This window comes from Saccopteryx leptura, chromosome 3, assembly GCF_036850995.1.
Source record: "Saccopteryx leptura isolate mSacLep1 chromosome 3, mSacLep1_pri_phased_curated, whole genome shotgun sequence".
Classification (NCBI taxonomy): domain Eukaryota; kingdom Metazoa; phylum Chordata; class Mammalia; order Chiroptera; family Emballonuridae; genus Saccopteryx; species Saccopteryx leptura.
In genome coordinates, this window is record NC_089505.1 from 206,375,869 (window position 1) to 206,447,957 (window position 72,089).

The window sequence follows — 72,089 nt, forward strand, 5'->3', positions numbered from 1 at the left end:
TTGTTGAAGAAACTTAAGTTATTTCCTCTGTAAGAATTTCCCTCATTCTGAATTGATCTGATTGCATCCTCTTAGTGTCATTTAATATGTTTCTTTAACTCCTGTATTTCCTGTAAATCAGAGACTTATAGATTCATTACCTTTGTGTGTGTACACCAATACTCCATAAACAGTGATGTGTGCTTTCTACTATATCACATTGGAAGGCCATAATGACTGGCTGTTTCACTTTTAGAGATGTTAAGGTTGGTCCTTGCGTTCAGATATTAACTTGAGCATCTATTATGAAGTCCTCTATGAACCTTTTGTTTCCAGGTTTAGCCATCGTTGACAACACTATAGCATCTGAACTTCCCTATCGTGTCACTTCATTTGCCAACTTTCTCTGCTTGGTGGTGAATTCCCTTGAGGCAGGAGCATCTCTCTCTCTCTCTCTCTCTCTCTCTCTCTCTCTCTCTCTCTTTCTCTCTCTCCTTCTCTGTCTTTAGCACCTAACCCAGTAGCTGGTATATAGTTGATACCCAATAATAGGTATTGCATGAGTGAATTCTGCCCCTAACCTCCTTAGATCAGTGGACACCTGCCAGAGATTGGATTTTAGGTTATATCTTCCCTAGAGGCGTTCAGGACTTTCAAAAGCTTGGTAACATTGAAGGTATTCCTTTCAGTAAATTCTGTCAATATTGGGCTTGGGGTCACCTCAGTGACAAGATGATTAAGCCACGACTGGCATTCTCAGGCCCCATTCCCTATTTCAGGGTTAAGGTAGGACCCCCCAAAGTCCAATCAACCTGGGTACTTTGGGGGCCACTTGTATTCAAGATTGATACTTGAGAGAAGAGGCTAAAAGTGTTTAAACTTTGCTGAATTTCCAAATGGAAAGCTATAATATCTCTGTCATTACTGAGTTTCTTCAAATATCTTTTTTTCTTTTTTAAATTTTTATTTATTTATTTATTTATTCATTCATTCATTCATTTTAGAGAAGAGAGACAGGGGAGAGATAGAGAGAAGATAGAGAGAGAGAGAGAGAGAGAAAGAGGAAGGAGCAGGAAGCATCAACTCCCATATGTGCCTTGATCGGGCAAGCCCAAGGTTTTGAACCAGAAACCTTAGCATTTCAAGTCGATGCTTGATCCACTGTGCCACCACAGGTCAGGCCTCTTCAAATATCTTGACACAAAGAAAAACCCAAGTGACAGAGTTAAAGAGTCACTGAAACTCTCAGGTCTTAGCTGTTCTTTAATTTTTTAATATTTATTTATTAAGTTAGAGAGAGAAAAAGAGAGACAAAAACATCAATTTGTTCCTGTATGTGCCCTAACTGGAGATTGAACCCTCAATCTCTGCACTTCGGGACGATGCTCTAACCAACTGAGCTATCCAGCCAGGGCTCAAGTCTTAGCTCTTGCACAATAAAATAAAAGGTTGTCTCCAGGATCCCTTCCAGTGTCAGACTCAGGTCAGAGCCCTCTCTTAGGGGTGAGGCTCAAAGTCTTTTTGGAACTACTCAGAAAAGCTACAAAGTAGGCAGGGCAAGTTGGGTTGCAAATAGAAAAATGTTTCAGTGGAGTTGTCTCATCTACCCATACCTTTTCCTGTGGTCTTCTTAAGTCATCATCATCATCATCATCGTCATCATCATCATCGCCATCGTCATCATCATCATCATGGGCCAAGTGCTAATGCTTTAATCACCAGTCTTCAAAATAACTTTTGAAAAGCCATAGAATGTAAGTAATGTCCTCAAGATTAGGCAGAATGCACATGCATTTGCATCTGTTTTTGTGTTTGAGGAAGGGAGTCGAGGACGGGAGTGAAATGGAGAGAGAGCATCTGAAATGGGACAAACCAGCCCCCACTAATAAGGCCCACAGTGTAGCCTCATGCCTGATGAGATCCATGAGAGTAAGTAGCATGTGGTGAGTTCCCTCCTTTTATGTGTCTTCCCTGCTATCCTTTAGATTCACAGGGGTAGTCAACCTTTTTATACCTATCGCCCACTTTTGTATCTCTGTTAGCAGTAAAATTTTCTAACCTCCCACCAGTTCCACAGTAATGGTGATTTATAAAGTAGGGAAGTAACTTTACTTTATAAAATTTATAAAGCAGAGTTACAGCAAGCTAAAGCATATAATGATATTGTAATTACTTACCAAGTACTTTATATTGGATTTTTGCTAAGTTTGGCAGAATAAATCTTTACAAAACAACTTACTATAGTTAAATCTGTCTTTTTATTTATACTTTGGTTGCTCCGTGACTGCTCACCATGAAAGCTGGAATGCCCACTAGTGGACAGTAGGGACCAGGTTGACTACCACTGCTTTAGAACTATGCACAGCCTAAATTGCCAATTTCCTCAATCTGTGGATATAAATAATATCATATTATTATAATGAGTTGAAGTTTCTATTTTTGCTCCACTTGCATCTCTCTTCTATACCTCTTCAAGTCCCTCTCTTCCTCACGCCCACATTTTGGAGACTCCCTAAAGAGGTGTCCTATGTGACCTCACAAACCATCACATGGCATCTGTCATCTTTTCCTCTTGTACTCCCCTTCTAATTGATGTGCGCTGATCATAAAGTCTCAAGAAGAAGTAGTAATATTAATACTCTAGATAGTGTCCTTCTTCCCCTGGGAAGACCAGATCAATTCCAGGATGCTCCCAGTCGCCACCAATCCTTAAAGCGCCAGATATGTGCTGAACTTTATGGAAAAGTTGAGGAAATAACTTTTCCTCATCTTTGTATGGATCTATGCAGCTATCCCTCAAAGCTGTGCCCAGAGTTGAACAAAGACCTTCAGGGAAAGAGCCTTTGCTTCTGTTGCAACTAATTGACCAAGAAAACACACACAGAGACAGGCTCAAATAAAGCAGAAACAGCAGAGTTGAAATCTCTTTTAAAGATACGGTGGGGTTTTATTTCCAAAATGATCAATATCTAAAGAGATGCTACTCTACATAAAACCTAGCCAACTTTTGTCCATTCATTTTCATTTCCCTCCTTTTAGTTACCATGTCTTTAGCATCTTCCTTCCTGACTATGGGCTTGCTTCCCATTTGCACAGCTACTTGTCTATTCCAAGAGCTTCCCTAGATGATTAGAACAGTGGATGGATATGGATATGCTCCCTCTACCTTTCACAAGCCATAAATCTCCTTGCAACTCTTTCAATCATAGTTTTAAAAGTTACACAGCCATCCCATTGAAGGCCTTTAAACTATTAAGACAAAACTACAGTCAGAACTCAAGTTCAAATTTCTTTGGGCTTCTCACTCAAGCACATGACCTGGGAATTGCTTTTTCCTAAGGAGATGACAGCAGAGGCAGAGATGGCAGCAGAAGGCACACTTCCCTGCTTGTAGCCTTCTCTAGAGCTCATTGCCTCTTCCCGTGAAGATAAGGAAGCTCTTGTCTTGCCTGCCACTGGTCTGGGTGCAGCACTGAGGGTCCTAACATAACAGAAAGCAGAGGATGATAAAGGGGACACTAAGCCAGGATGTGACAAGGCGAGGGGACACCTGAGAGCAAATTTACAAATACATAGCAGACATGTTCTTAAAAGTCATTAGTTTAACTGAAAAAGTCCTAGTGCCTTGGGGTTGAGAATGAAGATGAGCTTTGGCTGCAAGTTGAGCAGAAAGACCTGTTAATCCAAGTCCTTTTCTCAATAAATATGCAGAGGAGGTGGGTGTCACTCATTAATTATAGTTCATGTTATGCAAACAAACCAATGAAGTTGTAAAAAGCACAGAGTAATATTGCACACAAGAAGCTTCTGTTTACATTCAATCGAACCTCAGGTTTCCTGACCACAGATCATACCCATTGCTGAGAAGTTTGATCTCTCTGTTGTATCACAGCATGTTCTTTGAATAACTTATAAATTTACAGCACAACAATGTACTGTGTTTCTGGGGCATACTGTAGATTACTACAGCTATTGTTCAAGGTAAAGGTCTGTTTTGCAGAATCTGGAAAATTGCCTGCAGTTAGTGGTCCAATTCTGACGCAACTATTTGGCAAGAGAAACAGCTACAAGAGGGGAGGGAGGGCATTGGACTCTTTGAAAAAGCTGAAAATGAAAAAGAAAAGTGTTCCAAAGGATCGTAAATATCAGCATCAAAGCAAGATCTCAGAAGCCACTGGGAGCACAAGAGACTGACCTTAAATTCTAGATAAGCCGGAAAATACCCTCCCAGTGTCTGGGCAGGCCCCCCATTCTCTGCAGTACACAGTGTTCTTCTCAAGGTGTTTAAGTATGACCTGACTCAGGTCACCAACTCTGGGGTAAAATACCAGTTTGGCTTTTTGTTCTTTTTCAGCTGTTTCTTCTGCTGTAACCCCAAGGTGGAGTGTGTCATAGGTCCCCAAGACCACCCTCAAATTCAATGACTCATTAGAGGAACTCATATGACCCAGGAAAGCTGTTATACTCATGGTAAGAGTTTATTAAAATGAAAGGATACAGATTAAAGTCAGCAAAGGAAAAAGACACATGGGACAAAGTCTAGGAGAAACCAGATACAAGCATCCAGATGTCCCATCCCAGCAGAGCTGACGGGGATGTTCTTAATTCTCCCCATAGCAGTGTATGAGGACAGATGCAAAATGCTGCCAACCAAGGGAAGCTCACTCGAGCCTTGGCATCCAGGGCTTTTACTGGGGGTCTGCCATGTAGGAATGCAGGGCCCTGTGACTGACCTCAGCTACTCAGACTCTAGCCCCAGAGCAAAACAGGTATTCACCACAAATCACATTGTTATCATGAACTATCTGATCAGACTGGTAACATGTGGCCCAAGGCATCAGGCGCACAAAAGCACCCTGATCAAGCAGAATATTCCAGGGCCCAGAGCTCATCTCCCAGGAGCTGGCCAAGAACCATGTCTGAAGTCAGGCCTTTCCTTGGAACATGCAGGGTTTGAGAAACCCAGACCTCCTGCATGGGGAGAGGACACACTTCCTGGTCAGAAGCCCCTGGACTGAATTGTCTCTCCATAGAGACTCAACACCCCAGGATATTAGTGACTTGGTAACCACAGGCATCCAATCAGGCTTCTGTACTAAGCATAAGGATTGATCAGTGTCCAAAGTCCCTGTGGAAATCTTTGAGAGTAGAAAGCCTATTGGAGGATGCCGGTGAGGACATGAGACATCATCCAGGGTCACTCTCCAGATGCCACCCATCATACTTCAAACATTTCTCAGATCTTCCCTCTCTGCATCTCTACCATCCTCACATGAACCATGGTGGCCGCCTCCTCCACCTTTTTGTCTCCTTGCAGCCTGACTGAGCTTTACCGGATGTCAGTCAGACCTTCAGTGGCTCCCATGGCCTGCAGGATGAAACCCAAGCTCCATGAATCAACTGCTGTGGCTCTCAGTTCAGAGCTTGTATCTCAGTCTGGCCTGCACGTTTGCACAGGCCCACCTGTCCAGAGCATTGCTGTCCTCTCACTCCTTCACCTTAGCCTAGTCTCCAGATGGAGCCCAGGTATCAGCCCTGAGAGCCTCTGACACCGCCTTCAGCCCCACCAGCCTGCTCGGCTGCCCTCTGTGCATTATAACACCCGTGCACTTGTCTGCCTCTATTCTAGACTGTTCTCATTAAGTGCAGAGATGGTGTCTTATTAATTTATTATCCTAAAAACCCAGAACAGTACCTGCCACATAATAAGTGCTAAGTAATCACATATAGTTGTGAATAAATTAATAAATGCATGAATAGACGTGAGAACAAACCCCACTCGAGCCATTCTTGCCTCCTTTGTGAGAAGTCTGTCTTTCCCTAGGCAGTTTTATACCACTGTCAGAAACACAGACTCATGGTGTGTGTATCAATTCTGCTCCTTAGCAGTGATGTGAACTAGGATCTGTTACCTAATCTTTCTGAATCTCAGTTTCCTTATAGTAAAGCACAGACCAACATAGGGTCATTGTTAATATTAAATGACACGAGGTCTATAGTTTCTAGTATAGTTCCTACCACATAGTTTGTGCTTCATATTAGAAGTGCTTTTATTACTCTTATTAATTTGCCTCTGCATCTTATCTGGGGCCCTACCTGGACCAATGGGAAAAACCATCTTGCTAGAACTCTCCTGAGTTCCCAAGTCTCATTGACAGCTGACAGCAAAAGGCCCCATTTTCCTGAGATAGGGATTTTGGTGTGAGGCTGGGGAGCTATGTCCCAAGACTGGGGTTTGCTGACATGTTCAGTTGGAGCGTTTCCTTCTAGATCACTTAGTCACTTGCCCCCTTGACTCCAGGAGCTAATTAGCCATCAGGTCCTCTGATTCTACCTCCTCATAATTCTAACTCCACTTTTCATTGCCGCTGTCAGCAGACTCTACAGTTCATGACTTTATCCTTGAACCCTAAACCACTGGTTGAAATTATGTCTTCTCCTACTGTCTCACCCCTAACCATTCTGCCTCCAATCCATTCTCAAACTGCTGTCCAAGTTCACCATCCTCAGGGAGTCATTATAAAGACTGAGTCAATGAATATTTAGCATGATGCCTGGATCATAGTGATTACTCTATAAATGGTCACTATTGTCAGATTGGATGATATCATTCCCCAACTTAGAAGGTTTTGCTGGTCCCCCACTGTTGATAGAATGAAGTTCAAATTCTTGAGCACAGCATTCAAGGCCCTGGATGTTCAGAATTCTACCTGCCTTAAACTTTTCCAGCGTTGTTCCTGTCTTACTCTATTCCTCCCAACTGGAATGCATTTTCCCATTTTGCCTGTGAAACCTGCCTACAGAGGCCCAGTGTAAACACAATTTCCATGAAGCATTTGCTGATTCACTTAGGTGTATGGTATTGAAAGTGGGAAATACACATGAAACAAAATGGGCGATGGGATGAATCACTGTTGAGGCCAGGAGATGATAGGGGTTCATTGACTATATGATATTTTTGCATGTGTTCTGAATTTTTCGTAATAAAAGATGAAAGACAGCCTGACTGATGGTAGTGCAGTGGATAGAGCATTGACCTAGGATGCTGAGGTCCCAGGCTCGAAACCCCAAGGTCTCCAACTTGAGCACGGAGCACGGGGTTACTGGTTTGAGCCCAAAGGCCACTGGCTTAAAGCCTAAGGTCAGTGGCTTGAACACAAAGTTGCTGGCTTGAGCAAGGAGTCACTGGCTCAGCTGGAGCCCCCTGGTCAAAGCACATATGAAAAGCAATCAATGAACAACTAAACTGCTGCAACTATGAACTGATGCTTCGCATCTCTTTCCCTTACCCCTTTTCTCTCTCTTGCATGCATGCAGTTAAAAAAAAATGAAAGACAAACTACAAACAACAACAACATTTACATTTTAGGACCACCCAAATATTATCCCAGCAAAGCTGAGTAGTGTCATATACTTTCAAAGTCCCAGGCTTTGTATCTTTCAAACGTTTCTAGTATAAAACAAATGAAATAGAAACATAAACAAAAGAAATATATATAGCCTGACCAGGTGGTGGCGCAGTGAATAGAGTGTCGGACTGGGATGCGGAGGACTCAGGTTTGAGACCCCAAGGTCGCCAGCTTAAGCGTGGGCTCATCTGGTTTGAGCAAAAATGCTCACCAGCTTGGACCCAAGGTCGCTCACGCGACCAAGGGGTCACTCAGTCTGCTGATGGCCTGCGGTCAAGGCACATATGAGAAAGAAATCAATGAACAACTAAGGTGTCCCAACGAAAAACTGATGATTAATGCTTCTCATCTCTCTCCATTCCTGTCTGTCCCTATCTATCCCTCTCTCTGACTCTCTCTGTCTCTGAAAGGGGAAAAAAGAAAAATAGAACTTTCCGGTAGACCATATATATGGTCTACCGGAAAGTTCTGTCCGTTTTTGGAATAAAACAAAATACAAATTTTTCTTACCATCGATAAACAATTAAATAATATAATTGCCATTATTACTAATGATTTCTTGCCAGTGTGAGGGCAATTTGTATATTCCATTTTTGAAAAATGTTTTATCTTTTGATGCGAAAAATTGAACCAGTGCTTGTTTGATATCTTCTTCATTTTTGAATTTTTTGCCTTTCAAAAAATTTTGTAAGGACAAAAACAAGTGATAGTCAAAGGGTGCTAAGTCCGGGGAATATAGTAGATGCAACAGACATGCTTCTGTAGCATTTCTTCCTTGTTGAAGTTCGTATACAATACAGTGGCGTAAATGAACTTTATCAGTAGCCATGGGTACACTATGGCTTCACACATAAGACTAACGTGAATCAACTTTGTTTTAGTTAATTTGCTATGTCAGAATGTATACATTAAGTGATAAAAATAGAGAGGCACACATATGCCAAATAAACATGTGCTTACGTGTTGGAACTTGTTGTGATAGAAATGGACAGAACTTTCCGATAGACCGGAAAGAACATATAATATGTACTCCTTGCTTACAGTATATAAATGATTAAATGTCCTTTTACATTTAGAGTTTCAGAGCTGGGTCATTGTCGGGAGCCGATCAACAACTGCTGGCTGACAAGGTCACAGCAGGAGAAGACCCACAACTGCTGGCTGACAAGGTCACAGCAGAAGAAGACCAAAAACTGCTGATTGACAAAGTCACAGCAGAGAAGACCAATGGCTGCGGAGTGACAAAGTCACTGCAGTGAAGACCAATGGCTGCGGGGTGACAAAGTCACCACAAAGGATAGGCACAACGATACTTCCCCCTTTGACTTTTTGAATTAATCTGGCCTTATATCCCCCCTTTTCTGGGTGTGTGCTATTATTTGTGGCACAGGGATAATAGTACCGTGCTTTCCCTGTAGATTCGTAGTAATTTCTTTGGAAATGAGACAGAGGGTGTGAGTTCCACAGAAAAGCCTGTAAGCCCCTTGAACTGGGCTCATAGACATAAGAGGCTGGCTATGATATCCCTCATAAAGGGTTAAGTTTGTAGGAGAATTCCTTCTTAATCATGTTAAAAAGAAGAGATTGTGACTTGTGAATGGTTAGGAGGCAGTGGCTGTGCACAGAGCACCCTTAGGCCTTCACTTAACATTTTTCTTCCCTAGCCTTTTCATGTGATAAATAGAGAAACATTCCTTTCTTCCTGCTTATTTGATCTGCAAATAGTGGTATATTCTAAGAAGAATAGAGTCAAAACTTAACTAGTGTTTAAATATAATAAATAAGTAATATTTGATTAGACAATAGTATCTTAGGTAAGGTATAGTAGGATGGCCCACTGTGTGGCCTAGAATGAGAGCGTAGTCAGCAAGAAAAGAATGTTTTACTAAGAGAATTGTCTTTTGACTAAAGGCAATTGCTAGGCTTTCTCAATGAGATGTTCTCATGAGATTTAAAAATGTAGGGAAATCCATGAAATGTCTTGTGTTGCTGCTGGGCTATCTTGCAAGTGCACTCTGCATATCTTTGGGTGAAAGCTATTCTTGATGTTATGTTAATTTCTTTAGAGGCAAGCCTTTTAGAACTAATACTCTAAAAGCTTTTACTGATGTTGTTATCGCTATTCAAGTTATTTTGTATTTTGAATGATTTGCTACCTGATTTGTGACTCATAGATGTAAATTAACTGTTATCCGGAAACATGAAAACATAGTGAAACAAAAGTAATAATTAACACCATGTGATTGTAACTCGGTGTGCGTGTATAAAAAGGGAGCTATACTAGCATTTGGGAGAGATGTCTGGCAGTAAATGCTAACTGGAGAATAAAAAGAAAGAAAAGAATTCGGCTCTCTCACTCCATTTTCGCCGAGCTGTCTCCTCCTGTGGGACCACTGAATTCCCCCCGGGGCTGGACCTTGGCAGGTCATGCCTTTCTTACACATTTGACCTTTCAGAATCGAGTTCAATTTTCTTCTTGAAGTCCACTGACTTCTTTTTTTTTTTTTTTTTTTTTTTTTACAGAGAGAGTCAGAGAGAGGGATAGATAGGGACAGACAGACAGGAACGGAGAGAGATGAGAAGCATCAATCATCAGTTTTTCGTTGTGACACCTTAGTTGTTCATTGATTGTTTTTTCAAACGTGCCTTGACCGCGGGCCTTCAGCAGACCGAGTAACCCCTTGCTCAAGCCAGCGACCTTGGGTCCAAGCTGGTGAGCTTTTTTCTCAAACCAGATGAGCCCGTGCTCAAGCTGGTGACCTCGGGGTCTCAAACCTGGGTCCTCCGCATCCCAGTCCGACACTTTATCCACTGTGCCACCACCTGGTCAGGCAAAGTCCACTGACTTCTTGCTTCTATTTGGACTGGGTGCTTCATATTTGAACTTTGACATGTTTATGAAGCTTTGTATTTATTCTGATGTTTCTAATGACCTAATTGCTTTAGCCTTAAGTTTATTTTCCCCCAGATATCAAGTATATAGAGTCCATTTTATCACTGGAGTCCTCCAACTAGATGGTTTCCATTTTCCTCCTTCAGACTAGACTTCTTTTTGCTTTCTAGGTTAGCTGTGCCATTGTGCCATTGATCTGGGCTTGGCTTCTTTGCTCTCCTAAGCAGGACCTACTCTTTATTTTGTATTATCTTGTTTTTTAGGCTAAACCCTCTTTTTCCTGGTGTATGTATTTAAATAATTTACTAAGAAAGAATATGTGGAAGGCAAACTTTCAGGTCTTGCATGTTTAAAAAGGTTCCATTCTGTCTTTACACCTGATTGATAACTTGGCTGGGTATAAAGTTCCAATTTCAAAATAATTTTTCCTCAAGTCTTGGAAGGTATTGCTTTATTTTATTTATTTATTTATTTATTTATTGACACAATATATTGCTGGTGCTAATACAAATCATGTTCTTTTATATGCTCTTTCTTCGCCCTGAAAACTTTTAGAATTTTTCCCTGTATCTTTGAATTCCTAATGTTTCCCAATGATGAGCTTCCATGTAGGGCCTGAGATCGCCCCTTCACTACATGGTAGAAAGGAAAGAGGAAAAAGGGAAGGGGAGGGAGAGAAACAAGAAGGAAGGAGTGTTGGCTTAATTAATACCTCTTTCTCCCAGGAGTAAAAAGGAGACAATATTTGTCTCCTCTGTCTACCTGAAGGTCACTCAAGTGTCCTGAGTCAGTCACACTTAGACATTTTTGTCAATTTGAACATCCATTTAACTCAGCCTAGAGTCCTCTTGTTTGAAGGTAATAATATAAGAAAGAAGCTGATTTTATTTTTCTGGTATGACTCTGTTAAGGAAGTGGACAAAGCAATGACCCAGTCTAGAAGATGCATTTTGGTATTGTCAGCCATAACCTTGGGAGGGCAGGGATAAGGGGGATCTTTGAGACCATTTTTGCAGTTACCTATTCACATTCCAAATCGTCCTCTTTACCCACTTAATGACCTGCGAGTGTAAGAAGCTAAAACATCTCCTGTGCCCCTGATCCCTTTCATTTTATGCAGAAACTTCTCATGTATTGGTTTCTTCTGGCTGCATCATTCTCTCTCATGTGGGTCAGAGAGATGAGCAGCAGGTTTGGAACCCAGGTGAATTCTCACTTGAATCTCACTACCTGCTCAGGGGAGAGATCAGACCTCTGGGCAGTACTGTATGCTCTCCAGTGTGGATTGGTAGATTCTGCCTCCAGATCTTCTGGAAAACCATTCTTCTCTGACCTGCGATTGCCTGTGACTCTTTCCCAATGTGAATGGATCCCAGGGTATGGTTGCCTCCCTTTTATTTAGTTTTTATTGTTGTTGTTGACACTGTGGTCTTGGCCAGGCTGCATTTCACCCAATGGCTGAGAATAGGGTTCCCTGTGGTTATTCAGTTGATACCTGTATTAGTAGCCAAGGTGTCTGTATCAGTGTTTGTATGCAGAAGGGGGCAGGGGAGGGGCGAGGGGGTGACTGCCATGAAAAGCAAGCAACAAGTTGCTGGGCGCTGCCATTTTTGAGTAATAAAGGCAGAACAAGGTGGGGTGACTGTGAGGAAGGAAGAATTTCCAAACAACAGCATCTTGAGATTATTTCCTGTTTTAATAGTCATCGTTATTATGCGAGTGTTTTGCATATTGACTGTGTTGGCAGTGTGGAGCTGGAGACTGTGGCTTCTCTACAAACACCTCTGTGCTTTAACTCACAGAGGCCATCTTCTAGTGTCACCATCTCTTTGAGGGGCCAGCTTCCAAGAGACACAGACTGTCCAACAGAAGAGAAAACCTGATATAAAAATTCCCTTGTTATTTGTACTAGAAAATAATTTTAGCATCACACTCTATCTGGACATCATTAATATTGTCAACCACTCCCTTCAGTAGCCTTTAATGTCTAAATAATTACTCCCTGTGGCCATAATCCGACATGATGTCACTCCCTTCCTGATTTGCATTTCATAGATAACAGACAGCTTGGGAATTGCAGGAGGCTTTGTAGGCTGTTCTGAAAGCCTAACACTTATACCCACCATCACCTCAATCACATCATGTCCCCTCCTCTAAATCTGTCACCAAACTGCCCAACCTTCCCCCACTCAGTTACCCCTTTCCTTCTGTTTCACCATCACTGATTCTGTCTATACCAAGCTCATCGTCCTGATTGATAACTAGGAACAAAGTTGACTAACCGGCACATTTCAATGCTTTGCGTAGCATGGACTTCCTTGACTGGAATGTCTCCTTTTCATTCCTGTGTGTGATAACCACATCCCCTGATGTATTAATCACTTTTTCACATTGTAGTCTCGCTTTTCTGCAGACACAAGACACCACCCTGGGTAAGCACAATGTCTGGGACCACAGTGCTTCTCTGGGTCTCCTCATGGATGCCTTCAGGTCACTACTCTGTCCCCTTTTTCCTATTGCTCAGACACAGACAAGCAGAAATACTTCTCATAGAACCAGGGTGAAAGTGAGGCCAAGAACAGAAAGTTGTTCTCTTCTGGAACGTTTACTTGCTTTTATTTTTCTGCCTCTTTTCACATGTGCCTTTTTCTTTAATTCCTCTTTTTCTTCTCTCCTCACCACTCAATCTTCCTTAAACTCTTGGCTCCTCACTTCTAAGTATCTTTTCTTCTCTGTGTTTAGGTTTGGCCTTTGTCTACACAATATGGAGCATCTGGATATCTGATAAAAAACATGTCATCAAATACCCAGATGTTTGAAAACATCTGGGCCTCTTGGCACCCAGTATCCACAACAGCTGGATAATGGAATTAATCTTTCACTTCTCAGTCATCACCTGACATCAAATGGACAGTGCCTTACTAGCACAATTGACACACAGCCCATTATCTGCTTGCAATTTTTTTCCCTCTCACATGGGGAATTATCTCTGTCAATCATTTTATTGTTGGAGAAAAGGGAAGAAATTTGTTTGTTTCTTCTGGCTCCACCGCACATCATTGCTCTATGCCTCGGTCCTTTTCTTATTGAAAGAGCTAGTGGGAACTGACAATTTGTTTAACCTTTCCCGCCCCAGAGGCAGGAGAAAAAGTGAAACACTGTTTTCTCCACACTAGTCTCAAGAATTCGACAAGGACTTGTTTCTTATTAGAACTGCTCTGTCTGGTTAGAGGTCTCTCCTCCATTCTTTGCACCATTCTATTTACAAGAAAAAGCACAGTAATGACAATTTATGATTCCTGTCCACGGTGTTCCACAAAGGGCCGGTTATCTGTGTATTTTTCTCAGGTAGCTTAGAATAACACTGCAGGGCCCCACTGGGGTGCTGGGCAGAAGGGCCATCTCTGTGGGCTGCCCCACTAGAAGGTGCTCATCCTTATCTCGGATTTATCTCGGCAGCCTCAGGAACTTCCAAACGCTAATGAAGCTGCAGGACATCACCAGGTGGCACCAGCCTTAACTGTCTCTCCCTGAAGGACAAATCCAGGCAGAGGTGTGATGGCTTACAATGGGGGGGGGGGGGGGGGGGGGGATCTGTGTCTACACGTGCAAATTGGTGTGGCTTAATTAAAGTGTGTGTGTGTGTGTGTGTGTGTGTGTGTGTGTGTACGCGTGCGCGCGCGCGGGGGAGGGGGGCAGCTGTTAAGGATGAAGGGAATGGGTGTGTTGGATGTTTCTGCTTTCAGTAGACTTCACGAAAGAGAGACAGCCCCCAAGTCAGCACAGTCAGAAAATATATCCATCAATTTAGTGAAAACCAATTCCAGCGTGAGTGTTCGCTGGCGCCGCGTAGATGCGGCCTAAGTGGCCGTGGGTTGCGGCGGCTCAGTGAAGAGACCGGGTTCGGATCACGCGGTATTCTCACCCCACCCCCGGAGCTGTGTCACCGGGCTCCATGTGCGCTGAGGTGGCTGGCCGCAGGCGGTGTCTGGCGCTGGTAGTCCCCTTTAGGATGCTGGCTTTCCATTCCTCAGGCAAAGTGGCCTCCCCCCTCCCTCCTGTTCCCCACCCCCCTCCACAGGCTCCCAGAGGAGGTGACAGACGGGCCTGTAATTTGGTTCCATTCGCTCGAGTGAAGCAACACCTGCCTCCCTCCCCTGGGACACCAGAGTCTCATCCCAAACCATACAAGGAGCCAAAGACAAATCCGGGCCCACATGCAAATAGAATGGCAACAGAGAGAGGTACAGGGGCCTGCAAGAACACATGCATGCCTGCCACTCTCTTGAATTCTGACCACAAAACAGGATAATGAAATATTACTTGAAGTTTGAACTACTAAAAACACTTTAGGTTTTCAGAGTTTAAAAAAAAAAATTGCTATTGTACTAATCTCCTCCTACTCACACCACGGGACAATAGAAAAAAGTGTCTGGCATTAGCATTGATAAGAAAGTTCAAAAAAAATAAAAAGAAATAAAAAGAAAAAAAAGAAAGTTCAGAAATAGAGCTAGGTGCAAAGAACTGAGTGGCATGTGACATGCAGGTGTATGTGTGACAGCTGTAGGCCCGTGGCATCTGTTACACGGACGACACAGTGAACATGGGGGACCTGGATGGGCTCATTTTCTCTGTGTAAGGTGTTCGTGCTCACACAGCTTCTCTGGTAAGCAGACATTTATTCTTACATTTATGTAGAATTGTATAAAAGCACTAACCACTAAGCTTTCAAAACATAACCTACAGTCTGAGCATCCTCAAGGTCATCCTTCAAAGAGTGACTCATTCTGGAGCAGTAAATCATGCCATTGTCAGCACAGAACCTTCTAACCCAGGCGCAGACCACGCCCCACAGCTATGCCTTCTTCAAGGTGCCACTCACTTGCTATGTTTCCATCTCAGCATGAGGGGACAAATCTAGTGGGCTGAGCTAATGTCTAGTCCAGGCCCCAAGCAGCTTAAAAGAGGAAATTTATTCTTTCAATTCCTGTCATTTGTTTTTCACAAAAGAGGAACTTTTTTTTCAAAGTATAAGCTTTAACAGTTTTAGTCCTTGATCTTCATTTTCCCATTCAAATCCTCAGTAGCAGTGTGACCATGACTACAGGCATGTTACTTCACATCTCTGCCTTGGTGTCTCTGTAACCTTGAGCCCCTGCCTCACTGAGTGGGGGGAGGACTAAGTTAATAACAGAAGATGCCCGGGGACAGGATAAATGCTCTGTCTGGGCCCTGTTCTTGCTGATATTGTTACTAGTCTCCAGAATACAATGCAGGGTAGACACCATGGGGGTCTATGTGTGGTTTGCTGTCAAAGGCTTCTAGGTGGCCCATGTTACCTGGGTGAGCCCTGTAGCTACTCTGAGTGTAAGGTTGTACAGGGGAGCTCACAGAGGTAGCATAAGTCACATTCATTGTGACTGAAAGGACCATGCTAAGGACACTTGTTACCGTTCCCAATGATCTTCAGGCCTCCAGAGGCGCTGCCATCAGTGGGCATCACTTGGTCCTCACCCGCAGGTCCCCAGAGAGCTTTCTATCCATGTCCCCTCCTCTCCCCAGTTTCTGACCAACAGCTGGGAGAATCTATCTCATGTTTTGTTTTTAAATCCTCAAAATCTGCTTAAATTGGGCTCTGGCAGTGTGCCCACTCTGCCATGCGCTGGTGGTCCCTTCTCCCTTCTCCCTTACCCTGGGTGGTAGGTGGTAGTTAGTTGCCACCACCAACTACTCTGGAACGCACATGTGGTGGCTTTGGACTGCGGAATGGCTTTTTGTGCTGACATGGCCAGTTCTCAGGCACATCCATCCATGACAGGGCAGGGGGAAGGGTGGCGACAGGGGCACTCACAACCAACACGTGTGTAAGAGAAAGTGCCTGAGTTAAGGATGAAGGGGGGGGGATGGGGATAATTTTTAAAGTAGAATGAAGACAACCAGAGATGATCCAACTGACAGGAGGAAAAAGGTAATCTGGCAAGTGGGTTAGCACAGCTGTGAACTTCCCTTCAAAACGTAGGTGCTCACTGATGCTACTCAGGAAATACTGTTATTTGCTTCACTGTAATAATAGTATTTTAGTTCTAGTAAAGAAAAAGAAAAAAGAGTCCTTTACTTTTTAAAAAGACTTACTGATGTATTTATGAACTAAATGATGTGATGTTTGGGATTGGCTTCAAATAGCCCACAGGAGTAGTAAGAAGGTGACGGTAAGAGTATAAATGAAATGTTGGAGCTATTAGAACCCAGCTGACCCATCCCTTAACTTTTGTAAATGTTCCTAAATTTTCCATAACAGTATTTTTTTTATAAGTGGTTGCTGAGAAAATTCATACTGATGGATTTTCACTCACCAGGCCCCCATGGACTCACACCTGAACTAGAGCAACTGCCAATCACAGCAGACTCCTCCCCCAGCACAGCTCACCTGCCACCACTCAGGAGCAATCCAGCCCTCTCGTCAGTGAGCAGGTCCTCTCCATAGAGTCGTTCCTTTCCTTTTTATTTATTTTTATAATTGTTTTAATGTTTATTTTATTGATTTTTAGAGAGGGGAGGTAGGAGAGAGAGAGAGAGGGACAGGAACATTGATCCGTTCCTACATGTACCCTGACTGGGGATCCAACCAGCAACCTCTGCACTCCAGGACGATGCTCCAAGCAACCGAGCCATCTGGCCAGGGCTAGAGGACATTTCTTAAATCTCTGGTCCTTCAGTCAGTCTGATGCTCCAAGCCTTTCAGGAAGATTGACCCCAGTATTGTTTCCCTCCTAGTTACCCCACCCTCGTCCCAGGCAATCCCTAGGGAGGACCTCCCCAATTCCCATGTTCACCAATATAATCATCTTTCTTGTGTGATTCAAGAAGCTGCCGAAATCTCCCCTTTCCTTGGTATCTTTCTGGAATGATCAGCGAGGAGTGGAGGACTTCCCTCCTGACCTGGAGGTATGGAGCAAAATTGAACAGGAAAGTTCCAGCAATTTCTCCATTACCTCAAAAATAATGTAACTGTTTCACTTTGGAAAAGGTCACCTGACATAGCGCCAATATAGTAAATGCTACTGAGATGTTAACAGTAACCAGATATGCTCTAAGTGTTTCATGTGAATTCGATTAATCTTCCTAACCAGTGCTACAGGGTAGGTACTATTATCATCCCCATTTTACAGGTGAAAAAAAAAAGCTGAGGCATAAAATTAAGTAATTTGTTCAAGGCTACAGCTAGCTAGTAAGTGACCTGGGGCTTGAACCCAGGCATGCTTTGGCAGAGCAGTGCCCCTGACCACCTGCAGTAGTGCCTGTCACAGCCTTCAGTTCTTTGGGGAAAACCAAGGTGAAGACGGACCAGGCATAGGCTGAACTTCCCACATGGAGTGGAGAGGGCCTTTCAGACTTGTGTATGTGTTTACGGTTTATTCCATGGAATACTATTTATTTGCCTACAATGTGTTCTGTCTTATAGGACAAAGACTATTAGTTTGATTTTTCGTAAAGCTAATAATGTATCAAATGCTAATGAATACCATTGGTGCGGATGACAACCATTAATACATGGATGAATTATTTCTGCATTATTATTTTTCGCTTCTCCTACACATTCTATGCATACAAAGGCGATAATAACAGCTCACATTTATTGAGCACTTATTATATTCTTTCTGTTTTGACAAGCACTGTACATTATCCCAAGGAAACCTCACCACAGCATCTGAGATAGGTACATATATTGCCCCATCCTACTCATTTGAAAATGGAGGCTGAAGAAAATATAGTAATATGTTCAATGTCACATGTTTAGAATACACTGGAGTCACAGTCTGAACCTGGCCCCAGACTCCTGGGTCTCAAACACAGGGATGAGAGAAAAAGGTAAATTCTGGCATTGTGATGTTTGTATATGAGACTCAGAGCTGAGCATCTAACAGTGCCCAAAGAAATTAAGGGAAATTTTGCAAAGCAGTTACATTTGAGTTGGGTGACAATGGAATAGCTGGAATTTTCAGGGCAAAAACTAAGGCTGGAGGAGGGCATTCTAGGTAGAGGGACGGCAAATGCAAAGGTACAGGCTATAAAGGGGTAGGTGTCTCCAGAGAAGCAAGGAAACAGGAATTTGGCAGGAACATTTAACCTCAGGGAGAGAGGCTGCAATGATGCTAGAGGGGATCTGGACAAGATTCAGAGACACTTCTGTGCCCAGAGAAAGAATGCGAGTTTTATTTTTTATAGGCAAATGAGGAGTCAGGAAGAGTTTTCAGGCTGGGGATGACATGCTAACTTTAAAAGCTGGTTCACGGGGCAGCGTGAGAATGGGCCTGCGTGCACTATGGAGTGTGGGTGGGGGAGACTGCGGAGGCGGACCCACCCATGTGCTGGTGGACAGTAATGCCAAGGACAGTACCAGGTTAGCCCTGTCTGCTTCAGGAGGGGCTGGGTGGGGCGTGTTCATTGGTGGTGGTTGAACTATTAATAGCTAACACTTATGAGTGTGTGTTAGCTATTAATAAGGAATGCCTGTGGTGTGTTCCTGGCCATTTAGTCCCAAGCCAAGGCACACACCTGACCTGGCAAGCAGAGAACAGATTCAATCCCTGCCTCTACCTGTCCCCTTGGTTGTGTGGCCAGTGCAGATCTTGTACTCCTTTGTCAGCGCCTAAGCTGAAGCTTTGGTAAGCACAGGGTGGAGAAATGGGGCACAGAGGCCAAGGGTTGGTGTGCACATGTCACAACTGCCCTTCAAGCGAAGGAAAATGATGGCATATAATAGGTTATGGCAGGACCTTGATAAACCTACAAACATGGCTTCATGTCCCTGGGCAAGTTACAGATCTCTCTAAGCCTTAAGTTCCTTGTATGTTAAATGGAGACAAAAGTTTCTACCTCGTTGGGTTGTGAGAATTCAATGAGATAATGCATGCAAAGCACTTAACTCGGCATATAGTACACACTCATATGTGTTAGCTATTAATAGTTCAACCACTACCAATAATAAAGGGCAAGCCCTTCTGAGCCTAGAAAAGGGCATTAACTATACATGCACTCAGGTTGGTGTCCCCACCTCCTGCCACCCCAAAGTAGGTAGAAGGCCAGCATCCAGAAGTAGACAGCAGAGCAGGGAACTGGATAAGTCACTGCACTACAGAGGTCAGCTCTGTCTACTTACCAGATCATAGCAGTCTGGTGACACCTGTTCATGGGGCAGGACCGCCGGAGGAGCCTCAAGAACAGGGCTCATGTGGGACGCAGGTGTTCCCTGCCCGTCTTCCACCTCCATGCAGCCTCATTTCTTTCCAGATCTACTTGCCCTGTCCTCAGCCTGCTCTGCCTTTTCTGACCCACCCCACCGTCCACATTCTTGGCCATAGCCTCCTGTCCTCTCCCTACAAGGAAAGGGGTTTCTTCCTGTGGCTTTTGCCCCGTCTCTGGATGTCTCTGGAAGTGGTAGAAGTCAGGTGGACCTCTGGGTACAGAGATATCCAGCACAGGTGGCCTTGTCAGCTGGGCCAGGTGGGGCTAGGTTTTCTGGGGAGCAATAATGCCCTGGCCAGTTGTTGAGCAGCTGGGGGCAGAGAGGAGAAGGTGGAAGCAGCAGCAGAAGGAACTGCGGTGCTGTGTCTGCCCAGGGAGAGAGCCAGCTGTGGGCACAAGGCCAGGCCGCTACCAGGAGGAGCAGGGAGTCATCAGCATGGGCTGTTTTGGTGGCCTGAGCACAGGACAGGTTAACAGATGGCAGCCACTGTAGAGGCTGCTGGGTAGACAGACCAAGGTCTCTACTTGCAGGTCACCTCCTCAGAGAGGTGTTCCTGGACGGGTCTATCTAAAATAACGCCCACCAGCACCCACAGCCATCGCTCTATCTAATCACCCTACTTTATTTTTCTTCACAGCATTTAGTAACACCAGAAATTAGCTATTGTTGACTTGTTGTCAGTGTGCTGCTCTTCTCGAGTAGGCTTTGTGTCATTTGTAGTTCTATTTTTATCACGCAGAAGGTCCTCAATAAATATTTGTTGAATGTGAGACTGAATGATCACCATCATCACTATTCAAAGAAGCATCATTACTCCCTTACGATGGCTGAACAGCCACAGAGCCCATGATACATGCCAGGATGAGCATGTACCTCTGGTCTAGGGAAGTGCCACCGGGCTGCCTTGCTCTCTGGATTGTGCTTAGCAGCTGTCAATTTGAAATGACGTGTAAAGAGCCTCTCCTGAGGTCACATGGGCTGTGTAGCTGGGAAGGGATTTTGATCTTTGTCTACGTCTTTCCTGTGTCCAACTTCAAGGCTGAGGGCCTTAGTCTAGAGAGGTGAGTTAATAGGTTCCTCCTAGAGTCAATGGCAGAACCGTGTTCAGTTGGAAGCTGCGTTCATGAACCTGGAAAGGGGGGCCCTCAGAAGGTCTCCAGAGGTCAGAAGTTGACTTCATTTCTTTGGCATTAGAAAAAAGCCAATTTTTCTGTCCTCCAACAGAGAAGTGCTATGAACTGGGAGCAGCTATCTCTCCCCAGTCCTAGAGGTGGAGAGACCTGGAAACATTCAATCCCAAGGTAGTACATGTCTGCAGGTTGGTGCAACCAGCCACAGTGTAACCAGCCACAGTGTAACCAGAAACGGCATAACCAGGCATGGCAGCAGTAACCAGGACCCGGTCCACATCCAAGGCCAAGAAGACACCATTTTTTTTTCTTGTACCAGGTGCTTTCCTACTGAGCATCTCCATGCGAAGGAGAGAGTGACACCTCACTTATTAGGTTTCTGTGAACCTGACTTCAGAGACCTGGGTAAAAAATGGAAAATGCCCATAATCCCAGATATTTTATAGGCATAAGACCAAGCACCCACATAATTGCATTTTTCATTCTGCAACCAGAGCTTTGGTGTGATACGGACCCATAGTTCATTATATTCTATATATATGTGATGTATATATATTTAAGTTATTCATGTCTTCTGCTTGTAAACAAAATATTTCACATTTGTATACTAACTATAAGCTTTCATAGATGACATTCTTCATATCTCAAGGTTGGCCCAGGGCTAATATTTTTTTCTTGTTTGCAGGTGTTAAGTCCTGAATCTATGTGTCCTGATTATATGTTTGCATGCACAGTAGAAATATACACCTTGTTCTTAATAAGTGCCATGAGGACTGAGAGTCATATTAGGGGCCCTCGTTCTCACATACCTACGTGACTTAATGTAGAGACTTCACCTCCCTTGGCCTCAGTTTCCCCACTTTAATTTAAAGAGTTTGGCTTATTTACCATTTCCTTTTAAAGCAAAAGAAACTAGAATTCAGATAATATGCTCATATGAACACTATAATTTCTTCCTATGTCCCTGTTCTATGACTAATAGACTAATGAGTGTTCAAGTTTAGGAAGAGCATCAAATATCTCAATACATAAATATGTTAAGATTTTCTTTTCTTTTCTTTTATAGTTCCTGTCTGAGGAATTGACTTCATTAAGATATTTCATGCTCTGCTGCATGTTCATTATTTTTTTTGATGGTATACTTAAAATACAGAAGAGGTTTTATTTGATACCTTTATTATTTGCAAATCAGCGCACCATTTATGAGATCTGAAAAACTTGTCAGATAGAAACCAGATTATATCTATTTTCACTACAAAATATTGCATTATATAAAGCAACAGACACAAAAAAACCCTGAAAAAGACTAAAATCTTTGGATAGCAGATGTGTTTTTTTTTCCCTTGTCTCTAAAATACACTCCTTGTTTTAAGAGTATCACAGCTGAGAACATAAAACATTTTCAGGTTATAGACTTTTCTTTTTGGTTGTCACAGAGGAAAGTAGTTTCTGGATTATTCTATATATATATATATTTTTAGGAAAATAGCTTAATTTCCTAAAATCATCACACACACAAACATCGCGCACACACACAAAGAAGCTACCCTCCTTATAAACAGTTTGTAAAGTACTTTTCAGACATAACTACAGTTAAGAATAACACTTACTTTTTAAAAAAACTATAATAGTGAAATGTTAGTGTTGCTGATCTCACAACAAAAAGACCTTTAAAGAACAAACATCTTAATATATAAAATATGTTTAGAAACAGGGAGAAGTGGGAAATTTGTTTTGCAAGTGCAATATAATTAGAGCCAAAAAAAACCACAGTATAATCTCAACAAACACGTAAAAAGTTAGACGTAATCATTCCACAGGAAAAAGTGTAAACACTTGACTATAAATAAATTGGCACAGAGTATCCAAAGTAAAATTATCACCACTCTGAAAAATAAATGTCTTGGAAAAAATACTCTACTTCTTCTAACATAAATAAAAATACTCTACTTCTTCTAACATAAATAAAAATAGTTTGTCTTCTAACTGCACCTATGGGTCCGCATTTAAGGTCACAAATAGATGTTTTTGGATATATAAAGGGACACATTGCCTGAAAAAGCAATCAGATATTAAGTTTTCCATTTAAATATGGATTTTTCATGTCTATGTTAGTGTCGTACTTCAGGGTTCAAATCTCACCCAGCTCAAATCTTCCCACAATATGTCTATTTGTTCTCAATGTATCTTTTAACCTTACCAAAAAGGCAGGATTTGTCTGTTGTATTTAGACTCTAATCTTTCTTTTCACATTGGAACAGAAGTTTCCTCCTGTTCCACCTTAGTGTGCCTAAAATCTCTACACTGGAGGAAATTGGTGATTTGTCAATTAGAAAAATCCACTTCGTCTAAACTTATGAGCTTGTACTCCAAACTTGTCTTCATTTTTTTTTTTTTTTTTTTCCAAAACTCGAAGATTCGTGGGAGATAAACTTAGGAGAACGAACTCCAAGTCTGCAGTGAGCTAAAGCAACCACCCTTCAAAGGATCCTAACACAGGAAGGGGAGGCCTGGAGGCAGCTCGTCTCAGGAGCCTCCAGGAAGTCCGCCCAGCCTGGAAAACACCCCCTGCAAGCTCCAGGGCTCGCCAGACAACCGCACCTTCCAGAGTCAGAAACCTTCCCTCATCGCCCTGCTGATGGGAGAGAATGCAACACATTCAGAACTTCTTCCCCAGTCCAAGTGTCCCGCTGGGCCGCCGCCTCCACCGCCAGCCCCGCAGCGGCCTCCCGGGTGGGTTGCGGTCCCTCGATATCCAGACCCGCGGCTTCCCGCAGCCAGCGCGTCCGACCCTACACGTCCAGGACGTGGTTGAGATAAGAGATGTAGCAGATGGCCAGGCGCAGGATCTCGATCTTGGACAGCTTCTTGTCTGGGGGCAGCGTGGGCAGAAGTTTGCGGAGCTCTGCGAAGGCCAAGTTGAAGGCCTCCACGCGGATGCGCTCGCGGGTGGCGTGGGCCGACCGGTACTTGGCGGTAGCGCGCCGGCGGCGACGCTTCTCCTCGCGACTCAGCTGCTGCGGGTGTGGGTAGAGCGCGGCCCGGCTGCCCCCTTTGCCGTCGCCCTCGGCCTCCTCCACCGGCTCCAGGTCCGACACGTTGCCCAGCACTTTGGCGTCTGCGCTGCCCAGCGACTCCGGATCCGAGTGCGCCGAGCTGGGGTGGTCCGAGTCGGCGGCTTGGTCCGGACTCAGCATCATTTTGGAGGCTGAGGGGGGAGTCAGAAAATCAATCAATAAAAGTAATCGGGGTCTTTTCATCAGAGCGGGAACGGGGAGGGCCTCCCCGTAGGGCCTGCGTGCGTCCCAGCCTCCTTCCCACACCTAGCCAGAGCGCCCTAGGGAGCTGGCTTGCGGAGAGGGAGCGCGTCTCGCCTCCGCCAGGCCGCATCCTGCACCTGACACCCCCGCCTGCAGGAGGCCCAGCCCCGCCTGTGGGCCTGGCCCGGGGGACGACCGCAGGCCTGTGAGGCCTGGGTTTTGTGCTGCCTTAGGCCATAGACTAACTACGCCATTCTGCATCCCTCACTTCTTCGTTGACAAATGACTCCGAAGGACGAACACATCTGGGTTTTACTGGGGACAGAGGTCCCGCCCGCAGACCTCGCTCTGGCCTGGAGCGCGGGGTAGGAAAAGCCAGGTGCTGGAGAGGAACCCCGGCGCCGCGCGCAGACGGGGAGCAGGCGGCCCGAAGCGCGAAGGCGACTTGGTCTCCCCAGCGCCTCTCCGAAATTGTAAATAACTGAACGAACGTGTAGTCTCCTTTCAACACAACAGTGACTCTTATGCCCTCACAGGCTCCTGAAGCACCATCTGTCACACAGACAGCCACACACATCGGGGACCCAGGGACGCGGCGACGTGGAATAAGACAATGCGCCCGGCAGCTTGCTGACCACTCCCGGGAAAACGCGGCCGGCCCGGGTGCTGCGAGAGGAGAGGCTGGGGAGAGGAGGAGAAGGCAGGTCTCCCGACTGGAGGAGGTGGGCGCCGCGCGTGATGCGCTGACCCGGGCCGCACCTACTGCCGCAAAGTTTGTGTGCTTGGGGGTCCGGAGACGAGAGCCGCCGTTCCGGGCCAGGTCTGCCTCCAGCTTTGTTTTAATGCTGGCTTCCTGGAAAGGTCCCCTCGCCCAGCTCCTAGAGGATGGGCCCCGACTGCGCGCCTTTGGGAAGGGAGCAGCCCAAGATCATCGGGCTCCGGGGGAATTCGGGCTACTGCAGCGGGGCCGGCAGGAGGAGAGGGCACCTGCGGGTGCCGCCGCACCGACCGCAGGCTCCGGGAGCGAGGACCAGGCTGCGATCCCGGAGCCCCGCGTGTGCAGCCCGAGCGACGTCGCCGCGGGAAAAATCCGCGTGGGCTCGTGGGAATGGTTTGCTTCCAGAGAGACAAAAGCGGGATGTACGATTTGCTCCTAACACCGCGTAGCCTTAGGAGCGAATTTGGCTCCGAGACGGCTTTCATTTCCCCGCGAGGAAACCATGTCCTCTAAGGCAAAATAAAAAACAAATGCTCCAGGTGAACTACATGTGACTCCCTACGGGCTTTTAACGGATATGTTTATAAGTAGAGCAACTTGCACCTACACACCGACTTGAAAGGGCATAAATAAATAAGCGAGTAATAGAAAATCAGAATAAGCCACTACGTATATAGTTGTAGCTCAGGTGAAAAGTTCCTGGGTTGCCCTCAAAGCACGTTAAATTCTCCTCCACATAGCTTTTTAAAATATTCATAAATAATACATCGTGTATGTATTTTATTTCTTTAAAAATTAACTGAAATGCACTGTAAGTGCAATATGAACACTCTAACTTAGTTCCAAGCTTGGGGGGGGGGGGATTACTTAAAGGAGACTTACCTTGTAAAAGCCTTTTCGATTATCTTTTCTTCAATCTTTTAGAGTTAAAATTCCAGAGAATAGGGAGGAGAAATTCGAAATATATTAAAAGCAGAAAATATATCTTACATTCAAATATGAAAAAGCAGCTGGCATCTCGCGGTGTCCACAGCGAGGGACGATAGTATCTCAGGATATGGACGATATGAATGATTGTTTACTTAGTTGATAGATCAAAAATGCCTTTTCCTTTTAATTGTTCTCAAACATTTCAGGAAATTCGTTTTTTATTTTTTTTCCTCCAAAACGACACGACGTGTTGAAAAGTCTCCTGCTCTTTTTTCCTCTTCTAGGTCTCTATAAATAACAAAAGAGATGCAGAGATAAACACATCACATCAAAGGGCTGATTCCTCCACTCTCTAATAGCAGAACAATCAATAAGAAAGATGTTAAGATAAGATTCTGCTCCTGTAGGATTCTTTTTCCTTCCCTTAATAGGTCTGAGCACAAACTGGGAAGTGCATGGCAGAGATGCGATCTTGCTCAGAAGTGATTTTTTTTTTTTTTAAGGCTTTGTTCAGCTGATGTCTACCCAGTTCCCAGGAACACAATACTGTAACTTGGGGCTAAGCTCGCTTCTTCCCTCATTTACTTGTATGTTGTATAAACAGACACCCATTTCCAGTTTCAAAGTCTTTCAAGGCTTGGTTACACCTCCCACCCCCACCCCGTCTTTTCTTTACCTTGTAGCAAAATATACATAGTCAGTGGCTTGGAGATGCTTGGAGAAAGGTTGATGAAAAGTGAACGTCTCCTGGAGGAACAGTGACAGGAAAGCCGAGAAAGACAGGAGAGGTGGCAGAGCCCGAGCGAAGAGGCTGAGATGTGCGTGGCTCCTTGGCTCTGCTTGTACCAATTGATTCAGCCTGGAGATGGTGGAAGAGATAAAGGCTTAAGAAGGGGGATGGATTTTTCCCCCTAAATTGATATTTAATGGGAAATCCTATTGGACAGAAACCTGGACATGAGTCACTTAATTGGACTTGACATCTGTCACAGTGTTGGAGTTTTCACAGCCCAAATATTTTAGCAGATCAGATTGCCACTGAATCTGTGCCATAAAATATAACAGTTGAAAGCAGTCCATGATAGAAACCTCAGCCTCTAAGCAGAATCTGTAGCCATAATCAGACTAGTTTTCTTTTTCAGATTATTGATGCAGTATTTAAATGCAAATAAACAACATATTGATTATGGAAAAATTATCCTGGCACATTACAAAACCAGTATCTTCCTTTAATGAGTAGAAAAATATTTGGTGCCAAGAACATGGAAATATACAATATATATGCTACTACAATCAACATACTCAGATGTACACTAACCACCCCCTTTTTAGTGATAATTTTCATTTTAAAATACACCTCAACAGGGCTTGATTAAGCATATCCATATTTTTGAGAAACATCCTGCCACTGGACTAATTTTCCAATATATGATATAAAAACCTTTCAATAAATTGTCACTGGTGGAGCTGGAACAGAATCCAGGCATTATAATAGTAGGGATCACTATATATGAGACCATTGGACCTTCTAAACACGTTTGTTTTTCTCCTTACCCACTCATTCATTCAACTTAAAATATGGCATTCCACATGTGTTGCTTATTGCAATTCATTCTTGCTGATTTTAATCCGTGTATATTCGCTGTGTGACAGTGCATTGGACCAGAATGTAAACACATACAAATCACCAGTGTATTCCAGCAGCATGTAATGCCTTTGCCTTACACGATCCCACGACTCTGAATTTATATGCCTTATAACAAAAGGGAAAATTTAGTTCAATTATATTGCCACTTTATAGCAATATTGTTAGCCACCATCGATTACATATTATTTGCAATTACTTTAGCTTTTTTGATAGTGCAAGCATAAAAGAAAAGTTTTGTAGCCTGACTGCCAACTACCTCCCCAATCCCTGGGGGAACATTTGTGAAGAGAGGAGTCCTCACTTTCCCTCCTTGACCAATTTTGCCCTAAATACAGGTTTTTGTCATCGGGAGGAGATTGATTAGGCCACCCCTGAGAGTAACCCTCTGGGTTCCTGGTGGCTGCCATCAGTCCTGTGTGCCTTTGCATGCATTTTTTTAATGCTATAGGAGATTCTGGACCAGGATGGCATAAGGGTGAGAGCAAGCGGTGCCTCCACCAGAAACGGGCACCAGCACTTTTCAGTCTTGCCTCTGTCCAGCCCCAGCACAGAAGGACATTTAAGCAGAGGCAGAAGCCAGCCACACTTGGTTAACAATGGATATAGGTGAGTGGATGAGCTCCTCAAGGTAGTGCAGATGAAGGGAGAAGGGAGGTTTCCTCAAGTCTGGCTAAGAGCAGCCAATGCTACTCATTCACAAACACGTGGCTAGAACCGAGCACACAGACATACATCCACAGATACCTGTACTTCTCACCTCCCATTACTCACATAGGCGAGCGAGCTCTATTAACACCACTACACTTCTGACTGACAGGTTGAAAACACTGGCAGAGCTAATCGCCATGGTTCACAAGGCAACTGCTAGAGTGAGAAGTGACTGGTATCTCTGGTTACCCTGGTATTTGGAGAAGGAGGGGACAATGGGGGAACATACCAGAACCCTGGTATTTGGAGAAGGAGGGGACAATGGGGGAACATACCAGAACAGGTTAGATTCTGCTATGGTGTATGTGCATCCAGACACATTCTCTTTTCCATTTGAGATTTCTGATTGCACACTTACAATCTGTGTGTGTATAAATTAATACATGAGTAAGCCTATCTATGTAAATAGATACACACTCAGACTATATATTTATATAATCATGCCTAGACACAGCACAGACTCACACTCACACACATGTATTCATTCTCTTTTCTAGGAAAGCCTTCCCGTCCCCTGCTGCCACCTTTGCCTTTTCTAAGAACTCCCTGGCACAGATGGTCCCTCCTTCTGTGTGTGCTCCATAAGCACTCTCTTCCTATCTCCCCTAGACACGACATATACCATGATTCTTCTTCTCCACACTTATGTCTCCCATGAGGCTGTGACACTCCAGGGGAGGTCTGCAGCTCCTATCCCCAGCACTGATGTCTGAGTTTGACATATTATACATGCTCAGTATGTTTATGGTAAATGACTTCCTGTGCACAAAGGCACCCAGGATATTTGTAAATAGAAACACTTCCACCTAAAGGCATCCATGGTTTTAGTTATGCTAGCTTTTTCTCCTTGTGAGGATAGTAGCCCTGCCTTACTCACTGCACTGGCTGGTTATGAGACTTACTGTACGTGAAAGTATTTTGTAAAACAATAAATGAAGATACTATGGAAAATTAGAAGGAAAATTAAATAATGCTATTAAGTCAGCGAGGAGGTGGTAATGAGAGATTTTAAAAGCCAGATTTTCTGGCTCTGTCATATGCTAGTGAGTTACTTAGCCTTTCCAGACCTCAGTTTTCTATCTGTAAAATGGGAATATAAAAAGTATGTTATCTTATTATGTTATGCCTGTTTTTTTCCAAAGTTGAAAAAGTTAATCTGTGTGAAGTGCTTAAATTAATGTCAGAACTAATGTTCCATGTTAGTTATTAATATTATTTATTTTTTTTTTCTCTTTTCCTGCATTTTTCTGAAGCCGGAAACAGGGAGAGACAGTCAGACAGACTCCTGCATGTGCCCAACCGGGATCCACCCGGCACGCCCACCAGGGGGCGACGCTCTGCCCCTCCGGGGCGTCGCTCTGTTGCAACCAGAGCCACTCTAGCGCCTGGGGCAGAGGCCAAGGAGCCATCCCCAGCGCCCAGGCCATCTTTGCTCCAATGGAGCCTCGGCTGCGGGAGGGGAAGAGAGAGACAGAGAGGAAGGAGAAGGGGAGGGGTGGAGAAGCAGATGGGCGCTTCTCCTGTGTGCCCTGGCCGGGAATCGAACCTGGGACTTCTGCACGTCAGGCCAACGCTCTACCACTGAGCCAACCGGCCAGGGCAAGTTATTAATACTATTATTCAGTGCAAATACATATTGAGAGCCAGACATATAAATGAGATTACATGATGTATTATATAAACATATCCGGTATATTCACCCAAATGTGTGCGTGTGTTTGTGTATATGCTCAGACACACGGTCATGGTCACAAACATGGGCTCACCCATATGTATTCTCTCATACATTACACAAACTAACTCATTTTATCTTCATGCCAAAGCTGTGATGTAGGTGCTATTGTTGTCCCAATTTTGCATCTAAGGAAACTGAAACATGGAGAAGATGGTAATCAATTCAAGGTCACATAACTAATAAATTGTAGATACAGGGTGTCTAAATTTATAATAGAAACTGCTACCACAATTCGGCTGCTTCTGTGGTTATGGTATCCTACACAAATACACTCATGCAGAAGAATGACTACCCACATGAAATGTATACTTTGAGGGTTAAATATACATACACACAAAACATAAAATGCCACCTTTTGCATTTTGAGCATGCATATATGCAGGGGTCTCAAACTCAACTCAGCATGTGGGCCGCAGAGCAAGATCACAGCCTTTCGGCGAGCCGCACTAGGTCTACAAAAGGCAACTGTTACGCAACACTTTTCTCACTGCAGTTGAAAACAAAAAAAAATCAGTACAAAATTGTTCGGCGGGCTGCATGCGGCCCGCAGGCCGCGAGTTTGAGACCCCTGATAGGGTATGTATGCTTAATATTAAAGAACTTTATATTCAATACATGTATCACTGTACTAGCATATCCTGATACAGTATATTATAAAGCATACACAAAGAGATATTTTAAAATGAGGCTAAACACAAAATTTATAACATTTATAAAATAATTTTGTTTATTAACAACACAAGGTATTATTGATAATAGGTCTACCGGAAAGTTCTGTCCATTTCTATCACAACAAGTTTCGACACGTAAGCACGTTTATTTGGCGCATGTGTGCCTCTCTATTTTTATCACTTAATGTATACATTCTGATGTAGCAAATTAACTAAAACAAAGTTGATTCACGTTAGTCTTATGTGTGAAGCCATAGTGTATTCATGGCTACTGATAAAGTTCATTTACGCCACTGTAATTTTTACGAATTTCAACAAGGAAGAAATGCTACAGAAGCATGTCTGTCGCATCCACCATATTCCCCGGACTTAGCACCCTCCGACTATCACTTGTTTTTGTCCTTACAAAATTTTTTGAAAGGCAAAAAATTCAAAAATGAAGAAGATATCAAACAAGCACTGGTTCAATTTTTCGCATCAAAAGATAAAACATTTTTCAAAAATGGGATATATTGCCCTAATGCTGGCAAGAAATCATTAATAATAATGGCAATTATATTATTTAATAAAGTTTATTGATGGTAAGAAAAATTTGTATTTTGTTTTATTCCAAAAATGGACAGAACTTTCCGGTAGACCTTATATATTGTTTCTGAGAACAATAATCTTAATTTTATTGCAGTTATTGCTTAATCCTTTATGACAACATGATTTGATGATCTGGTTTGACACACAATTTATTTAGAATCTAGTTTTATGGCTAATGTAGCAGAAAAAGATATAATGCAAAATGTCAAAGGTCCAAATAGAATTCATCATTGCTTGTGTTAACTAAATTATGATTCCCATTGTCTGTCTTATCTGCAAATATGCCAAAGTTTTGTTAAAATTTTGTTAGCAAATTTTAATGTGAATTAGTTTTTCTTTTTTAACAAGTGGTTTTAAGCCCTGAAACTCTGTATTTGGAAAATTTTAAACAGTTTAGAAATTTTTTATTTCCAAGTGTTTTAAGTGTTCAGATATATTTTAATATATGGTATATTTCCATTATTTTGAGCAGCAAAAATCCTGTAACACTAGAAAAATTTCAAAATGTAGCAAATTTCTTTTTAAAAAAGTAACCATTTGCCTGACCAGATGGTGGCACAGTGGAAAGACCTTCGACCTGGGACGCTGAGGTCCCAGGTTTGAAACCCTGAGTTCATCGGCTTGAGCACGGGCTTACCAGCTTGAGCGCAGAGTTGCTAGTTTGAGCAAGAGGCCACTGGCTTAGCTTGAGCCCCTCCCCCCATCAAGTCATGTATTAGAAGCAATCAATGAATAACTAAAATTGACACAACTATGAGTTGATGCTTCTCATCTCTCTCCCTTCCTGTCTGTCTGTCCCTCTCTTTGTCTCTCTCTTGCTCTAAAAAAAAAGAAAGTAATCATTTAGCTCTTTAAAAAATATATACTTTACCTAAAGAGATACATCAAGTGTGTGTGTGTGTGTGTTTGCTTTTTAATCTGCTAGTAGCATATTACTGACAGCCCTTTGTTACCAAAGAAAAATAAACTTGGGCCCTGGCCAGTTGGCTCAGCGGTAGAGCGTCGGCCTAGCGTGCGGAGGACCCGGGTTCGATTCCCGGCCAGGGCACACAGGAGAAGCGCCCATTTGCTTCTCCACCCCTCCGCCGCACTTTTCTCTCTGTCTCTCTCTTCCCCTCCCGCAGCCAAGGCTCCATTGGAGCAAAGATGGCCCGGGCGCTGGGCATGGCTCTGTGGCCTCTGCCTCAGGCGCTAGAGTGGCTCTGGTCGCAACATGGCGATGCCCAGGATGGGCAGAGCATCGCCCCCTGGTGGGCAGAGCGTCGCCCCTGGTGGGCGTGCCGGGTGGATCCCAGTCGGGCGCATGCGGGAGTCTGTCTGACTGTCTCTCCCTGTTTCCAGCTTCAGAAAAATGAAAAAAAAAAAAAAAAGAAAAAAGAAAGAAAAATAAACTTGGAACACTTATCTTTAAGTCCAACAGTTCTAAGTGCTTTAGCATGTGCTAACCAGCATATCGCTTCATGGGACAGCAGCATTTCATTGTCTCTTTCAGTTTCACTTATTGCAAAGATTCAGCTATATTTTAAAGAATTCATATTTCTGTAACTAACTGGGTACATCCTCTACACATCTGCTTCAACTTCCTTATGGAAAATTCTTGCATAGAAATTACTTAGTGAATACATTATGTCTGTGATGGTCTCTCTGGCCCCAGACCCTATTTTTATTTGAGCTAAAGCAGCCATTTCGTCCATACCTCCACCTCCACACTTTTCCATAAGTCATTCTTTTATTAAAGATCATTTCAACTTTGAGTGTATCTTCTCCCATACACATTTCCTTTGATGCCCCCTTAAAAAGAGAAGTTCCTCATGTATTTCATGATGGAAACAGAATCTATAAAGTACCATGACCTGCAACATGTTAGAAATAACTTTCATCCAACTAAATACAAATTTCCATCACTACATAAAGTGGTCTAATACTCATTTCTTCAAATCCTCAGCCATGCTTCTCGTGTCTCTGTCAATAGAATTTGGCAAAACGAGATTCCATTTTACTATATTTTGTCACCTTACTTGTGCCCATGCAGTTCAGCTGTCTCTCCAAGAGCACTTGGCATTTGGTATAAAATAATAATAAAAAAAACCTCAAAAAAAGTTCAAAACATGTATCATTTAGTGAAATGTTTAGAAGTACTAGATTGAACACAGCTTAATTTTAAACATCACCGAAAAACTGGAGAGTTTGCTTTTGTGTTTTGAAGACTTAATTTTTAAAATCAGTTCATCAAAATATTTATATAGAGTAAAACTCAGAGGTATTTGTTCAGTTCTGTGCATTTTACAAATGTGTACATTTATGTAATCAACATAATTAAAATATAGAACATTTTCATCATCCTGAAATGTTCCCTGTATACCTGTCTTTTATCTGCACCCAAAAGGCAACCACTGACATGATTTCTGTCCCTATAGCTTTGTCTTTACCAGAATGTTATAAAATGGAATTGCATAGTATCCAGACTTTTGAGTCTGACTTTACTTAGCATAAAGCTTTTGAGATTTCATCCATGCTGTTGTATGTGTCAGTAGTTCATTCCCTTTTTATTGCCTAGTAGTAGTCTATTGGATGAAAGGTAGCGCAGTTTGGTTATCCATTCACAAAATCAATAGATACTTGGGTTGTTTCCAGTTGGATACTAACAATGCAGCTAATAAATCTGACATAATCGTGAAGATACAACTATTTACAAGGACAGATGTATCCAGTTCTCCTAGGTAAATAACTAGAGGTGAGATGGTTGGGTTGTATGGAGAGTGTTTAACTTTATAAAAAACTGTCAAACTGTTTCACAAACTAGCTGTACAATTTTGCATTTTCACTAGCAACACTCCAGTTGTTCCCTATCTTCACTAGTATTTATTATTGTTAGGTTTTTTAAAATTATTTTAAGCCATTGGTGATGGATGTTGGGCAGGAAGTTTTCCCCTCCTGCCCCAGTGATCAGAAACTTTTGCTTACTAGTAGCTTAGGATCTTTGGCCCAGGATGATTGCGTGCTTCTTTCTCAGAGATGCGTCTTTCCTTCTTCTCAAGACATCTTTTCCTGTGCTTTGGGCAACAGTCTTTGCTGCCCCTCCCTCAGAAGCTTAAAGCTTTTGCCTCAAGGGGAAGTGCTTGGTGTTTTGTACAAGACTCCCACACCTGCCAGTTATCTCTGTGCACCTGCTCGACCCCTAATCCTTTTCATGAGCTCTCAGTAGAGATTCAAGGATACAAGCTTGTGAAGGGGCATGAATGCCCCTTGGTTGGGGCTTTGACTGTTAGAGACTGCCATGGTAGCCCACACTTGGCCTTTGGTAGTTCCTTTAAACTGTAGCTCTTCCTTCTTCCCCACTTATTCTATGATTGTACCTCTTTCTCGTTCTCTGCCACAGGTGAGCAAGGCTGTGTCCTCCATCTCTCCTTGGAAGCATTTAGAACTCAGGTTGTTCCATTGTCTTGTGACCTCAGCTCTCTCATAGATTAAATACCAGTTACGATTTTGTTTTCTTATCTAAATTTTTCTCATTGTTAGGATAAGAACAATATTCTTCGCAACCTATGCAAAAGTGAAACTCCATGTTTAGTTTTTAAAACTCTTAGCACTAAACTATCAGCTATATTCCAAGATAAAAGATACTCTCAGTTTGAGTATCATTGCTAATTAACTAACATTGTGATTATTTAAAATTTTGGACATGTTCTTGTTGGATCTGTTCAGATCAACATTTTTAAAACATTGAAATTTGGCTTGTAAATGGCTCACGTTCACAGCAGAGAGACAGCTGCTAGTTTCTTTTGCTTGTTTTATCAGTATCGTGCTTAATTTATGGTATCTTTAAATGAATTATTTTTCAGCCACTTGTCTCTGTGAGGGTTAATAAAGCTAGATAATACAATTGCACATCCTATTAACCGAGCACATTCAAACTGGCATATATCATAGTACACTGAAAGTGATTAAATGGCAGAGGTCTCCACTGTCAACCCCGGTAACTTTGAGAACCCCCACTCTGCCCTGAGGACAGGACATAGAGACTATATGACATAACATCAGCCAGGGGAACCAGGATCAATCCATAGGTTAGAGACTAGTAATGTTTAGTTTCTTTCTTTAGAGAAATGGTTTCTAAAATATCAGAAAAAAATTAGAAATATTAAAATTTTAATATTTTCTTCTTAGACTTTAATACTCTCTGGCTTGCATACCTGTCATCCCTACTTAAGAGACTGTGAGTTCCTTAAGGAGAGAACTTGTATCTCAATCACTGTTTGTTCTTCCAATGCTTGGTATGGGCCTGATGTCTTGTACTCGGGCAACACATGCTTACTTGTTGAATAATGAACACATGGTTTCTGACTTCACCAAATGAATTGATTCAGTTATGACAGTCCTGTGAAAAAAAGAAACAGAAACCTAGTTGAGACACTATATGTTAACTAAATTGTACCATGCTGATGCCAACATTCATTCAATTTTAGAGAAGATGAGTTGAAAACAAATTACAGGAGTCTTGGAATGAGGTACATGGAGAAGATTCCCTTGGGCTGAGCCTTAACACAGGGGAGCATCACAGTAGTTGGAGATAACAGTGACCTGTCCGTCAAAGATAACAACACAAGCAAAGCGGAGTGTATCCAGAATCTGGATGAGTGTGTGATTCCAAGAGCTAAGAGCAGTGACCTCCACAGTCTGATGCCTCTAGCCACATGGGAGGGGGCGGAGAGCTAAGGACCATGCTCAGACAGAGGCACACTCACTGCTTAGAACTGTGATAGTTCTGCTCACCAACGCCTTCTACAAGGTTCAGCAGTCTAGGAAGGTTGTATTGTCTAGAAATTTATCCATTTCTTCTAGATTGTTGAATTTGGTGGCATATAGTTTTTCGTAGTATTCTACAATAATTCTTTGTATATCTATGATGTCTATGGTGATTTCTCCTCTTTCATTTTGGATTTTGTTCATATGAGTCCTTTCTCTTTTTTTCTTGGTGAGTCTTGCCAAGGGTTTGTCAATTTTGTTGATCTTTTCAAAGAACCCAACTCCTTGTTTTATTAATTTTTTCTGTAGTTTTTCTGTTCTCTATTTCATTTATTTCTGCTCTGATTTTTTTTTAATTTTTTAAAAATATTTTATTTATTGATTTTTTTTTTAGAGAGAGAAGAGTGAGAGAGACAGAGAGATAGAGAAGGGGGAGGAGCAGGAAGCTTCGACTCCCATATGTGCCTTGACTGGGCAAGCCCAAGGTTTCGAACCGGCGACCTCAGTGTTCCAGGTTGACGCTTTATCCCACTGTGCCACCACAGGTCAGGCCTCTGCTCTGATTTTTATTATTTCCTTTCTTCGGCTGGTTTTGGGTTATCTTTGTTCTTATTTTTCTAGTTCCTTAAGGTGTAAAGTTAAGTGGTTTACTTGGGCTCTCTCTTGTTTGTTCATATAGGCCTGAAGTGATATGAACTTCCCTCTTATTACTGCTTTTGCTGCATCCCAGAGATTCTGATATGTCGTATTGTCATTTTCATTTGTCTGTATATATCTTTTGATCTCTGCGCTTATTTCTTCTTTGACCCATTCATTTTTTAAAAGTATGTTGTTTAGTTTCCACATTTTTGTGGGATTTTTTTCCTCTTTTTTGCAGTTGAATTCTAGTTTCAAGGCTTTATGATCAGAAAATATGCTTGGTACAACTTCGATTTTTCTGAATTTGCTGATGTTGTTTTTGTGGCCCAACATATGGTCAATTCTTGAGAATGATCCATGTACACTGGAGAAAAATGTATACTCAGTCACTTTGGGATGAAATGTCCTGTAGATGTCTATCATATCCAGGTGCTCTAGTGTTTTGTTTAAGGCCACTATATCTTTGTTAATTCTCTGTTTGGATGACCGATCTAGAGCCGTCAGCGGTGTATTGAGGTCTCCAAGTATGATTGTATTTTTGTCAGTTTTTGTTTTAAGGTCAATAAGTAGCTGTCTTATATATTTTGGTGCTCCTTGGTTTGGTGCATATATATTAAGAATTGTTATGTCTTCTTGATTCAGTGTCCCCTTAATCATTATGAAATGACCATTTTTGTCTCTGAGTACTTTTGCTGTCTTGTAGTCAGCATTATTAGATATAAGTATTGCTACACCTGCTTTTTTTGGATGTTATTTGCTTGCAGTATTGTTTTCCAGCCTTTCACTTCGAATTTGTTTTTATCCTTGTTGCTTAGAAGTGTTTCTTGTAGGCAGCATACAGTTGGATTTTCTTTTTTAATCCATTCTGCTACTCTGTGTCTTTTTATTGGTGAGTTTAATCTATTTACATTTAGTGTAATTATTGACACTTGTGGGTTCCCTATTGCCATTTTATAAATTGCTTTCTGTTAGTTTTGTATCTTGTTTGATTGTTCTCTTTTGTTTTTCTATCATTTGTTTTTGTTTGTTTGTATTCCATACTTCTTTCCTCTGTTGTTACCTTTTTTAAGTAATGTGCTTCTGTGGTGGTTTTTTCAAGGGTGGTTACCATTAAGTAATGAAAAGGGTACCTACCATATTCATTGTAGTACCCTATCTTATGGGTGTTTCTGCACTCCATCATCCTTTGCTACTGTTAATCTCCATCCTCTCCCCTTTTTCTTTTTGGTTTTTGTTGTCAGTTTATATTTGGTTTTATTGTGTTCTTGGTGGAGCTTTTACTTGTAGTTTTGTTTTGTTTTGTTCTTTGTATCTGGTTGGAAAACCCCCTTTAGTATTTCCTGGAGTGGGAATTTTCTGGTGATAAATTTCCTCATCTTTTCTGTATTTGTGAATGTTCTTATTTCTCCTTCATATTTGAAGGATAGCTTTGATGGGTATAGTATTCGTGGCTGAAAGTTCCTCTCTTTCAGAACTTTAAATATTGGGGTCCATTCTCTTTTAGCTTGTAGAGTTTATGCTGAGAAGTCTGATGATAATCTAATAGGCCTTCCTTTATATGTTGTATTCTTCTTTTCCCTGGCTGCCTTGAGAATTTTTTCTTTGTCGTTGGTTTGTGCCAATTTCATTATGATGTGCCTTGGAGTAGGTTTATTGTGGTTAAGAAAACTCGGTGTTCTCTTTGCTTCTTGAATTTGAGGCTTTAGTTCTTTCCACAGGCTTGGGAAGTTCTCGTCTATTATTTGTTTGAGTATGTTCTCCATTCCATTTTCTCTCTCTTCTCCCTCTGATATACCTATTATTCTTATGTTATTCTTTTTGATGGAGTCAGACAATTCCTGTAGGGCTTTCTCATTTTTTTTAAATTTTGGAGTCTTTCTCTTCTTCTCTCTGTTGTGCCTTAAGTTGCTTGTGGTCTATGTCACTAATCCTACCTTCTATCTGGCCTGTTCTATTAGCTAAGCTTGTTACCTCGTTTTTCAGTTCATGAATTGAGTTTTTCATCTCTGTTTGATTTGTTTTTATAGTTTCAATTTCCTTGGAAATATATTCTTTGTGTTCATTGAGTTGTTTTCTGAGCTCCCTAAATTGCCTTTCTGTGTTTTCTTGTATATCTCTGAGTATTTTTAGGATTTCTATTTTAAATTCTCTGTCATTTAGCTCTAAGGATTCCAATATATTAATTTTTTTCTCCATAGATTTTTCCACATCTATCTGTGCTACTACTCTATATTTTGTATTCATGATATTCGATTTCCTTTTTCTTAATGGCATCTGAGGGTGGTCTTGTTGATAGCACTTCGTTTTCAGTGTGTGGGACTCCCAGATGCTCTAAGAATAGAATTTTTCTGTCTCTGGTTGATGAACTTGTTAAAATTTTGGGGAGATTTGTTGGTCACGCTCCTCACGGCACCATTTCTCTGACATCACTCTATCACATCTGTTAGCATTAACATTTTCAGGTGCCAGGGTGTGACAAGGACCTCTTCACTCATAAGATGGTGGCCATGGTGCCTAAGTGCTTTAATCGATTCTTGAATCGATTAAAATATGTCTCACAACTAAAAAAAAATATTGTCCTGTTTCTCTTTTGCATACAGTCAAGCTGTGACTTTATGCAGTTGATATTCAATAAGGTTAGAATACTCTCCTCTTGTAAAAACTCATTCGCTAGGTTGGTGGGATTATGGGTGATTTTTTTTTATCCTTTCAAAAATATTCTTTAATGTTGACATAAAATTCTTTGAAAAATAAACATTTTTAGAAAGGTTACAAAAAGGTCTTTTCCAGGAAGAAAAATAAAATATTGTGAAGTGTTCTCAGCATAGGGACATGGGCACAATAAAGAAATGAATCAAGAAATGCCAATTTGACAATCTAAACCTGTAAGAAGAAGGCCAGATAGCTAACTTCTGTGATAATCATGCATTAAAAGTTGTTATGTGGATAAAACTTACACATAATTAATTAAATACTATGTTTTTTTTTAAAATCTAAATGTTCTGGCCTGACCTGTGGTGGTACAGTGGATAAAGTGTCAAGCTGGAATGCTGAGGTCACCAGTTCAAAACCCCAGGAGTGCCTTGTCAAGGCACATACAAGAAGCAACTACTACGAGTTAATGCTCCCCACTCCCCACCCCACCTTTCACTCTCTCTCCTCTCTAAAAATATCCATACATAAAATCTAAAAAAAAAAAGTTCTGGTGTTCAGCAGAGTTGAAGTTACTAGGGTTAATTTAATTAACTAATCTCTATTAAGGTGATTGTGGCTAGTATTGCCTCATTAATCTTCCCAGATACCTTGAGATCTTTTTTCCTTGATGTTTTCATGTTTGAATCTAAGAGTTTGTGAATTCCATGTCCTCGCAAATTTTAAGTAAGTGGAGACTGCCTAAGGAGCTAGTTACATTTCACAGGCTAAGCAGCCCTACCTCCACTTCTCTCAGCTCAAGCAATTTTTATGCAGATTTATCATGAAGATCTTAGTCAATCAAGACTTTGACAGGTTCAGAGTCTGTGACAGGCTGAAAAATAGCCACCCCCATAAAAGGTAACACATCAAATCTTGGAACCTGTAATTGTTGCCTTAAGTGGCAAAAGATGTGATTAAGTATCTTCATTAAGTTAAGGGGCATATCCTGGTATATCCAGATGGGCCTTAAATGCAATCACATATATCCTTTCTAAAAGCAAGGCAAAGAGAACTTTAAGAATGACACACACACACTGAGGGTGATGAGAAGATGAAGCAGGACACAAACCAAGGAACGTTGACAGCCCCCAAAAGCTGAAAAGGGCAAGGAATGGACCTTCCCCTAAGAACTCCAAAGGAAGCGTGGCCAATTGACACACTCATTTCAAACTTCTGGCCTCCAGAATTGTAAGAGAACAAACTTCTGTTGTTTAAGCCACAAGAAATGAATACAATCCTTTAGTCTTGGGTTCAAATCCTAACTCTACCTGTTAACTCTATAATCTCAGACACAGTATGTTCTGAATCTCTGCCTCTTCATATATAAAATGAGAGCACATGTGTAAAGAATCTAGTACATAATGTTTGGCACTCAGTAATATTTCATGAAATGTTGGTTTCTTTGGAAAAGAAAATAATTCAGTGGTTAAAGCTTACATCAATATGTCCATAGGTACAATGAGGTTCTGAGCTTACAGATACATTTTATAGGCATGTATAGAAAGAAATGTGCATGTGCTGGTGGGTGTGAAGGAAGGAGCACATAAATGGGTGATGGGCCAGTTAGAAAGGAAGAAATTGATAAAGAGAGTCAACAAGTGAGAAGGTGTGTCAAAAGTGTTAACCCTAAGAAGAAATATATCTTCCAAAAGGACTCCTTGTGCTTAATAGAACTCAAATCTATAGCCAGAGTCTAGCAGCCATTGCTGACAGAAACTTCTCACACACAAACACTGCATTCAGGTATAAACCATAGACTGAGCTGCTAGCCTCCTGCACTGAGTTCCTGTCCCTTGAGTACCCTAATGAAAGAGTTCCTGGAATAGTATTTCAACCAATGAGGTGAGACTTGCCCTGTCCAATCAGAGCTGCACAGCTCTGTTCTTATTTGCATCTCTGTTAACCAATCAGAATAGATCTGTAACCAATTTAACCAATCAGGAGGTTAAATTCTAACCTATCACAGTGCTATTTGGAGGAATCAAGCTGTGTAAATTTGGGCTCCTCATTTGCATAAAAATGGACCAATCAGAGACCAGGGAGGGCACTTTATCTTTATTATATGCAGCTTAAGTGTCTGTTTGTCGCTGATAGCTTATTGGTTGCTTGCGTAACTGTACTAGCCAATGGGGTGAAGTTGCCACGGCATTCAAATAGTCCCGCCTTCTGGCATGCCACCTCACAAATTGAGGTTAAAGATTGGAGCAATTATTATGCTGTTAAGAAATCTTAACACCAGAAGGGGTCTTTGCAATGGTACAAGACTAGAGGTTCTCCAATTGAAAAATAATGTCATAATAGCTAAGTCTTTGACTGGCTCCTCTAAAGGTGAAATACATGTCATTCCAAGAATTGATTTGGCTCCATCTCAAACAGGGTTGCCGTTTCAATTGAGATGTAGACAATTTCCTGTAAAACTTGCCTTTGCTATGACCATCAATAAGTCTCAGGGCCAAACACTTAAGCATGTTGGCATTCTTTTTACCTGAGCCTGCATTTGGACACGGTCAACTTTATGTTGCCTGTTCAAGAGTTCGTGAAAGAAAGGACGTAAAATTAAAAATAATTGATGGTCCTCTGCAAGGCGAGCTTAAAAATGATGGAAAGATCTACACAAGAAATGTTGTATACAAAGAGATCTTTGACATGTGAATTAACATTTTATTATTTAAATCACCTTTATTTATTGAGCTAGCGGTGGCTCTTAAGAAATGTACCGCCAGTGGTTTCCTTCATTGCACTCTACTTTAAGTAATTAAGCAAGTAGAAGGGGGAAACCCCATGGGGCAGTAAGCAAAGGGGCGTCCTGCCCTGGGTAATTCAGTTTGAATTAGCAGACACCTTTGCACAAATCATTTTAATTACAATTTATAATATCTAGAACAGCGGTCATTTTGTATGACCGCTGGGCTTTCTAGTATATAATATAATCAGACTTTCCCTTTGTCCCAGGTGAGTGCATTTTCCCTTTCCTTTGGAGACTGTATAACCCCAGTTTGCAAACTGTCGCCTAAATAAAGTCTCTCCGTTTTCTGTACCCCCAACTGGGGACTCTTGTTGGCTTGGGTTAGCGGCAGCTAGCTTTTGTGGACAGAGGTCAGTAAAGGGGCCACAAGATTTTATTGTTGTTATTATTTATTGATTGATTTTAGAGAGAGAAGAAGGGAGAGAGACAAAAACACCAATCCGTTTCTGTATGTGCCCTGGCCAGGGATTGAATGTGCGACCTTTGCATATTAGGATGGTACTGTAACCAACCAAGCTATGCAGCCAGGGTGGGCCACAGGATTTTTGTATGATTATAAAACAAATGAACAAGTGCTTAAAATTTAATGGAATAATTCCATGATTTCTTCTTGAAGGGCTTAGGTTTTTGAATCCACACCCATATTTTAAATCACATAACAAATTTAAATACACTCTTCATTTTTTGTCAGCTGAGGGAAAATTACAGAATGGGTCAAAGCAGTCAGAAGATTACAGGTTGCATCTAATAAATGGCTATTTATGCATACTGAGCCAGCTCTGGAGTATGCTAATTTCATAGCAGAGTTAACATCAACACATGAAATATGACAACAGGTTTTGCACTAACAATCTGAAATTAAATTGCAGTCTTCTCTAATAAGCAAGTAAGGCCCAGAGGCAGAATGGATTGAGCTTCACCAATACCTGTCACCTCCAGTCTTAGGCCCTTTAAGTGGAGAGGGGAGAAATGGCAGAGGTGACAGGATATTGCTGATTCTCTCATGGCACCCTGCACCTCACTTTGGGAGGAACAATTTCTCACCTCCACATTCTGGACACCACTTTCTTCATCCCATAGGCACAGTTTCTAAAGCACTGGGTATAAATCATCAGCACGTTTCCTATGGACTCGAAGCGTCATCTCAGAGGTGATGCACCTTTGCTTCTATTGATCTGCAGCTGGCAAGGACTCTGAGCTCTCCCTCACTGTGTGCCCTCAGCTCAGTGCTTAATGATTTATGAAAGACATCTAAGTGCCTCAGAGGTGGTCCACATTTGAAGGAACTACCAGAGTTAATATTTTAAGTGAACCCCTTTTGAAATGAAAATAATCGCAGCAGTATTAAATCTCTTTGGTCATCTGGATTTTTGTGTCCTCTAATTGTGGGAGGGAAGGGGCTCTTTGTGTGTGGTTTGGGAAGCACACCTGTACTTTTCCAGTTAATTTTTTTAATTTTTCTTGGTGAATGAGTTGGTCTCACTTTAAGTAAAAGCAAAATATAGTCTGTTCACAGCCTAGACTTGCCTGAATTTCCATGTAGTAAACCCCATTGCTATTGTAAGGTTAAGATTAAGGTTAAAGACTCCTAACCTGGAATCTGAACAATTTTGAGAGACAGAAATGGATATTAGGGTATTAAATTTTATAATGAGGTATTTGCTTAGTTCTTTTACATTTGTCTTATTCTCTTATAGCTAGCTGGTCAGTACTACCCATTTTTCCTCTTTTGATCATTTTAGACATAAAGAACGTTTATCACATTTACTTAACATATTTGAATGTACATTTGATTTGTGTGATTCCTTATTCTAACCATTGCCTCGCCCAAATACAATGCTAGCTGAAACTAGACAGAGGGAGCATTAAGCAACCACTGGATTGCTGAACCTCTGACTCGACCATCTGGGCAAGATGGTGCTTGGACCAGGCTGTTCCCAGTCATAGCATCTGTTCAGTGTTTTCAAATTACATGTCAGCACCAACCATGAGTGAAAACAGAAATGTTTAAAGTTTCTAATCAAACTTCATTTCTCTGAGTCCTCACTTACTATTTCTTCCATTAACATCACAAACTAGACCCTTTCTTCCCCTTGCCCACTATAGGCCAGCAGATAAAAGTCTTAATAGATTAAGTTGATTAGAATGTGGGGCAATTTTGGAACAAAAACAAGACTCATGGAAATCTAAAAAGTTACATTTTACACAATGTATTTTAATTCCCTTTTAAAAGATTAAATAATCCTTCTATTGTTAGCGATTATGGTACACATTTAAAACTCCATAAACTTTTCTTTAGTTTTTGATGTACAAGTCCATACCTTTTTATACATGCATGTATTCTTATGACCAGCATTACAGACAGAACATAAAACAATTGGCATTCCCTAAAGAATTTTCCCCTGTTGTGTCTTTTTACTTTTTACTTAGATCCTCTTCCCACTCAGAACTCCTGGAAACCACTGGTTTGTTCTGTCTGAACACTTTTGCCTTTTCTAGAGTGTCATATAAATGAAATCATACATAGTATGTTACCTTTTGATACTGAGATCTTTCATAATGCATTTAACTTAGCACAATACATTTGACTTCACCTATGCTTTTGCAGTAATCATAGTTCATTCGTTTTTATTGCCGAGTAATATTCCTTTGTATGGATGGATCACAATTTGTTTATTTTTTCATTCATTGAAGCTATTTAAGTTGTTTCTAGTGTTTTGGAGATTATGAATAATGCTAATGAATATATAAGTACAGATTATGTGTGAATATAAGTCTTCATTTCTCTAGGATAAATACCTAGAAATGGGATTGCTGGGTCATATGATAAATGTATATTTAACTTTATAAGAAACTTCCAAAGAATTTTCAGAGTGACTGTACCATTTTATATTCCCACCAGCAATGTACAAGGGTTTCTGTTCATTTATAGTCTCACCATCACTTAAAATTGTCATTTAATTTGCATTTCACTAATAAATTATATTTAAACAAATTTCATCCATGTTATTAATCTCATTAATCATAAGCATTTTATTTGCTATCCATGTATCTTCTTTGGTGAGATGTCCAACAAAATCTTTTGACCATTTTTAAATAGACTGTGTTTCTAATCACTAAATCTTGAATTCTCTATGTATTCTAGATACAAGTCCTCTGTTTTATATGTGACTGCAAATATTTTCTCCCAGTTTATGGCCAACCTTTTTATAGGATTTTAACAACATCCTTTGCAGAGAAAGTCAAATTTAACCATGTTTTCCTTTATAAATTATCCTTATTTTTGTGTTTCTAAGATCTCTTAGCCTAAGCCAAAGCCATAAAGTTTTTTTCCTGTTTTCTTCCATAAGTTTTAAAATTAATTTTACATATAGTTCTAAATTAATGAATTAGTTCAAAAAATTTAGCTCATTTAGTCCTATGATCCATTTTGAGTTAAGCTTTGTTTTTGTTGTAAGCTATAGTTCAAGTTCATCTCCATTCTGCTATTGAGTCTCTCTGGTGAATTTTTCAGTTCTAAAATTTCCATTTTGTTTCTTTTGTAGCTTTTATTTCTTTGCTGAAAACGTCTATCTTTCCATTTATTTAAACAATATTTACCTTTACTTCTTGAAGCATGGTTAAGTCTGATACTTGTAATCTCAATGTTGACTTCTATTGCTGTTCTTTGAAAGTTGTTTAGGTTTTCTTGGTCTTTGGTGTGTTGAGTAAATTTAGGTTGCATTTTGAACATGCTGAACAATAGGGCATGTAACTCTGAGTTCTATTTAAGTCTTCTAGAAAGTATTATCTTTTTTTTTTCTATCCATGTAGGCAAACTGCTTAGGTTTACAACCTGATTTGCTTTCTGTGGGCTACGATTCAGTGTCAATTTAGTTTTTAAAGTATTTACAGTGCTGTTCTGATCCACCCTGCTTGGACACCATCCAGCTGACAGTCTGAAAACTGAGCAATGGTCTACCCATAGTTGAGCATTCCAAGGCTTTACTGTGCTGATTCCCCGGTGAGCCTGGAACTTCCCACCTAGTTTCAAAGGGTCTCTTTCTCCGGCTCCCTCCTCTGCAAAATTCCTTATCCCACTTTGTGCAGGGTTTCCCCTTCCTGGTGTTCTGGTTAGAAAGCTAGGGCTTTAACCACCCTTAGGGTCTCTGGTGCCAATAGGAAGACAGGGAGCTCTGCCGCTTGACTGGCACTTGCCTGGTACAGGGCAGGGGAGTCAACAGGACTCTAGCCCTCAGGGACCAACCACTGTAGCTACCTGTGGGAGGGGGAGGGATACCAATTCTTTGCTGGTATTTACTTGACAAAAGGCTGATAATGTCAAAAGGTTTGTCCTGTCAGGTCCTTCCTTTCCAGAGACTTAGCGTTTACTTGGCTGTTTTGTTGTTATTTGTTTGTTTTTAAAGTCTCTGCATCCATTGGCAGTTCCAGGATTCAGGCTGCTCTAACATCCAGGTCAGGGTATGTAGGAGGCAAAAAAAGAGACAAAATAAAAAACCCTCAGAGAAATCACCCCCAGGTCATCTCTCAAATTCAGTAACCCTAACCCACACTGCCTGCTCTTATCTAATTTGACTTCTGATAGTAGAATTACATGTTTTTGCCCAGGGTTTTTAGTTGTAGGCATTAGGAGAGATACGGTTGAGTGTACTTAGTTGATCATGCTCAGAACCAGCAGTTCATATACATTTTTATAAATAAATGGGAAAAAGAATGCTTGATAGCTCATTGTAGGAACCCATTTTCTATTCCCAGGTCTGTGTACATCTAAAATGTTAGCCTTTCTTATTGTCTCTTAAGGAATAAAAATATTCTTTAACATTTAGCCTCCAGAGACTTTAATTTTGTTTTTTATTTAAAAGGCTGCTATTGCACTGCCAGGCTTGCCAACACTCTTAGCACTTGGCCCACATAAGCTGGAGTGAGGGTTAAGCACGTGGCTCTAGTGTTGGTTCAGCGACCCTCTGGGTGTGTAACTTTGGAGAAGTTCTTTAGTAACTCAGCGTTCTATCCATAAAACAAGTGACTAGGAGCAGCTGATCTATGAGTCCTCTCCAGCCTTTCCATTCTACCACTCCAATCCCTGGTCAGCCTGGGTTGCCACCTCCTTTCTGCAGCCTGAGACACACTCTGCACATTTCTTCCTATACCTGATTCACCCTCTGACCTACGACATTTGCCCTCTGCTCCAGCCTCTGGACCTGCCATCATAGGCCCCCCGTGCAATCTTTGATTCTTTCTTCGTATTTCAACTATGAGCTCCAGCCCTTCTTCTGTGAATATCCTGACTCTCATTTTCTTCATGGACTTAGCATTGAGAAAGAAGAGTTTAGTCTATACAATCTTGCACAAATTACACCCACAGTTCATAGATCAAATTAACCATGAGATTGAATGTAAAGGTTCATGCCCTTGAAGAGTGCTTTCTATTTTGCAGAATACTACTGAACATTTTTTACTATCTCTCTTGAAACACTCATTAGAGAACAGGCTGGAATGAATAGAGTACATCCACATAGTATCCCTGGAGCTGCTAAGCCATCCCTTAGCCAGACATCTTCAACAACTTTCTTCTTATTGGCATCTGGCCCAGTGGTTCTCAGGTTGTCAACTGTGGAATTTCAACACATTGATGTTCTGGAGGCTGTTATGGTTTTTTTTGGCTGGTTGCTTGTTACCATCCCTATTTTGAAAACTTATGTTTATGAAAGGTTTCCTTTTTATCCATGGTACTTATGTTCATGTATGAATCCAGACTGTCTACACCACCCTAAAAATATTTCACTGAACATTAACCCCACAGCTTGGAAATAGAATTTATTTACATGCAGTACTTTTTGAAAGGAACATCTTGAAAGATTTGTGTTCAGATAAACTCTTTGGCAAATGGTCTCAACTGTCTCTCCTTCTCAATAGCAGATACAGCAGGGAACCCTATCCTCCAGAGTTAAGTTACTGAAAGTTATTGACACCGTGTCATGTAAACTCTTCCTTCTGAACCCCATTCAAAGTTTCACACAAAGGTCTCTCTTGAGATAAAAACCAGTGTTCTTATTATGGCCCACAGCACAGATTTTTCTTATTCCATTCTCCCCTGTTTGCATTCTCTAGCCAACCTTTTTAAAAAACTCATCATTATAGTGCTGAGGCATCTGTGGTGAATGAGAGACTGCAAGTGTAATTGACCAAGGGTCCCCAGCTTCTGCACTGTTGCCCATTGTGGAGCTGCACCAAGGCCACACTTCCCACTGCTCCCTGGGACACTGGCCCAGCCAGTGACTGAGTGTGGCAGGGTCACTGAGGCAGCCCCATTCCCTTCCCGGGAGCCTCAGGGCTCCCCTGACAGCTGACATTGGTCCCAATACACCTAGGTGACCCTGTCAAATCTTCCTTAGACCTCACGGCTGTCTAGTTCATTGCCATTCAACCTATTTTTCTTCCTCTTTCATGAAGTCAGACTGGCATCTCAGTCTGATGGCTCTCCTAGACTTCTCTCCACATTTTCTCTCATAGGCATTTCCCCTGAGAAAACTAGTCCAACCCAGGAATCTTCTTGGAGGACCCAGTCAAATGCAACATTCACACTGCTGCACAAAACTCATGAAATTCATTGTTTTGACTGCTGTATAATGTACTGTTACATGGATATACCAAGAGAATAGAAAAATACATTGTGGTATTTTCACCTAATTGCATATTCTGGTTGTTTCTAGATTTTACTGTTATGAAGAATGCAGCTATACACATTCAGTAACTTGTGGTGGATATATATCTAGAAATGAAATTGCTGGGTCATAGAGTAGGTATGTGGCTAACATTTATGATAATGTCAAGTTGCTTTCTAAAGGTTGTATACATTTACACTCCTACCAGTGAAGTTTAGAGGATCTCATGAATTCAAAGCATCTGCAATACTTAGTATACTTGAAATTCTAGTTAAATGGATATAAAACATACCATCTCATTGTGGACTTCATTGGCATTCCCTCCAGCTGAACATTTTTTTGTTTACTTCTTCTTCTGTAACTGCCTATTTACATCTTTGCCTTTTTCATTTTGTGGGAGAGGGAGATGTTTGCTTTCTTACTGACTGAATTGAAGGAGTTGTTGATATGCCTCTGATATTAATTCATTGTTCATTACATATATTGAAAATATCTTCCCGATCCAATTTGTAAGTTGTCTTTTGAATTCTTTATATGTCTGGTAAACAGAAGCTTTTATCTTAATATGAAAAATAACTTATTTTAAACTTTATAAACAACTTATGTTGTTTAAAAATTCTAAAGGTTGCCTAATTGCTTACCAGAAAGACTGCACCGCATCTATACCTCCTCCACAGTGGAGGGGAAAAATTGTCAATCTTACCAGATTCTGAATGTTGTTATTTTTCCAACACTTTGTTATTTCTGATGAATACATGAATTTACCAAAACTTCCAAACTGCCCTTTTGCTGTTCTACTTGTCTATCTGACCCCACCCTTACTTACTGGACTATCGCCCCTGAAACAGAAAAGTTCTAGGAAGTTGGTCAGCTGCCCCGAGGAGAAGCGTTCCAGGAAGCCAAAATTATAGGACTGCAGAAGGGAGCACACCAGAATTGCTGACTCAACGCACACTTGCTCAAAGCTCTCCCCACCTTAATAAATGTTTGCCTCAGAGTCTGTTTCGGTGCACTTCTCCCGGAGGAGTCCCCGGCAGGTCTTTCTCCTCTAATAAAGCCTGCAAACCTGGTGTTCGAGTGTCATCTCATTCTTACAATTTCAATACATTTTTTAAATGGTGTCTCAAGGTTATTTTGCTTAAGTACTTCTGGGGTTGACTTTTTTTCAAGTTTGTTTAGTCCTTTATATTGTCCATTGCCTACTTTTTTATTGTAGTCATAGCCTTCCACTTTACTTCTTTTGAATTAAGATATAAGCCCTTTTTCTGAAATATTTGAATCAAATGGCTTCTGCCAAAAATGTTTTGTTGTAAGGTTTTAAAATACTGTAACATCTTTTGATGGACTTATGTTTTGTATTTTCATTAAGGAATCTATCACTCTTTTCTGATTTCCTCTGTGGGTTGTCTGTACAGAAAATCTTTTTTCACCCAGAGCTCTGACAAGTATTCATCTCAATGTTTTCAAACCTTGATTTTATTTTAAAATTTCTGATTTATCCATCTGGATTTATTTGATATATGGTTGTGTGATACATTTTTTTCTTTGCAAATAGCCAGATTTTTCAACAGATTTGGATGGACTAAATCTTAATGTTCAATTGGACCAAAAAAGGTAGTGGGGTAGGTAGGTGAATGAAAGGGTTTGATGCTGGAGGGATTCTTAAAACAGTGGGGTGTTCAGAACCCTGATAGGTGGTTGGGTGAGTACCAGGAAAGGTAACCAGGAAGAACAACTATTCAACAGCTGTTGGGGACTGAAAGCCAACAGGGTATTTGCATCTTAGATTTTGGGGAGACAAAAGTGTGGGGAACTGGCAGTAAGCTGACAGTCTGCCCAACCCCCACCTCACTTGTTCTGTGAAGTTGCTAAAGGCTATTTTGCTATGGTGCTGGATTGTTTATACTCATGCTGTATACCCCATGTCCCCCAGAAAGACTTCTTTTATCCTTTGTCTTGTGAAGTTAAGATGTTATGTATGGTGGGGGTTTTCTGCATTTGGTAGAATTCTTGGGTTTCCTTAGAAATGTGATCAGAAATCTCTTTGATTTGCTAATGGCCTTACTTTGCCCTATAAATAAAGCAGGAAGCTAGTGTTGAGCTCGCTCTGCTCTTGCCATCAGCATTGCAGAGGCCTCCCAATCCCATCCTTTTTTCTCTAAACCTATTTTCTTAATTCCACACAGTTCCCACTCAGGACCTGGAGTTACTAGCCATGCTGGTTTGTGGCAAACAGCAACTGAGTGGGTTCTGGATTACCCCATTTAAGGAAGTTAAGCAATCTTCCTTTACCACAATGAACTGACCTAGGTTCAAGTAATCAAGAGTTAGTGGCAGCCTCAGTCAACCACAGGAAAATGAGACACTCTCAGAGCATGCTGACAAGGGATTCTAGAAGGGGTAGAGAAGTATAATTCTCATCTGGTACCTCTGGGCTAGATTTATCAATGATCCAGCTATTTGTGTTCTTTCTTTGTTCTCTCAAAATACTCTGCTTTTCTCTAGAATTACACTTACAACATTATAATTTCTCTGTGCCCTTCTCTTTCCCTTTATCCTGCTCCTTTGTTTAAAAAAAAAAAGTTTATGGCAGTATAATAACATTAAATAAAATGCATAGATCTTAAGTGTATCATTCAATGTATTATAATAAATGTAAAAAACACCCCAAATAAGACATAAAACATTGCCATTGTACTAGAATGTTCCTTTGTGCCCCTTCCTAGACATCACCCCACTCCATCCTGAGGCAACCACTGTTCTGATTTCTGTCCCCACAGACTAGTTTTGCCTGGTGTTAGACCTGATATTAAATGAATTTTTAGGTAAGTACTCCTTTGTGTCTGGCTTCCTTCAATCTACTACATACTATTTCAGAGATTGATTTATGCTAGATGTCTCCCTAGTATATTTCTTTTTGTTGCTGGGTAGACTCCAGCACCATTTGTTGAAGAACTTGTCTTTTTGTTGATTTGCCTTGGCACCTTTGGTAAAGATTATTAGATGATAATCATGGGTTTTTGTTGTTGTTGTTTGATTGATCTATTTGTTTATATTTCCACCAGCAATGTACAGTCTTTGAAATTGACAAGATAATGCTGACATTTATATGGAAATGTAAAAGGCCAAAACAGTCTGTTTAAAAATATGGAAAAGTTTTAGAGTGATACTTAAAATCAGGTTATGTAAGTCTTCCAACTATTTTATTTTTATCAACTTGTCAATTTCTACAAAAAAACTTGCTGGGAGTTTGATTGGAATTGCATTTAATCTATAGATTAATTTTGTAAGAATGAGTATCTTTATAATATTGATTCTCCCACCCCATAAGTATGGTATATATCTTCCTCCATTTATTAGGTCTTTCTTAATTTCTCTCAGCAATATTTTTAGTTTTAAAGTCTTGTACATTTTAAAAAAATATTTGTAGGTATTTCATGATATTGAGTATGTTGTAAACCATATTGACTTTTAATTTCCTTTTCTAAGTGTTGATACTATATGGATATATAATTTTTTATATTGAACTTATATTCTGAAACCTTGCTGAATTTACTTATTTGATTTAGTAGGATTTGGAGGGTGAATTTCTTTGAATATTCTATGTGCAAAATCATGTCATTGTAAATAAAGATAATTTTACTTCTTTCTCAGTCCTTATGAAATATATTTCCTTTTCTGCTTAATGGAAAGACCTTAGATACAATGTTGACTAGAAGTAAAAAGAGTACACATCTTTACCTTATTTCTGACCTTATAGGGAAAGTGTTCATATTTTATCCATTTTTATCCATTATGATATTTGGTGTAGAGTTTTTATTAATTCTTTTTATAAGATTGAGGGAGTTCTGATCTATTCCTAGTTTGCCTAGAGGTTTTATCATTAAATAATGGTGATGTTTGTCAAACTTTCCTCAATCTACTGAAATATTTATATAATTTTCCTCCTTTATTCTATTAATGGGAGGAATTACATTGATTGCTCTTCAATCAATTATATTGATTATTTTAATCAAACCTGCCTTTATGTGTGATAAACTCCACTATCCATGATATGTTATCCTTTTTACATATTGATGAATTTGATTTGCAAATGTTTTGTTAAGGATTTTTAACTTTTATTCATAAGGAATATTGATTTGTAATTTTCTTTTTTCTTTTTTTTTTTGTGGTGTATTTGCCAGATTTTGGTACTCTATGTCAGCTTTTTAGAAAGTGCTAAGAGGTAGTCCTTCCTTTTCTGTTTCTGTAAGAGATTAAGACCGGCATTATTTCTTTGGTAAGTGTTTGATAGAATTCTCTATTAGTGTATGTGGACCAGAAGTGTTCTTTGTGAAAAAAGTTTAATTGTGAATTTAATTTCTTTAACAGATATTCAGGTCATTTATTTTTTCTTGTGTCAGTTTCAAAACATTTTATTTTCAAGGAACGTATCCACTTCAATTTCATTGTCAAACTTGGCATGAAATTGTTTAGAATAGCTTCTTATTATTCTTTTAATGTCTGTAGCATTTGTAAAAATATTCATTCTTTTATTCTTCAAGTTGGTCACTTGCATTTTCTCTTTATTTTATTCAGTCCAACTAAGAGATTATTAACTTTATTGGTCTTTTTAGAACATCATTTTTAAGCTTTTAATTTTCTATTTGTCTGTCTTCTATTTCACTGATTTTCATTCTTTTTTATTTCCTTCTTTGCATTTACTTTGAGTTTACTGTTTCTTTACTCACTTCTGAAGTTGGAAGCTGAGATCATTGATTTTAGTCCTATTTGTTAATCCAAATTCAGAGGGACCCGAAATATGGAAGACAGGAGCAAGGTCCGTCGTTTACACATTAAAGCTTTATTGTCTAGCTTGGCCAAGCAGCGGGAACTCCGACAGAAATCTGACGGAAAGCGCGCCAGCCCTTTGTTCTACTTAGTTTTTATAGTTTTGTAAGTGGGAAGTACAGAAGCAAAAATTGCAATTAGGAGCCCCTTACCGCTATTGGTTATAGTCATGTGTCCTTTAACATGATAGGACCACGTTCAATTTGCAAACCATACATCATTTTGGAGAAAACAAAATTTACAAGTCAACACAATGGTAGAAAGATATCTCTTTACATATTAAAAGGCCTTCCTATATTTTCTAGTGTTCATTCACCATCTCTCTGTCCAGAGTCAGACGTATTAACCACATGCATTTACATAAGAGAGGTAGTGTCCGTGGGGACAAATGCCCGCAAATGGCTCATAGTTATAAGAAAAGGTTTATTTTGGCTTTTCCCTTCCTGCACCTGGCTAGCCATTCACTCCTTTCCCCACAGGTGTGGTGGAATGTCAGGGAATCTATGCTTTCCTTCCCTTTTCATTTACAATACAATGGCAAGAGCCATCCTGGTTATGCTAATCACACAGTACAGAGACTATTCTCACAATTTCTCTGCACACCTTAACCCGAATTAATAAAATGTTCTCCAAGCCTCCTAAAATATTAATATTAATTCTGTAGCCTTTTGGTACTTTACAACATCTGCAGGTGAAATGGCTCAGTGGCTCCTCACTATTTACTGTTTGAATACATACATTTAAAATACAAATTTTTTTAAATTAATTTTAATGAGGTGACATTAATCAATCAGGGTACATAGGTTCAGAGAAAACATCTCCAGGTTATTTTGACATATGATTATGTTGCATATCCATCACCCAAAGTCATATAGTCTTCCATCACCTTCAATCTGGTTTTCTTTGTACCCCTCCTCTCCCCCCACCCCCTCCTTTCCCCTCTCCACCCCTGGTAACCACAACACCCTTTTCCATGTCCCTGAGTCTCACTTTTATGTCCCACCTATGTATGGAATCATATAGTTCTTAGTTTTTTCTGATTTACTTATTTCACTAAGTATAATGTTATAAAGGTCCATCCATGTTGTTGTAAATGATCCAATGTCAACATTTCTCATGGCTGAGTAGTATTCCATAGTGTATATATACCACATCTTCTTTATCCAGTCATCTACTGAAGGGCTTTTTGGTTGTTTCCATGTCTTGGCCACTGTGAACAATGCTGCAATGAACATGGGACTGCATGTGTATTTATGTACCAGTGTTTTTGAGTTTTGAGCTGGGTCATATGGTAGTTCTATTTTCAGTTTTTGAGGAACCACCATACTTTCTTCCATAATGGTTGTATTACTTTACATAACCACCAACAGTGAATGAGGGTTCCTTTTTCTCCACAGCCTCTCCAACACTTGTTATTACTTGTCTTGTTGATAATAGCTAATCTAACAGGTGTGAGGTGGTATCTCATTGTAGTTTTGATTTGCATTTTCCTAATAGCTAATGAAGATGAGCATCTTTTCATATATCTGTTGGCCATTTGTATTTCTTCCTGGGAGAAGTGGCTGTTCATGTTCTCTTCCCATTTTTTTATTGGATTGTTTGCTTCTTTGTTGTTGAGTTTTATGAGTTCTCTGTATATTTTGGATATTAGGCTCTTATCTGTGCTGTTGTTTGAAAATATCATCTCCCATTTAGTTGGCTGTCTGTTTATTTTCCTGTTAGTTTCTTTTGCTGTGCAAAAGCTTCTTAGTCTGATGTAGTCCCATTTATTTATCTTTGCCTTTACTTCCCTTGCCTTTGGAGTCAAATTTATAAAGTGCTCTCTGTAATCAAGGCCTATGAGTTTAGTACCTATGTTTTTTGCTATGTAATTTATTGTTTCAGGTCTTATATTTAGGTCTTTGATCCATTTTGAATTAATTTTAGTACAAGGAGACAAACTGTACACGAGTTTCATTCTTTTGCATGTGGCTTTCCAGTTTTCCCAGCACCATTTGTTGAAGAGGCTTTCTTTTCTCCATTGTGTGTTTTGGCCCCTTTATCAAAAATTATTTGACCAGCCCTGCCCAGTTAGCTCAGTGGTAGAGCATCGGCCTGGCGTGCAGAAGTCCCGGGTTCGATTTCCGGCCAGGGCACACAGGAGAAGCGCCCATCTGCTTCTCCACTCCTCCCCCTCTCCTTCCTCTCTGTCTCTCTCTTCCCCTCCCGCAGCGAGGCCCCATTGGAGCAAAGATGGCCCGGGCGCTGGGGATGGCTCCTTGGCCTTTGCCCCAGGCGCTGGAGTGGCTCTGGCTGCAGCAGAGCGACGACGCCCCGGAGGGGCAGAGCATCGCCCCCTGGTGGGCAGAACATTGCCCCCTGGTGGGCATGCCAGGTGGATCCTGGTCGAGCTCATGCGGGAGTCTGTCGGACTGTCTCTCCCCGTTTCCAGCTTCAGAAAAATACAAAAAAAAAAAAAAAAATTTGACCATATACATGTGGTTTTATTTCTGGACTTTCTATTCTGTTCCATTGGTCTGAGTGTCTATTTTTCTGCCAATACCATGCTGTTTTGATTATCGTGGCTCTATAATATAATTTGAAGTGAGGTATTATAATGCCTCCAGCTTCGTTCTTTTTCCTTAGGATTGCTCTGGCTATTCAGGGTTTTTTATTGTTCCATATAAACGTAATAATTTTTTGTTCCATTTCTTTAAAAAATGACATTGAAATTTTGATGGGAATTGCATTAAATTTGTATATCACTTTGGGTAATATAGTCTTCCTATCCAAGAACAAGGAATATTTTTCCATTTTATTATATCTTTTTTGATTTCCCTTAACAATGCTTTGTAATTTTCATTATATAGGTCCTTTACATTCTTTGTTATGTTTATTCCTAGGTATTTTTTTGTTGTTGTTGCATCCATGAAGGGGATTGTTATTTTGAGCTTGTTTTCTGACATTCCATTGTTGGCATAGAGGAAGGCAATGAACTTTTGTATATTAATTTTGTATCCTGTGAACTTACTGTATTGGTTTATTGTTTCTAGTAATCTTTTTGTGGAGTCTTTGGGGTTTTTGATGTACAGGATCATATAATCTGCAAAAAGTGAAACCTTTACTTCTTCTTTCCCAATATGAATGCCTTTTATTTCTTTTTCTTGTCTGATTGCTCTGGCTAGAACTTCCAGCACTACATTGAATAAGAGTGGAGAGAGTGGACAACTTTGTCTTGTTCCTGAGTTTAGGGGAATAGTCCTTAGTTTTATGCCATTTAATATGATGTTAGTTGATGGTCTTATCATAGATGGCCTTTATTATGTTGATATATATTCCTTCTATACCCATTTTGTTAAGTGTTTTAAACATAAAATGATGTTGTATTTTATCGAATGCCTTTTCTGCATCTATTGATAAGATCATATGGTTTTTGTTCTTTGTTTTGTTGATATGGTGTATTACGTTAACCATTTTACGTATGTTGAACCATCCTTGTGATTCTGGGATGAATCCCACTTGATCATGATGAATTATTTTTTAATGTATTGTTGTATTCGATTTGCTAGTATTTTGTTTAGTATTTTAGCATCTGTATTCATTAGAGATATTAGTCTGTAGTTTTCTTTTTTTGTGTTGTCCTTGCCAGGTTTTGGTATGAGGGTTATGTTGGCCTCATAAAATGTGTTTGGCAGTATTGCTTCTTCATCAAGTTTTTGGAAGACTTTGAGTAGAATAGGAACCAAATCTTCTTTGAATGTTTGATAGAATTCACTAGTATAGCCGTCTGGCCCTGGACTTTTATTTTTGGGGAGGTTTTTAATAGTTATTTTTATTTTCTCCCTGCTTATGGGTCTGTTTAGGTTTTCTGCTTCTTCATGACTCAGTATAGAAAGATTGTATTGTTCTAGGAATTTATCCATTTCTTCTATATTGTTAAATTTGATGGCATATAGTTTTTCATAGTATTCTACAATAATTCTTTGTATATATAGCTGTGGTGATTTCTCCTCTTTTATTTTGGATTTTGTTTATATGAGTCTTTTCTCTTTTTTCCTTAATGAGTCTTGCCAAGGGTTGGCAATTTTGTTGATCTTTTCAAAGAACCAACTCCTTGTTTTATTAATTTTTTCTAAAGTTTTTCTGTTCTCTGTTTCATTTATTTCTGCTCTGATTTTTATTATTTCCTTTCTTCAGCTGGTTTTGGGTTATCTTTGTTCTTATTTTTCTAGTTCCTTAAGATGTGAAGTTAAGTGTTTTACTTGGACTCTCTCTTGTTTTTCATATAGGCCTGTAGTGATATGAACTTCACTCTTATTACTGCTTTTGCTGCATCCCAGATATTCTGATATGTTGTATTGTTATTTTCATTTGCCTGTATGTATCTTTTGATTTCTCTGCTTATTTCTTCTTTGACCCATTCATTTTTTATTTTATTTTTTTGTATTTTTTTTTTCTAAAGTTGGAAACGGGGAGGCAGCCAGACAGACTCCCACATGCGCACAACTGGGATCCACCTGGGATGCCCCTAGGGGGCGATGCTCTGCCCATCTGGGGCATTGCTCTGTTGCTACCAAAGCCATTCTAGCGCCTGAGGCAGAGGCCACAGAGCCATTCTCAGCGCCCGGGCCAACTTTGCTCCAATGGAGCCCGGCTGCGGGAGGGGAAGAGAGAGACAGAGAGGAAGGAGAGGGGGAAGGGTGGAGAAGCAGATGGACGCTTCTCCTGTGTGCCCTGGCCTGGAATCAAACCTGGGACTCCTGCATGCCGTGCCAACGCTCTACCACTGAGCCAACCGGCCCCCTTCATTTTTAAAAAGTATGTTGTTTAGTTTCTACATTTTTGTGGGTTTCTTTACCTCTTTTTTGCAGTTGAATTCTAGTTTCAAGGCTTTATGATCAGAAAATATGCTTGATATAATTTCAATCTTTCTGAATTTGTTGATGTTATTTTTGTGGCCCAACATATGGTCAATTCTTGAGAATGTTCCATGTACACTAGAGAAAAATGTATACTCTGACACTTTGGGATGAAATGTCCTGTAGATGTCTATCATATCCAATTGTTCTAGTGTTTTATTTAAGGCCAGTATTTCTGTATTGATTATCTGTTTGTATGAACAATCTAGAGCCATCAGCAGTGTATTGAGGTCTCCAAGTATGATTTTATTTTTGTCAGTTTTGTTTTTAGGTCAGTCAGTAGTTGTCATATATTTTGGTGCTCTTTGGTTTGGTGCATATATATTAAGAAGTGTTATGTCTTCTTGATTCAATGTCCCCTTTATCATTATGAAATGACCATTTTTGTCTCTGATTACCTTTGCTGTCTTGCAGTCAGCTTTGTTAGATATGAGTATTGCTACACCTGCTTTTTTTTGAATGTTATATGCTTCGAGTATTGTTTTCCAACCTTTCATTTTTAATTTGTTTTTATCTTTGTAGCTTAGATGTATTTCTTGTAGGAAGCATACAGTTGGATTTTCTTTTTTAATCCATTCTGCTACTCTGTGTCTTTTTATTGGTGAGTTCAAACCATTTACATTTAGGGTAATTATTGACATTTGAGGGTTTACTATTGACATTTTGTATATTGCTTTCTGATAGCTTTGTATCTTGTTTTATTCTTCTCTTTTATTTTTCTAACATTTATTTTTGTTTGGTTGTAATCCATATTTCTTTTCTCTGTTACTTCTTTTTTCAATCCATGTACTTCTGTGTTGGTTTTCTCAGGGGTGGTTGCCATTAAGTAATGGAAAGCATACATATCATGTTCATTGTAGTACATTACCTCCTGAGTGCTTCTGCACTCCATCCTCCTTTGCTACTGTTAATCTTTGTCCTCTCCCCTTTCTTTTTTTTTTTGTTGTCATAGACTAATCTTGTTTTTATTGTGAACTTGATAGAGCTTTTGTTTTGTTTTGTTTTGTTCTTTGTATCTGGTTGGAAAACCCCCTTTAGTATTTTCTGAAGTGGGGGTTTTCTGGTGATAAATTCCCTTATCTTTTCTTTATCTGTGAGTGTTTTTATTTCTCCTTCATATTTGAAAGATAGCTTTGATGGGTATAGTATTCTTGGCTGGAAGTTCCTCTCTTTCAGAACTTTAAATATTGGGGTCCACTCTCTTCTAGCTTGTAGAGTTTCTGCTGAGAAATCTATTGATAATCTAATGGGCCTTCCTTTATATGTTGTATTCTTCTTTTCCCTGGCTTCCTTGAGAATTTTTTCTTTGTCATTGGTTTGTGCCAATTTTATTATGATGTGCCTTGGAGTAGGTTTGTTAGGGTTAAGATAACTCGGCATTCTGTTTGCTTCTTGAATTTGAGGCTTTAGTTCTTTCCACAGGCTTGGGAAGTTCTAGTCTTTGAATATGTTCTCCATTCCATTTTCTCTCTCTTCTCCTTCTGATATACCCATTATTCTTATGTTGCTCCTTCTGATGGAGTCAGACAATTCCTGTAGGGCTATCTCATTTTTTTAAATTCATGAGTCTCTCTCCTCTTCTCTCTGTAGTAACTCTAGTTGCCTGTCTTCTATGTCACTAATTCTCTCCTCTATCTGGCCTGTTCTATTGGCTAAGCTTGTTACCTCATTTTTCAGTTCATGAATTGAGTTTTTCATCTCTGTTTGATTCGTTTTCATAGTTTCAATTTCCTTGGTAAAGTATTCCTCCTGTTCATTGAATTGTTTTTTGAGCTCCCTAAATTGTCTTTTTGTGCTTTCTTGTATATACCTGAGACTTTAATTTTAAATTCTCTGTCATTTAACTTCAAGGTTTCTAAACTATTAAAAATTTTTTCTATAAATTTTTTCTTATCTGTCTGAGCTACATCACTGTCTTTTGTATCCATGATATTCAATTTCTTTTTCTTTAATGGCATTTGAGAGTGGTATTGTTAATAACACTAATAAGAGTTGATGAAAAAATTTTTTTGAGAAAATGCAGTGAAAAACTGAAAATTCTATTGTGCTAAGTGGAACAAAAATAAGTAGAATGGAGGGCCTGGGTTGGGGGGAGTGACAAAGAGGCAAAAAACGAGGCAAGAACCCACAAAATGCCACAAGGGAAAAATTTGGATCAAGAATTAAATAATTTGTTTGTAAATAATGGTTGAATGAGAGAAATAGTGTAAGAGAAAATAAAAGGAAAGGAGAAAGAGAAAAAAGAAAAAAAATACATTGAAAAATTAAAATTCTATTGTATACATATTAAGTGGCACAAAAACTACAGAATGAAGAGCCAGATTTGGGGGGAATGCTAAAGAGATAAAAAGTGAAGTAAAAAGCACACAAAATGCCACAAAGAAAAAATTTGAATCCAGAATAAAATAATTTGTTTATGGGTGAGATTCGAATTAGAGAAAAAATGAAAGAGAAAAGAAGAAACAAAAAGAGAGAGAGAAAAAAATTGAGTTAAGTTTTTTGGAATGTAACACTTATAGAAAAAAAAGAATGGAAAATGTAACACCTATGGGTAATAACATTCAAAATAAAAAGAAAAGAATAAAATGGAAAGAGGATAAAATGACCAAGATAGAAGGAAAAAAAAGATAAAAAATACAAGAAAAAAAATGGAAAAAGTTATAAAGACTGGATTTTTCCTGGTTTTGAGAAGTTATCTTCTTCCTTTTTCTTTCTTCTCTCTCTTTTTGGCTGGTAATACTGTATCCCAGGTTCTGCCCCTGTGGCACTCTTAGGCAGAGATTTGCTGTTGTGTTGCTATGGTGATGACATAAACTAGGCCTCAGTCCATTGGTAGGTGGGGCTTGTTAGCATTTGCAGGCTTTGATAATGGAAGAGTCTGTTTTCCTGGAGCCTCTCCCCAAATCTCTCCTTCCTGAACCAGCAGCCTGGGGCCCAGCTGTGAAGTTGCCCCAGACACTGCCTGGAGAGCAAGAGGTTCTAAGAGCTGCCAAATCCCCACTCTGTTCCCTACTCAATGCAGGATTCTAGGTAATGCTTTGCCAGCCAGAGCCACCAGCATAATCAAGGAGGGCTGGGAACTGATTGCCATTCAGGTGTTTTTCTACATGCCTCTGGGCATGTCTAGTATGCCTCAGTACTCCACAGGTCTGCTCTCCAAAGGCTGTCTGCAAGCTGCCTGTGCGCCTCTCCCCAACCATTCCCGCAGTTCTCTTCCCCAGGAGTGTGTTTTGTTAGCCTGTATGGCTGGCAGAGGTGCCGCACCCAGACAGGTCCGGGTGTTGGGAAGCCAGCTTTTGTGTACTTCCCCCGTGCTGTTGTTTGGGAAGCTGGGATTATTCAGAAACTCTGGTCACAGCCCACACAGAGGGTCAATACTGAGAGTCTCCAACCCAGCCCCTCCATCTGGGAACTCAGGCACCCACGCCCAAAGCGCCAGGTGGATCCACTCACACACTGCCTGCACTCGCTGATGGGGATACCAGGAGTAAACAAGGCAACTGCTCACCCACCTCTGCTGGGGTCTGCCGCTGGTGTTAGCTCCGCATGGGCTGAGCCACGGTCACACTCTCTCCTCAGCTAGATGTCTCTGCCCTAGCCCAGCTTTCTCCGTGGCCCCAGCTTTTTCTTTCTTTCCATTCCAAGGGAAAGCAGTCCTTGCTCAGGTCAGTAAGGAAAGCGGAATACTCCGTTCTCCATCTTATTTCCTTCAGAGTGGATTATATATTCAGCCACCTTTTCACCCAATCATACCTTTGTTTGATATATGTGTATTTCAGATGCTCCTGAGATTGTTTTTCTGTCTCTAGTTGAATTTGTTGAAGTTTCAGGGAGAGGTATCAGGAGCACTCCTCACAGCGCCATTTCTCTGGCACCCTTCTTGTTTCAATTTTTTCTTTTATCATCACTTTAGTTGCATCCCAGAAATTTAGATATCATGTTTTTATTCAGTTAAAAATATTACCTAATTTTCCTTGAGATTTTTTTCCTTTTTAATTTTTTTTTAAAAACTTTATTGATTTTAGAGAGAAGAGCAAAAGGGAGAAAAAAAGAGAAAGGGAGAGGAGCAGGAAGCATCAACTCCCATATATACCTTGACCAGGCAAGCCCAGGGTTTTGAAATGGTGACCTCAGCATTCCAGATTGATGCTTTATCCACTGTGCCACCACAGGTCAGGTGAGACTTTTTTTCTTCAGAAGTATATTGTTTGTTTTCTAAATATTTTAATATTTTCAAGATCTCATTTTATTATTGGTTTATAATTAAATTCCAGCTAAATATACTTTGTATGATTTTGATGTTATGCAAATTTTTCTTGGTGTTACTATGGGAATGAAATAGGTATGTCACAGGCTAATCTGAAACAAGACTCTCCCCCACTAGCTGGCTGCTTGAAGGCAGGAACTCTCACTGTTTCTCCATGGCAGTACTTGTCACATAAATTCAATTAATATAAAAATTAATTTATTAATGAATGCTAAAGATTGATTTGAAAAAGAAGAAAAGGAGGGTTATGACTAAAACTTGGATGAACTTGCCCTCAAGTCACTCAAGATGTGATCTGTAAACACCTGGCTCCATTCTATTTTTAAAAGAACTCCATGATCACAGAAGGGTCGCTGTGAACTCTAAAAGTGGAATCTGAACACTATGATTGACATTTCTCAGTTAATAGCACTATAGTAACTACCATTATTACTGGGCTTTATAGTCTGCATGCCTTTTCTCAAAGAAGGGAAGGCAGGAGGTAGTATGGTCTGTGTGTTTTCTGGAGACCTCACTATTAAATTCAGAAATTTAATGGATGTACACAGAAGAAGGAAAGAAGTGCATACCCAAGAGCAAATATAATGGGTACAAATAGGAAATGTAAAGTGAGGAAGGATGATGGCAAAGATGCTAATAACAGTAACAACAGCTAGCATGCATTGAGTACTTATTATACTGAGCTGTGATGCTCAACAGTTTATGCTCCTCTCAATCCTATGCCATGATGCCCATCTTACAGATGAGATCACTGAGATTTAGTGAGGTTAACTGACTGCTCAAGCTCATACAGTTAAAAAATGAAGAAGCCAGGATTTGATCCCAAACACTATACCTTTTGAATTTGTAAAAAAAAGTCTGAGAACTATTATCCCTTATTTACTGGGATTTGTCATAGACGAGGACCTGGACCCTCCAGGTGAGAGATAGGATTTTATGCACATATTTGGTCTGACTTTCCAGAACAGAGTCAGCAAGGAATTTTCAATGTATACAAAAAAGTGTCAAAAAACAGTATATATGTATGGGGCCAGTCTATGAAGAGTAAGCAGAAAATTAAAGTTTGGGGCAGAGCTAACATGGACTGAGAAGGGATAGACAAAGGTGATAAGAGCAGAACCAAATGGGGACAGGACAGAAGGCAATAATGGACCAGTGTTACTTAACCTGAACCATGTGCCAGGCACATGCTTGGCACATTAATCCATATGGTCTTCATAACGACTGTGAAATAATTACTGTTTTCCTCCTGTACAGGTTAGTGCAAGGCTCCATATATTATATGTGATGGCATTTGATGGCCTTAGAATTACAAGATCCTAACCATTGTTGTTCCCCAATAGTGGTGGGATGTTTTGGACCAGGATCTGATATGGGGGATGGGATTGGGGACTCAGGACCTTAATGACTGGGAAGGAAATGGTGACCCACCTAGCTTTTTGGGTCTGCTATCAGGGCTTCTAAGAGGCGCCCAGACTTTTAATACGGACAAAATAAAAAAGGTTGTTATAATTTGTGAAGGACAAAAAATATGTCCATTGCCTGAGATCAATATTGCCACGGGTATAATATAAACACAACAGAAAGAAAACAGATTCTTTCAGCATTTATGTCTTCTCCACATTCTCCATTCAGGAAGGTGACTTCAAAATGGAAAGGGAGGATTCCAACAGATATTGGGGGCAGAAATCGAAGCCCAAGGCAAAAGAGCAGGTTCTAACAGAACCCTCAGGGTTCAGGGTCTGGCCAGGTAGGTAACATTCTAGGAGACTGCTGTCTGCTTCAAGAGGCTGAGGCTTTGAGGAAAGGAGCTAAAAGCCCAGCCACAGTAAAAATTTTGATCTTTTCAATAAAGGGCAAGGAGTTTAAATGATCTTTTGTCTGGTGAGCTGAATGTTGTTCTCAGATGAGAGGCAGAGTCAGTGCATATTCCCAGACTTACTCATTTCTTTTTAACAGAGTTGCTAGACTAGTTTTCCAGGTATTATGTAAACAGAACAGAATGCCTTTGACTTACAACAATGCACTGACAGATGAAGTCTCTATCCTTGAAGATGAGATGCACCTCAGGGCAAGGGCTGATGATGGTGGCCAGGTCAGGTAGATAAGTCACTGATTGGATGCAGAGAACGAATTAATGGATTGACAGTGATCTAGAGAAAAGATTTTTCATGCCACTGGTTTCTGGCCCCCGTCTTGCCTTGTTAAGTATTTTTATTAATGAGTTGGATGAAGACATTGATGGCGTGGTGATAAAATTTGTGGGTGACACAAAACTAGAAAAGATAGCGAATACATTGGACAGCAGAACTGCAATGCAAAACAGACGCAACAGACTGAAGCAGAGGACCAGAGCTAATAAGATTATGCTTAATGGGTTATAAATGTAAAGTCCTACACTTGGTTAAATAAACAAGCAAATAAAATGGAATAAGCAGCAGAGAGATGTGCTTTGACAGTGACCTATGCGAAAGCGCTAGAGATGTTTCAATTGATTATAAGCTCAAAATGAATCTGGTGCACTGGAAGCTTAGACTGCAGTGGATGTGTGGGGAGAATAAAAGGGAGGAGATGTCCTGTCATACTCCAGATTGATGGCTCATGTTCCCAGAGGGCTTTCTGTATGGCAGACACCTTTGTGTGGATTCTCTTTTTTATTCTCACTACTGGCCTTTGAGGGCTGTTATTACCATATTTCCCCTTTTATAAGATGCTCCCATGTATAAGATGCACCTTAATTTTGAAACCTGAAATTTGAAAAAAAAAATGTATTACCTAAAGTTATTGAACTCGTTTTATCATCATAAAATTCACACAACTCCGCATCCGTGCAAAAAAGTGGGAAATGCAAGTTAAAAAAAAAAAAAAAAGTCTACAACCACTATATAAAACGCACCCAGTTTTTAGACTCCAAATTTTTCAAGACAAAGTGCATTTTCTACATGGGGAAATATAGTACTCTAGTTTACATGCAAAGTGACTGAAGCTCAAAGATATTAAGTAACCTGCCTAAAGTCACATGCTAGAGCCAGGACATGAACATGGGTGTTCTGACCAGACAATGGGTAAACCACTGCTCCAGGTGCCTGTGGCCTCTTTAGCTCAGACCTAGAGAGCTGTGTGAGGCTTTGTGTGTCATTCTCACCTTATGAAAGTGAGCATTGGTAAGCTGAAGGAGTGGATGACTAGAAATCACGCCACAAATGGGTTGGAAAAGATTTGGGGCCAGGCCATCAGAGAAGGAAACGGGATGGGCTGGGTGCTTATGCTTATGCTCCCTGTCCTCAGATGTGAGGCTATTTCTCTCTGGGGTCCTGGTGGGCAGAGCCGTGGCCAGCGGGGTGAAGATACAAAGAGGCATGTTTAGGTTCACCCAGGCGTGAACTTTCTAATCCCTGGAACAGTCTGACAGTGGACCGACACCTCGGGAGGGAGAGTCGCTAGATGCCATTGAGCACAGACTGAGTGACTATTGTCATGAACCAGCATTGGACCAGGTGACTTTTGAGTTCTCATCCCACTGAGAGAAGTCTGTGCTTCTAGACCAGTGGTTGTCAACCTGGTCCCTATCGCCCACTAGGGGGTGCTCCAGCTTTCATGGTAGGCAGTAGCGGAGCAACCAAAGTATAAATAAAAAGATAGATTTAACGATAGTAAATTGTTTTATAAAGATTTATTCTGCCAAACTTAGCAAAAATCTGACATAAAGTACTTGGTAAGTAATTATTATTATATGCTTTAACTTGCTGTAACTCTGCTTTATAAATTTTATAAAGTAAAGTTACTTCCCTATTTTATAAATCACCATTACTGTGAAAACAGTGGGCGGTTAGAAAATTTTACTACTAACAGAGATACAAAAATGAGCGGTAGGTATAAAAAGGTTGACAACCCCTGTTCTAGACAGTTCCCAACATCTGGACTGTAGAGTCGGGGCATTTTTAGGTGCAGGAGAATTTCCTGGGATTTTCTACTTACTACCTTTGAACAGTGAACACTGATAACCTGCTCTCCTCCAGGAGTTGCTTTATTTATTTATTTTACTTTTATTCCTCGGGAATTTTTAAAATATGTGCTATTCTTTACCTGTGAAGAAAAAGCCCCTCAAAAGCGACCTCTGATGCTCTGTGAACAAATTTATAAGGAAACAAAGAAACATATGTAATGCTCTCTGCTTTATTGGAGAATTGGTGTCCTCTCACTTAATGTCCACTTATCAGATATTGCTTTTTGATATTGTCAGGGTTTTCTATATATCTAACAGCCTCTGACTTGGTCTTCCCTGTCCCAGAGTTAGCCTTTCTAGGTTATGTTCTCTGTCCTGCTGTGGGTTGATGAAAGAGAACTATCAACATTAATTGTTAGAATTCTAAGGAGAAGATGAGTGAATAGGTTCAGAGCAAGGGACTGAGGACAATCAGGAAATTGTAGATCTACAAATCATGAACTTTAGTTCATCCACTGATTGCTCAGAGACCTCCCTCTCCCCATTCTGCCAAAATTCTAGAGTATTTTTAAATTTTGGTTCTGGATAATTAGAATCTGTGAACTCGTGGCCCCATATGTAAAATGTTTTTACAATGTAGTCTCCCATATTAAAAGCAGAAGCAATGGTCCAGCAGCAAGGGCAACATTCCATCATGCACTTAGGAGCTAATCCATCAGAACAGCACCCATCACTCAGCCAGGGAGAAAGTGGCGGCTGGCCGTGCAATGAGACAACGTCAGGCATTGTAGGGAAATATGCTTGGGCCCGCACTCAACAGTCTCAGGCTGCTGTTGTGTTTTCCTAGGAAGCCCCACACCTTAATCATGCCTGCCAAGGAAGAAATTCTCTTTATTCCTTTTTTTCACCAAGATGTATTTCCCCTGTACCGTTTAAACACATTAAATCACTGTTAGTACGCAGAGTGGGCATCATGTTAGCATAAGATCTAATCAGAGCGAGTCTGTTGGTCTCCAAAGGCTTTATTCTTTTTGTCTCTTTCCTCTGTTTTCTTGTTAGACTGAAGAGCCTTTTTTGACATCCTCATTTGTTCTGCTGTGTAATAGCATGGGATCTTTCTGAGCTGTCGACATCTGCTCCACTCTGGAGAGCTGCAAAACTGAGCCAGCAAAGCAATCATAATTATGCCTGAATGCACTGCAAAGGATGCAGGAGATGAGGAGGAAGACAAGGAAAAATGCATCTGGTGCAATGGTGCTCTAACTTGGGAGTGTGTGTGCGTGTGCACGCGTGTGTCTGTGGGTATGCGTGTGTCTGTGGGTACACACTGAAATATACACATATATCTACGTTTCTGACACAAACCATAATCCTGAGAGTGATAGACTGGGAACCAGTCAGGTTCAGAGTTCTCCAAGTCCCCAATCTTTGCTCCTTCCCCCAGAAGGCCACAGTGCTGCTTTCCGTGGACACAATGATGGTTTGCAGGATGTTGGGGAGAAGGATCTCTTTCCTCCTGTCCCCTATGCTTAAACACAGCTGGGTCAGGAAGGCTGCTGGCACATCTTCCCTGCGTACTGCTCTCTGGGGACAAATTAGTCTCATTGGGAGAATACTGTAAGTCTTTCTGATTGTCAAGATACTAGTTATTGAATACTTGGTCTGCTGGCCCCCTATAATATTAATAGCGTTGGGCACCTATTGGATGCTTAGTGTTTGCCTGGAGCTGTTTAAGCCCTTCAGGCACAGTATTATCAGTCACTCAAAAGAGTGCTCCAGGCAGGTGACGCTATTATCCGATCTGCAGATGAAGAGATAGGGCATGCAGTGGTCCACAGCTTTGTTCCACAAGGTGGCTTCTAGAATTGACCCCAGGCCTCTGTGACTCCAGCACCTGCATGCTTAGCCACTAGGCCATATTACCAGAGGTCTTGCTTGTACATTAACAGAGGCTGATGTTTTAAGGCTATGCTTATACAAGAACAAAGCAACAGGTCATGTCATTCATTCCCAATTTTTCAGCTAAGCAGCCAGGTGACTCAGTGACACACTTGGTCAATTTTAAGAACAACCAATCAATTTCACAAAGAGAACTAAACTAAGTCCCCAAAGCAGAGAGTCCAGGTTGTTATTTGAATTGGGTTAACTATTTTGCAGACTCCAGGAACCCTGCCAAGGACAAGTATCTTGAGGTCATCGGTGCCCAAGGTAAACAAGACTGGAATTTCAGATGAGTCTCAGGGCCCTGTTTTGACCTTGTTGGGCAGATAAAATGTATTATGCTCACTTTGTTGAGGATTACGCTGCCCACGGGGAGGCCATCGCCCAGGTGATATTGATGTGTGTTGGGGTGGGCTAAAGGCAGGCGGGGTCCTTGTGGCCTGGGGCTTGGTTTTGGGATTAAGCCTTTCCCACCCTTTTTGATGTGGGGTGGTACAATCCAATCATGCCTCAGAGAAGTGACTTTGTATTAGAGACTTCCCTATTTTGTATATTGGATTAAAGGTTTGGATTTCTACACTATAAAATAGGGGCAGAACGGGAGCTTGGGCTCTTGGTTCCTGAGATCATCATTAGAGGAGAGAGCAGAAAAGAGAGCAGAAAGAGGCCATGTGGCCAGGAGAAGCAGCCAAGATGGCGGAGTGCTGAGTGAGATGCCAGTTTGTATATAGTTTGTATCTGGGATAAGGAAGGAGATGGGGAACTGAGGAGAATAAAGCTGGTGAGCTAGAAACCTTTGATTCTAGGAAACTCGGATAAGTCAGTGGCTTTGTGAGCACTGAATGTGAGTGGCTTTTGGAGCCCAGTGTATGTTTTTACTTGCCCGCCGGGTGCAAGCTAGGATTAAAGACGATGGCCCACCAGTTTGTGGCTCCATTGTTTCTTTACCAACTGTCCAATCCAATGCGAACCTGCATGGACCGGGCTGCTCTGATGGTGGCCCTGGCCATGGCTTCTGGCTTTACAGACCTGAAGCCAATGGATTGTGGCTGTACTGGCCTTCAGCAAAGATGGGAGGTAGACAAGGCTGTCAACGAAGAGCATATCTTTCCTGCCCAGGCCATTCACTGCCTCAGCCTTGTTCTCACCCCAGCCTTGTTCCCTCCCAGCCTTGTTCCCTCCCAACCTTGTTCCCTCCCAGCCTTGTTCCCTCCCAGCCTTGTTCCCTCCCAACCTTGTTCCCTCCCAGGCTTGTTCCCTCCCAGCCTTGTTCCCTCCCAGCCTTGTTCCCTCCCAACCTTGTTCCCTCCCAGCCTTGTTCCCTCCCAACCTTGTTCCCTCCCAGCCTTGTTCCCTCCCAGCCTTGTTCCCTCCCAACCTTGTTCCCTCCCAGCCTTGTTCCCTCCCAACCTTGTTCCCTCCCAGCCTTGTTCCCTCCCAGCCTTGTTCCCTCCCAACCTTGTTACCTCCCAGCCTTGTACCCACCCCAGCCTTGTTCCCTCCCAGCCTTGTTGCCTCACAGCCTTGTTCCCTCCCAGCCTTGTTCCCTCCCAGCCTTGTACCCACCCCAGCCTTGTTCCCTCCCAACCTTGTTCCCTCCCAGCCTTGTTCCCTCCCCAACCTCTTCCAGAACTACATCACAATGTTCTCCCAACATCCTTTGCCTCTCAGACCCTCTTCTTAGAAGGCTCAAGTGACTCATTTATGTGGAAAGGACCCCTCCTTCAAAAATTTCAAAGGAATACAGCTTCAGCAGTGGCATTTGGGGGCTTCCCCAAGATAATAAGATGGGGGAAGTTTCTGTGGCATTTTTATGTCACACTGCATGGGAAGAGGGAGGGACCTTTTCCCACCTTGGGCATGGCTTGCTGGTGGTATATAAAATGAAGACCAGGGGACAGAACTTCACACGGGGCCAAGGTCACTGGTGGGAGGGGTACGGTTCGCCGGCTCACCTGTTCACAGGTTCGCCTTCACAAAGTTCACCTGGTGAAGTGTGAGATACACGTTCTGTGCCCTTTCAGGGAGAAAGGGGAGAAAAAGACTGAGTGAAACAAAAGGTTGGGCAGAAAAAATATAAAAAGGCAATCAGGGATTACTCTTAGGAGGGAAAAAAATAACCTAGAGCTAACTGGGGAGAAAAAAGAAAAATCCTGTGTGACACATTGTCTGCAGGCAGCTGTGTGCTGAAAAGTCACCCAAATGGGAAGAGTGGGCAGCCAGCGCGGTGGAAACAGCCAGCGCAGAAAGCACGGGGAACCAAGCTACTCCAGGCCAGGGACTGAGCTGAATGCAGCTGGGACCACGGAACGGCACGTCCCTCGTGCACATGCCCAGCATTGGCACGTGTGCGGCCAGAGCTACTGTGACATCTTAGGACAAGCGGTGCAGGCCACCAGCCATGAAAACTGAGTATATCCAGTACATGGCTGGAGGCAAAAGATAAACAACCATTAGAAATGTAGCAATATTTTCCACAGAACTCTATGTACCCAGCATCCAGGAAGCCCTACCCTAGAGACTTAGCTAAGAATAAGGTCAGCTAATCGCACCTCTTCCGACCTTGTAAACACTGCTTGCTTGCTCAGCCTAGAGAGCCACCCTATAAAAAGGAGCCATTTTAGAGGCTCGGTACTGCAGTGTTCCCTTGCGTGGGTTGCCTGCAGTCCCTGCGCAGGTTTGCAATAAAACTTATAAAATTCACTTTGGGTTTGCTGTGGTCTGTCTCCTGGGATGTAACATATGGAGGCCTCAGCAAGATAGGCCGTGTAAGACCCCTCCTCACGGAGTGGGCTGCAGCAGACGTTGGTAGCTGGCCAGCCTCCGGCAGTTGCCGTTTGGAAACTAAATTTGGCTGATTCGAAACATTCGGAGGTCTCGAGACTGTTTGGTAAGGAAGCTTCCTCTTTGAATATTTGGAAACAGAGCTCTGGTTAGAAAAGGGAGTAGTGGAGCAGGCGGGACGCCACCTGATTTCTCTCCACCCAGTTGGGGAACGCAGGGCACTGCCTTCTCCCTTTTGGTTTTGGTTTAGAAGTTTTGTTTGTTTCGTGTGCATATTTGGTTTGTTTGTCTGTTTCGCCCATTGCTTCCTCACAGGATTCCTTCGAGAGTCAAGGGCCATGGATCAGGGGCAATCTACTGCCCTAACGCCTCTTCAGTGCTTGCTTGATAACTTTTCTGATTTCTCTCGCAGGGCACGAGACTATGGGACTTCTGTTGATTCCACCATGTTGCGGACTCTTTGTGAACTAGAATGGCCAACCTTTGGTGTAGGGTGGCCCTCAGAGGGCACTTTCAATTTACGCACACTCTTTGCTGTCAGGGCAAATGTCTATTGGGTCCCGCACCCTGACCAGATGCCATATATAGATGTGTGGATTGACATAGCCACAGGAAGACCAGGTTATGTTAAGAAAATTTTTTTCTTTTTCCTGAAGCTGGAAACGGGGAGGCAGTCAGACAGACTCCCGCATGCCCCCGACCGGGATCCATCCGGCACGCCCACCAGGGGGCGATGCTCTACCCATCTGGGGCATCGCTCTGTCGCGACCAGAGCCACTCTAGCGCCTGGGGCAGAGGCCAAGGAGTCATCCCCAGTGCCCGGGCCATCTTTTGCTCCAATGGAGCCTCAGCTGCGGGAGGGGAAGAGAAAGACAGAGAGGAAGGAGAGGGGGAGGGGTGGAGAAGCAGATGGGTGCCTCTCCTGTGTGCCCTGGCTGGGAATCGAACCCGGGACTTCTATACACCAGGCCGGCACTCTACCACTGAGCCAACTGGCCAGGGCCCAAGAAATTTTTT

The 72,089-nt window shown here is 41.2% G+C and overlaps 1 protein-coding gene across 3 annotated transcripts; it reads right to left on the reverse strand.

Moving 5' to 3' along the window:
• Window positions 1–21,857: 21,857 nt before the first annotated feature.
• NHLH2 (nescient helix-loop-helix 2) lies at window positions 21,858–26,397 on the reverse strand. 3 transcript variants are annotated; one of them, XM_066372261.1, is made up of 3 exons: window positions 26,243–26,397; window positions 25,627–25,854; window positions 21,858–23,866 (listed from the first exon to the last, which is right to left on the reverse strand). In XM_066372261.1, exon 3 carries the CDS (start codon window positions 23,856–23,858, stop codon window positions 23,451–23,453), a length of 408 nt encoding a protein of 135 aa, XP_066228358.1. In that variant the 5' UTR covers window positions 23,859–23,866; window positions 25,627–25,854; window positions 26,243–26,397; the 3' UTR covers window positions 21,858–23,450. The 3 variants fall into 3 exon arrangements, with proteins under 3 accessions (XP_066228358.1, XP_066228357.1, XP_066228359.1); XM_066372260.1 differs by having other exon boundaries at window positions 25,519–25,854; XM_066372262.1 differs by lacking the exon at window positions 26,243–26,397 and having other exon boundaries at window positions 25,519–25,975.
• Between the last annotated feature and the right edge of the window lie 45,692 nt (window positions 26,398–72,089).

Bases quoted from the DNA above. Each gene is read 5' to 3' on its own strand.
- NHLH2 (XM_066372261.1), bottom strand. From the start codon at position 23,858: ATGATGCTGAGTCCGGACCAAGCCGCCGACTCGGACCACCCCAGCTCG.